This window comes from Daucus carota, chromosome 2 (genome assembly GCF_001625215.2).
Source record: "Daucus carota subsp. sativus chromosome 2, DH1 v3.0, whole genome shotgun sequence".
NCBI classification, from domain to species: Eukaryota; Viridiplantae; Streptophyta; class Magnoliopsida; order Apiales; family Apiaceae; genus Daucus; species Daucus carota.
Window position 1 is genome coordinate 12,342,956 of NC_030382.2, and position 72,089 is coordinate 12,415,044.

Consider the following 72,089-nt stretch of genomic DNA (forward strand, 5'->3'; position numbering starts at 1 on the left):
CACCATGAGTTCTCTGCTGCAAGAACTCCTTAACAAAATGGTGTGGTTGAAAGAAAGAATAGAACTCTTATTGAAGCTGCCAGAACAATGTTTAAAGAATCAAAATTACCAACATATTTTTGGGCTGAAGCTGTTAACACAGCATGTTACACTCAAAACATCTCTCTGATAAATCAAGCACAAGGAATGACACCCTATCAATTGTTTAAAAGAAAGAAGCCAACCTTAAACTTTCTGCATGTCTTTGGATGCAAGTGTTTTGTATTGAGAAATCAAGGTGAAAATCTTGGAAAATTTGAAGCAAAGGCAGATGAAGGGATATTTGTTGGATATGCTGCTGGAAAAGCCTATAGAGTCTACAACCTAAGATTAAACATTGTTATGTAATCTGTCCATGTGATGTTTGATGACAAGAAAATTCAAGGCTTAGATGATGAAGGATTTCATGATGTTCTTCAATTTGAAAATGAGACTGAAAGAGTGGTAGAACTGGAAAGTGATGATGATGATTGTGCTGAAAATATGAATATTGGTGGAATTTCTTCATCAATTGGTAATAATATATCAAATGCTAGAACAGCAGTTGATGTACCCCCGTCTACATCAATGGCTAATGATCTATCAAATACTAGTCTATCAATGGCTAGTAGTTCAAGGTCCATACACTTAGGGGGAGCTTCTCAAAATGAACATGACTTTACAAATGAAGCCAGTTCATCTAGATCAAATCTTCCTCTACAGAGAAAATGGACAAGGGATCACCCTTTTGAACTCATTATTGGAGATGCAGCTGCAGGTGTCAAAACAAGAAGAGCCACTATGGATGAATGTCTGTATAGTAGTTTTCTATCACAGGAAGAACCCAAAAAAGTTGAAGAAGCTCTTCTTGATCCTGACTGGATTTTAGCTATGCAAGAGGAGCTAAACCAGTTTGAAAGAAACAAAGTATGGAAGCTGGTACCCAAGCCAAAAGACAGAGCTATTATTGGTACTAAATTGGTATTCAGAAACAAGATGGATGAAAATGGTGTTGTAACAAGGAACAAAGCAAGATTGGTTGCCAAGGGCTACTCTCAAGAAGAAGGAATAGATTATGATGAGATATTTTCTCCTGTAGCTAGACTTGAAGCAATTAGAATCTTTCTTGCTTATGCTGCACATGCCAATTTTAAAGTCTATCAAATGGATGTCAAGAGTGCCTTTCTAAATGGTGAGCTAGAGGAAGAAGTCTATGTTTGTCAGCCACCTGGTTTTATAGATCCAAATTTTCCAGAATTTGTATATCTTCTTTTGAAAGTTCTCTATGGACTGAAGCAAGCACTTAGAGCCTGGTATGACACTTTATCACAGTTTCTTCTTGAGAATCATTTCACAAGAGGTACTGTTGATAAAACTTTATTCTATAGAAATGTTAATGGCTCTAGTATACTTGTTCAAATTTATGTGGATGACATTATATTTGGTTCTACGGATGAGAAACTTTGTAAAAAGTTTGCCAAGCTTATGCAAAGTAAATATGAAATGAGCATGATGGGAGAGTTAACATACTTTCTTGGTTTTCAAGTCAAACAAGTTAGTGATTGTATTTTTATTAGTCAAACTAAATATGTCTATGACTTATTGAAAAAGTTTGATCTAGTAAATTGCTCAACTGCCAAAACTCCCATGGCCAATGCCACTAAACTTGAGTTGAATACTAAGGAAAAGAAAGTGGACATCTCAAGCTATAGAGACATGGTTGGCTCATTTTTGTATTTAACTGCCAGTAGACCTGATATAATGTTTGCTACCTGTCTTTGTGCTAGGTTCCAAGCTGATCCTAGGGAATCTCATTTAATAGCAATTAAAAGAATTTTCAGATATCTCAAGGGTACTCCAAATCTTGGCATTTGGTATCCTAGGGATTCTGGTTTTGATTTAATTGGTTTTTCGGATGGTGACTATGCAGGGTGTAGAATTGATAGAAAATGCAAAGAATTTGGTTATTGAAGAAAACACTAATATCTCAAATTAATCGTGCTCTGCAATTTTTGTCTAAACTTATCTATTTTACCTTGACTATGTATTTTATTTTGCCAAGAAAATGTTGGTATGTAATTTACTAAGATAATGTTGAAATTTATTTTGCTAAGATAATATAGTTTGTTCGGCTTATTTTGTTTAACAATATTCTTTGATCATTTGGCTAAAAATTCAATATTTACTGTCTTTGCTGCAATGGTTGTACAAAGTTCATGTAATATGCACTTTACTTTAGGCATTAAGGTGTGCAAAGATTTCGGCTTAAAATTGTATATCTTTAGTCTGCAAGTGTTGCCAGTTTTCACCAGTCAAGACAATTTTGGGTATTGTAGAAAAATCTAACCTTCCTTTAACTAATCTGAAGAAGGTGACATGGAAAATTTTACGTTTTAACCTTGAACTCTCCAAAACACACATACATTAATATTTGTGTATAATTCTCTTGCAACCAGATATTAGTTAAAAGGAGTGTGATGTCATTATTTTAGCATCCGATAAAATGCCGATCATGTACATTATTACATATATATTTTATCAGCCCTTTTCTTTTATTATATTTAGGCGAAATGTGTATCGCTAGATGCATTAAAACCAAATATCCCAACTTATGACAATTTAATTGAATTTTTTATCATTGTATTAACATTAAATGTAGGACCTTATTATCAAGGAAATGACTTGAAACTCGAAATATAGATTGTTTTCTGGAGCTTTTTTTTTAAAGTGATGTATATGCTTTGAGGTCCGTGCTTAGCCTTACGGGAGTAAAAGAAAGATTGATGGGTCATGTAGTTGTAGAGATGAGTGACATTGATAGTACTTTCTTAAGCCAATGTTGTATATATTGGTGTGTATCCATGATTATAAAAAGAATAATCAGTGTCTAGTACTCACTAATCTACCACATCAGCAATCTGTTAACACATCAGCATTCCCGTTAGTTTTGTTTTTAAAAGTTAACGGAATGATATATAATAGCCTCTCAGTGGTTTAAATGAGTCGCCGTGGAGATTGGGTAGCTAATTGATATGTTTTACTGAGTTCGGTGGGTAATTTAATATAAAACCCTATTTTTACAGTTTAAATGTTGCAATCTCCGCCTTGAGTCTGCAACTATTAATATTCCTATGTGCAAGATGCTACAAGAATTATCAGCCGAGGATTTCATGTGCTAATTAAAACCGTCGGCACGTGGAGTGGCGAAAGTCACGTCATTATGCATGGAATCTAATATTTCCGAAGCTGTTAGTTGCAACTTGAAAGTAATGTAAAATGTTATACACTAAAATTAACAGATACTAAGACACGACGAGAAGAAAGTTAATATGACGTTAAGGACTTTTATCGACACGATAGAAACTAAACGGACATGATTGGAAGACAATTGATACAATGATTACAGATGAGCTGTAACGGTTGGATAAGCATAGAAAATGAGTAATAACAACCCTGTCTATTTAGGAGCATAATTTAAATGGGAGTGCGAAGAAGCAAGCATAAATATAGGGAAGTTACGAGCACGTCAGGGGGAGTAGAGTAAAAATAGGAGTTGATATCAAATATGACTCTAGTAGTAATTTTATATAACACCACATATCAAGATGAAGATGAGAATATTACATGTTTCATAATTATCTTCATTAAATCAACTTGTAATACAATATTCTAGTGGAATTTTCTTTAGGCTGGATAACCAATCTCACCCGCGTTTTTTTATCCTGCATTGGGGTTTTCTGTGTAACCAATCTTGCGTGCACATTTATTTTTCTAGCATTATATCTTTAATTGATTCTCTCAGCATTCACGCTACAAATTTTTGGTAAAAGAAATTGGCGCCTTCTGTGGGAAGTTTTCTAAGCACCGAGTTGATCCTATGATGACGTCCAACAATCTGCAATCGAGACGTCACAGCCGCTGGTCGGAACTGATGTAAATAGGGAATTGGCGGAGACACTGAAGAAAATGCAAGCTGAGATGAGGCTGATCACCCATCCTACTACGATTAATTATTATCATTAAATTAAGACAACAATATCATTCATACAATGTCATTCATTATATAAATAAATAATGTTACAACGATAAATAGTAACACTACGAATAATTAACAGTAAATTAGCATATTACAAACTTAAATATCACGTAATCACGAGTTGAGTTTCAAGCGGGAAAGACTATTTAACCAGCCTACGAATGCATGTATCAACGATTAAAAATTAAATTTGTCGAATACAATTACGAATAAAAATTTTAAAAAAAATTATATACTACAAGCATCGACAATTGAAAATGAAGTTTGTCGACCACATATATCACGATATAATAAAAAATGCTTTATAAAAAAAAGTAATTGGTAAATTAAATCCGTTGACCACAATTACACGTAGCACTATATCTGAATACATCCACATTTGATGTATCACGGGTTGTAAAAGTTTCAATATTTCGATGATTAAAATAAAAATACATGCAATACATGAACTACATACCACACAAACTGTCATATATATATTTCGACGGATAATAATTTATAATTATATTGACAGATAAGGTAAGTCAATGTGACAATGCATAAGGCTGGCATGTATTGATGAATAATAACAAGTTACACTATTGAAAATTCCTATTATGGTTTGAACCTGAACACAACCACGAGTATATGACTGTTTAGACGAAGAGTGTCTCGATACCACTATTAAGATACTAATCACGTAAATTTAGACATAGAACTTTGATCGCCAAGGTCATTATAAAAGTACAATCATCAAGGTCACAACAGTAAAAGTCTTTTATGACCAAGACGCTTTACAAAAGCCCCAAACTTCACCATAAACTTAAACAAAATGACCAAAGAGGCGATTACGCACTCACGAGGATGAGTCAAGAAGGATTTTCTAGATAAATACATACATAAAAGAGTAGCAGCAGGCCTCAAGCACAAAAGTGATATCAAGAGCAAACACAGATTACTTATATAGTAATTGACGTCAAAAGTCGCACAACGACCCCCGCTTGAAGCGAAACAAGATCGAAAAGATGTTCACGACCCTCAATCGACGAGTGAAACATGGCCTTACATAAGTTCAACAAAAGTAACCAAGTCTAAATAACAAACTACGAAAGTAATATTGACAACAAATTAGTAAAATCAGAAGTCCAGAAACTAAGCCTGGTCATCACCTGGGTTCGTCTCCTGAGGAGATGTTGGGTTTCGGGGCAACAAACGCAGCGGATAATCGACGTAAAAAAAAAAAAATCCGAAACCCTAACCCGAGGATCCATCTATAAAGAACGGCTGATCATGGAGATACGAAATAATACCTTGTTGAAGCTTTACGTTAGCGAAAGATGGAGGTCCGGAACAAGCAATCACCACGCAGCCCTCGTCTAAGGATCACGTCTCTAAGCAGTCCACACGAACGTCTGATCGCCAAAGATCACCGGAGCCGGTACTAGCCGAATGCAGCCTCTCTCTCTCTCTCTAGCCTCTCTTGATGTAGAGCTGCTAGGGTTTTATAATAAAACGAATTTTATGTTACTTAACCCTAAAACAATACATCATTATGTATTTATAGGGAAGAGAGATAGATGGGCCAAACCCTAATCGGATTTGGGCTTCTCCAAACCTAATCCGATTTTGGTTTTAATATTAAATTCGAAATTCTAATTACTTAATTAAGACTGGCTCAATTAAATAATTTATTTCGAACTTAATCATTTAATTTAAATTCAGAATTTAAATTAAAACTCCTTTAAACGTTCAAAGTGTGTGACCCTTTAGGTTATTATTATGCTGGCAATAATTTTAATATCCAATAATAAAATTATAAACAATGAGCGGCATCTAGTAATACATCATTGCTACCCAAGTAATAATAATAATTGGTGATTCAATTAAACCTTTTGTGAATAATGTACAATGTAATATAATCCCTTTAACCTTATATTATAGATCAGACTCAAGGCATGTATTGTGTCATCCTCTTCATCGTCTAATCCGAATTTCCTTGATCAATGAGTAGACTATTAAACAAATCAATATTTGAGCACGGCCATGCATTTTATAGTCTCACTCAATCAAGAGGCCAATAATATCACTCCTAAAATAGGAGGGTTAAATCCTTTCTAGATCATTCATATTTCTCATACGATTCATAATATACCCAATGTACATTTCATCATTACCCGGTCAAAGGTAACTTTTAGTGCAACCAAAGTATATTAATTCTCATATAGAAATATAATGATATCAAGTCAGAGGATCATTACATCATTATCACAGTGAGAATTTCTAATGACACTTATTAACATGTAAACTCTCACGGTGGGTCATTCCAGTGCCATGTGTCGATACATGCACTTATGTTCTTGACTTTAGCATCACTATACCTATGATCAATGAGATGTGATCATCAGTCAACAAACATACTAGTCTTAATGCATCATTATTGTCCCTTAACAATGATACTCGACTAGGGACATTTAGGAATATTGATATTATTCTCATAATCTCATTTCTAAGTCACGTACTTAGAGATATAGAATTACATATAATATTCCAAGGACTTTTATTATGCTTTCAATTTATTACGCAGTAAATAAAGACACATTAAATATTTATTCCATAATCAATATAACATAATCCATAAATGTCTACGATAGAACACAATAGTATTGTCTCTAGGACACCAATACTAACAGGAGACCTCTCAGCATTCTCATCACCTTCCAAGCCTTCCGGGGCAAAGACATCATCTTGATAAGCTTCATTGTAGATGCGCACCGAATCTGTAATATCAGTCAACGTCTATTCACCACGATGATACTCAAGCATCGTCTCAACACAAGCTTTCATAATCTGTTGAGTGATAGTCTTCTGAGCACCATCATGAATCTATTGCTCCAAGGATTGGACTTGTACGACGAACTCGTCAAATTCCTTCTAGACGTTCTCAAGGGATGTTTGATGAGATTCAATCATATTGTTGGCAGCTTGGAGTTTTAATGCGCACCCGTTGTGCTCTCGCTCGAGATCTTTAAAGGTGTTCAAGTAGCGTTTATAAACAGCTCGCGCTGCTAGAGAAGTTTGCAAAGCCTGCGAAATCAACACGCATCAAGAAAACGCATAATAAAGATGATAAGACAGGCGTTACAAGTGGATAAATTTTAACAAACATTTACGCGAAAAGCATAGACATCTGATTCGTCAATTATACGTTCAAGATTTTTTGTTGAGTGAGCTTCCATAGTCCGTGCAAGCAACAAGTCCCCAAGTAAGTATGCAAAGGTTGATGGTTTAGCATCAACGACGTAACCATAAGTAATCGGGGGAGCCGTAGATTTAGACGAAAAAGTGTCCACTCAAGGGTTCATTTTAACCTTTTTAGCCTGAGGACTTGAACTGGGGCTAAACAAAGTAGGAGCTTTTGATGACTCCATCTCAGTAGACTTATCATCGCGGATAGATTCAGAAAAACAGTTTCTTGCTTGACATGATCAATGGTTTGATAACTGGTGATTTAAACTATCCATTATAATGTAGTTGACGGTTCTTACAACAATAATTCTAGTTTTTGAAGGAAGATCTAGAAACTGAAAGTATCACCGAAGGTTAAATGATTTGCGTGGAGGGATATGACAGATTGTTAATTTACAAAAGAACAACTTAAGTTATAAGGGTGGATGTTATCATTACATGCCTAATCTGCAACAACGAGCAGTAGATGATATATCCTTCATATCTTTATAGTACGACTCTTTTGCATCGACTATATACACCTATGCAACATCACACAACGGAGGAGCTAATTAAGGAAGATAATTATATATAACATCCCAATGCCAAAACTAAATGCATACCAGACCCAACAACCCACCACATGTCGGCCCAAAAATGCTAGCAAATTGATATACATTAGTTATTTACTTGTGCTTATAAAGGATCCAAATACTCTTTAACTAACAGATGTGGGATGTTACAAATACCCTTCTTATATGCTCGACGAGGACACAATTAAACTTACGAAACCCGGGCAGTGACTTGTTACTTTCAACCGGGTAAAGCTATGATACCATTAATAACATCCCAAACCCACAAGTAGATGTATATACCGGACCCAACAATCCACCACAGATCAGCTCAAATGTGCTAGCAAATTGGTATATGTTAGGTATTTGCTTGTGCTTATAAAGACCCCAAATACTTTTTAACTGATAATGACTCCGCTCGTTGATGTGTTATTTGTCACTGTTCCGGGCGATTTGAGATAGGTTGGGGACCTGCAAAACAACACCGCACGGGGTGTGTGTCCCGTGAAGCACCTCCGGCGTGATAATCAGTGATCGGAACATAAAAGCATAAGTAGAGAATGAGAGAGATATGTGATTCGTATGCTTTCAAGAGTGAATATTTGTGATAGCTCGAGTCCCCCTCTTGAATGTGTCAAAAGACATGTATTTATAGTATAGTCCTATTAGCACCGTAGAATAAGGTATGATTGCTATAGTTCAAGCCTTACCTCATGTGCACCTCCATACTGCCTGTCAAGCTACAATTGAGTCACTTAACAATTAAGTCAACTATAGTTGATTTGTACATTTTGACATGGGCGTGCCGTGTGATGTTATCTTTACCTCTATTACTCCCCTACTTTATATATAATTGTTTATCATATTCAGTCAAGTCTATGATATTATTATTAAATGATAATTATGCATTGTATATCACTAACTAATGTCTGATGGTCACTTTAGAGAAATAGAAATGTCGTAGTCTGGAACCAAAAGGGAATGAAACCTTTAGATGTTGTAGTATTCACAAATCTACATTTTCACATATGGAAGAGTGCGCAAAATAAGTCATTCCATAATTCTCTTGGGTTTAATTATGACCTAGGCAGAGATGGCAAATTGCAACCGGAATGTCCAACCGAAGGTGAAGTTAAAATAAATACTGATGCTGTAGTATTTAAGAAGTCTAGTCACTATAGTGTTTCAATGATAGCTTATGATCATACTCGATCGTTAGATCACTACGCCATATATGGCCTACGACAACATCCAAAAAATGATGCCATAACCCCAAAATATGTTGCAATAGCCCAAAAAAAGGCTATTGCAACATAAAAATTAAGTTGCTTTTTTCGATGTTGCCCTAGGCCACTGTTGCAACATAATGGTCACCTACTGCAACATGGGATTTTCTGTTACAATAGATATGCTATTGCAACATCCAACTACCCTATTGCAACCGAAATTTTATGTTGCGTTAGACCTTCGGTATTCAAAAAAAAGTTGGACCATGTGCGGGTCCCACGTGTGGACCCCATTTTGTGCGCCACCTGGGTGCCACATGTCAATTCAGTGGCTGCCACGTGTCCCTACCAGATGGAGACACGTGTCAGTCTCACAATTGCAACATTTTATTAATGAAAGACAACATTATTTATTGAAAGGAATTGAAAATATACTATTTAAATATTAAACATCCCAATAAATTGTTTCTTTATACAAACTAAAGTACCTAATAATTCGAACCAAATCAAAATAACTACCAAATCAAACGAAGCTACATAGTTTCTCTAGCCATAAATTTCAAGAACCTTGCTTCCATCATACAGCTCCTTGAAATGTCATCGGCCTTAGCCATTTGAGCATCATCTATAAAATCTATTAAATTAAAGATTGAAGCCTCAGGACCTGCAATATGGATCATTTAAAAAATCTAATAAGTGCTAGGTAAATTTTATGTGTTATAGCAACTATAATAACACCAAGTGCCTATTTATAAATTAAAGAAAGTTTTATTCGGTTTTTTTTAAAAGTTAAACATAGATCATTTGGCATTTTCAGAGCTTCAAAATCTTTATTGAATTGGTGCACTGATTTTATATCAACTTCAACAAAGATATCATTTGCTATTTTGCAGGGAAATAAAAATCCTCGTTTTATTGTAGTGCATGTTACCATTATTTGATATTTTATCAAGCTCAAGACATAGAAGCACAGTTAACCTCATTCGGCATATAGGAGCTGTATATCATATGGTGTGAAGTTCAATAAATATGAATCCACACTACATGTAAGATAATTATCTCTTAATATTCAGGTTTACTACAGATAATTATATGTGCATCCATATCAATCCTTTTTTCTTAAAAGTTGTCCTGTCCAGAAAAACTAAACTGAAATGGTTGCCGAGAAAAACTAAACTAAAATGATAACCCTGTTTATAAGAAAATTGAGCACTATTGACTAGCATTTATCCGCTAACTTCACAATGTAACTAGTCATCAAGTATAACCAAATATAAATGTTGGGATCACATGTTAAATGTTATAAATTATTCTAGCGCCAATATCTTGATTGATGTCTTTTTTTTGTAATGTCCATCTGATTTTGTTTGATCTTGTTGCATAAACAATCGTACCTGGAGTATGGCTGCATTTGGAAGTAGCTTTAAACACAGAGAATAATTCTGGAAGCAGGAAGAGCAAGCCAGTCAAACAGATTAGACAAATAGTTGTGAGACTCTAAGAACACCCTGTCAATGGCTTTCTCTTGATCTCGACACTGGAACTCTTCATTCTCTTTGCATTCAGAGGCTCTTTAAACAAATGAAAGCTAGCCCCCTTCATCCTCAGCTCCTGAACACACCTGACCAAGCTCCTACTATCGGGTCGCTTTCTCTGCAGTTGTTTCAACACTTTCCAGTACCTGAATAACTTCACGAGAACACAAAAAACCAGAAAAAAATGAAGTACATAGTGATATATTTGTGGATTTGAGAGAATGCATCTCACAACATTAATGGATATGGTTCTATATGGTAGTTTGTATTTTAAGTTAGAAACAGAACTTGAAGAAACAATTCTTTAAGAAATATCATAGAAAATTGATTACTGAACACTGTTAACATGTTTAATAACTTGATACATATCTTCACTAAACAAAAATTAAATTTGACTCAACAAGCTCTACACCTTTAACAAATTCACCAAGATATAAAGAAGGGGGAGAGACAGAGGGGACACAGAGGGAGAGGAAGAGAGGGAGAGGGAGAGGGAGAGGGATGGGTAATATAACATATGACCACAAATCACAACAAAGCTACTAAGATAGACATGCATTTACACATAAAATCTAAAACAAAGCAAACATTTAAAGTGAAAAGCAAAGGATGACAGCAGATTGTATCTTAAATCAAAGCAAATCGAAGCTGCAATTAAAGTGAAACGCTGTTGAACCCTACTTCCACTGGAGCCCCAATTCAATCGAAGCCCTAAGAAGAATAAAGACACAAAATTAAGAATATTATAGCGAAAAGTAAAATGAAAAGCAAAATGAAGACAAGGAACTATACACCAAAAGCCCTAATTCCGCGAAATGGAGAAGCTCTCAATCAAAGCCCCAGCCCCGATTGAAGACCTGAAATCAATCCCTAATCAATTGAGAGTTGATTTTGAGGGTGAGAGGTGCCGGAGCTTACCTAATCACTGGTGATTTCAGCAGTAGAGATTGTGTATTTGAACGGAGAGGTAAGTTGAGCAGCCGAGAGGTGTTTCAGCCGAGGTCAGTGAGTGGGGTGGGTGGACTGTGGAGTGAGTTTGTGCGAGTGTGTGGAGTTTGGTGTCTGTGTCTAAATGTCTCAAATGAAATGAAGGGGGGAAGTTTGCCGCTCACTTTTTAGAACGCGGCATACCCGATTTTTATTTTGTTTATTTTTTTTAATAATTCATCTTATTTTCAATTTCTTAATTATTTAAAAAATAAATATTTTATATTTTAAAAACTATAATTCAGTTCCAGTATTTATTGTTCAATACATAATTAATTAGTTTCAAATTTATTATTTTAGTTATAATTAATTAATTTAAAGAGATGATACTAAAATTAATATTGTATTCTCAAATTTAGTCTTTTCATAAATTATATTTTATTAATTAATCATTTAAAAGTATTTTAGTTTAATTTTATTATCATATTAAAAATAATTATTTTACTAATACTCTACTCTATGCAACACATAATTTTGGCTATTGCAACATGATGTGGACATGAATGGTTACCGTTGCCATAGGTATGGATTAGTGACTCTAATGCAACATAATATTGCAACACCTGCGATCATACCATTGCGGTAGGTCATATATGGCGTAGTGGATAATCGAAGCAATATCCAAGTGCATGCAAGGGAACATAAATCTGGAGTTGGCATAAGCTATAAATATCCAAGAAGTATTGAGTTGGATGAAAGAAAATGAAAGGCAAGTTGTGATACTTGACACTGATTTTTTGGCTTAAGTTCAGGCTAGTAGATGCTCTTCTGCTACTCCTTCGTATTTGGGTCCAGTGGTTGAGGGTTTCAGAAGTTTGATGATACAACTAAAATATTGTATTAAATTTTGTAAAGCGGTCCGCGAACAAGACGCTCATTTTATATCGAGCTAATCTAAATTTCATAGCTGATCGTGTTTTGTAATCTCGAATGATTTAAAGTATTAATGAATTTTTTATTTTTGGCAAGAACAAGTTAAAAGTGAATGTGTTTGTATAAGTTGATTGATAATTATAATCTGTTATATATGAAATGAATAATATAAAAATCAAATTTTAAATAATTATATTTTATAAAGTCAACTTTTAAAATTAAAATAAGTCTAACAAATATATGAAAAATAATTTATAAATTTATTACACAAATCTATACTCCCTCCGTCCCTCTCATTTCTTTACACTTTCCTTTTTGGGATGTCCCATCCAATTCTTTACATTTCAAAACTTACCCAAAATAGTCAATGGGTCCCGCCACTTCTTCACTTTTATTTCCTTTTCACACTACTTTTACTCCACCATCTTCTTTTTATACATTAAAAATCAATGGGTCCCACCACTTCACCCACTTTTCTTTCTCTTTTCCACTACTTCATACATATTTCTTAACCTCCGTGCCCAACCCAAACGATAAGAAATGGGAGGGACGGAGGGGGTACTATATTATTAAACTCGAAACATTAAAAGTTTGATCAATACTATTGTATAAATATCATAAATTTATACTAAATATTTATACAATATTATACTATTATTATTCTTATTATTATATTAAAACTGAAATATTAATAATTTTATTGGTGGGTCGAGTTTTATAAGCCAGTCGCTATTACTCTACGGGTCTACTTAATACTCCCTCCGTCCCAGTAGGTTGTATACGTTTGGTGTGGACACGGATACCAAGAAAAATGTAAAAAATGAGTAAAGTTAGATGAAAAGTGGGTAAAATGACGGGACCCATTTGTATTTAATTATAGATGTGTGATAGTGGGGGAAAGTAGTGGGTGTAATAGTGTTTATATTATTATAAAATGAAGATAGTGGAAGAAAGTAGTTGGTGTAATAGTGTTTTACATTATTAAAAGTTGCTATTTTAAGAATGTATAGAAATGATGGGACGTCCCAAAGAGGAAACTGTATAGAAATGATCGGGACGGAGGGAGTATATAACATGTTTTAATAAATTTTTTTTATCATCAATTAAGTTTAAATATTTAAAAATTCGATCTATATGATTGTTGTATTTCAATTAAATTTAAAATATAAATGATAAAATATTGTAAGCGAGTATTATATATCAAATATCCTCAAAATGAAAGACGTTAATTTTATTGTTATTTTTTGAGAAAGCACAAATCTGGATATTCCGCGCTCTATAAACAAAACAACAATGAGTCGTTGCAACATCCTTGACCACAACTACTTACAAAATCTAGTTCCACACTATATATACAACTGTCCTTCAATACACATTTCACACCCCCCTCTCTTTCTCTCTCTCTCTCAAGCAAGTGAACAATCTCTCTCTCAAGCAAGTTCAAAATCTCTCTCTCTCCCCCTTCCTTTCTAAACAAGTTCACAGTCTCTCTCCCTCTCTCTCTCTCCTTAAGCGAGTTGACAATGGCTTTACAACTCTTCTACTCCACCCTACCCCCTTAATTATACATACACCTCTCTCTCTCTCTCTCACTCCATTCTCTCTAGGTTTTGAATGTGTCTATATATAAGCCCTTTTACTTATAACAATGCGTGCAAAGCAAATGCATCCATTGTGTTGTATAACCCTAGAGACCTCCACCGGAGACCAATCGCCGGACTTAAAACTCTCCGCCGCGCCGGAGCCCAGCTCCGGTGGATCTGACTCAGGTAGCTGCTTCGCCGGAGTTTTATACAAGTGGACTAATTACAGCAAAGGCTGGAGATCTCGCTGGTTCATCCTGCGCAATGGCGTAATTTCATACTCTAAACTTCATCGTGTCGATAATCGAGCTCAATTACCGGTTCAAAATGAAGTTCGCATCATCGGCGACGCTTCTTCCAGCCGCTTCTCCGGTCTTAGTACCTCCGGCAAGTCCGCCGGCATTGTTCATCTCAAGGTAACATATACACGTACTCCCGTTAAGCGTTAAATATGTTGCAACAATCATCTGTCAGAAACCCGAGGCACGGATAAAAAGGACTTAACCTAATTAAAAATGTATGGCTACCACTTAAATCAGGGACATTTGTGTACATGTATCATGTAAAGGACTAATACAGTAACTATCAGAAATGTTCCCGAGAAAATAAATAAACTATGACTTGAGTGATGAAAAAGGCTACATTATATAATTCTGTAAACATAATTTCTTGATATCTGAGCTTTAGGAGTGTATTAACCACTAGATCTCCACTTCATTTGGGTAATGTATGTAAAAAGTATGTACTAATATAATATTTAGTACTAGTTTTATAATGGGGAAATTGATGTTTATCTACAGTGGGTCACATCATCAGGTGAAAATGCAGCCATGAAAATATAATGCCCTAGCTATGTTCATAGCAGGCCTAGGTTTTTTGGGTTTTTTTTAGTTTTTTTAGTTTTACAATTTGGTGGTCACATCAAGATTTTTTGTTAATCAACTATTGAGAACACTGTTTTTTTCCACAAGTTGTTTAATCTTTTGCCTGTAAGTCTGTAACCTCCATTTCAATCTTGTTTCTAGCTGGTTCTATCTGTCACTGCAATGAACTGAGCACTTCAGCATCTTTTTTGTATATAATATTGTATAGTTTATGTTTTGTTATAATGTGTAAAAGATAATATAAACAATTGTATACAGTGTTTATAATCAAATGGTGGATCTACCCTTCTCATTTTGACTTGTCTAGTTATTTATATCTTGGGACTATGCATCTGGAAAACTGGACAAATAGATTTTTTTTGCCTGATATTTTATGGCATATTCTTGAATTGCTGTGTTCTTTCTGCTAACATGACATTATTAAACTCAAATTCTGTCTGGGAAATCAAAGAGTTTGGGGTTGGCCAATTTTTTTCTTCTAAATTTTTGATATTAATTATCTGGGTGAGGGTTTGGATCCATTTGGGTAATTTGCAGGTGTCATTACTCATTACTACTTTGACATGGACGGTTTAGACTATGTCGTTCATTTTTGTATAATGGGTACTGTTTCAACTGCTTAGTTGATGGTGTAATTTTGTTTTCTTACCCAGTAAGTTGATATTTTATTAGTTGTTTCATTGGTATGGATCTTGATATTTTAATTAATTGGTTAATTACCTTTATTTTTTTGTAAATGAGGGGAGATCTCTAGTTGCTTGTTTTAATTGCTTACTTTACATTAAGTTTGCTTAGTTATCTTATGTAGTAGATCATGTTGAACATTTGAGAGTTATATATGATATCTGGCTTTGCTTTAATTTTGAGATATTTTTCGTTGGATTTTCTTAGCAGATCTCTTCGTTTAGAGAGAGCAAGTCAGATAGTAGACGGTTTTACATATTTACTGCTACCAAGACACTTCACCTGAGGACACATTCCAGGAAAGAGAGAGTAGATTGGATAAAAGCTTTGATTTCAACTAGGAGCCTTTTTTCACTCAGACCTTCAAATGATAATTTTTCCCTTATAGCAAGTGATATATCGATATCTACTGCAAGGCTTAAGAAACGATTGCTTGAAGATGGGATCAGTGAGACACTTGTCAAGGACTGTGAGCAGATTATGCTCTCAGAATTTTCAGAGTTAGAAGGACAAGTCAAAGTTCTATGCGAAGAGCGTTCCAATTTGCTGGACACATTAAGGCAATTTGAGGTAAGTTGCATCTTTTAGTTAATCTTAATATTAATCAAAAACTTGAATTCCCATATTTACCAAGGCTCTAAATAACATCCACTGGTAGCTGGTTATTATAATTGTGGTCAATTGTATTGCTACATCCGTATATACTCCTCGAGTCATACACATACCAGCTGTCTGGTCATATGCAGAAACAGCTTGAACCCCTACACATCTATATACTAAAATAAATAACTTAAAATTTGATTTAAGTATGACTATTTAAGTATGACCATTCAAGGAGTTTTTTTTGTTCACTGAGAATTATATGAAGAGCCAATACATATGAATGCAAAACTGGAAGTAGAAAGCATTAATTACCAAACTAAATTTAATAATGTTACACCAAGTTTTCCTATAATTTTCTGTTGTAGAAATGACCAAATCTTAGTTGCTGTTCGGCATGTTTTACAAGTTAAAGTATTAATTTTTTGGGCAATGTCAATGAATTTTTGTGGCCTCTTTTACATGTAATAATCAATATGAAAACAGCATGATGACAAAATTGTGTCGGCCAAGTTCTTTGATGTAGAGGCCTTTTATGAAAAGGTCGAGTACTTGTACATTATATTTTCTGAAACACCTTATATAAATTGATAAAAGCATGATTTCAGCTATATAATGAGGAAGTACTACCCAATAGATCTATAATTGAATAAACGACATCTGGCAAGTTACACAGTTTAGGTATCGAATGAGTGGGTGTTATGCAGCAGGGTAATCTAGTTGTTTACTAGATATAACCCAATAGAGCTATAATTGAGTACACATCATAAGGCAAGTTACACAGTTAAGGTATTGAATGAGTGGGTGTTATACAGCAGAGTAATCTAGTTGTTCTCATCCTCAATATTATTTTTTACTTCATGATCGCATGCACACCGTTTAAGAAGATGTAAATAGCATCCGACTTCTTTACATATGTCCGTGTAGTGAAGTAGCAAAAATAGGTAAACTGGGTGGGCCTACCTTTGTCTTGATCTGTTTGAAAAGCATTAGTGCCTCAAAAGTTGCAACTGAAACTGTAAATTTAACAAAGTTAAACCCACAAATTTTACTAGTAAATATTTAAGGTTACAGCTCGACCTTGAAGTTTGACATGAAGTCGTGGATATACTTCCCACGGTGATATGTTGCTTTCAACTTACTTTAAGTAATAGGTTACTTACAATGTTAAACAAATAGGCTATATGATGTGAAAAGGGGAACTTTAGGACTAATCTTCAGCAATTGATTGAGATTTAATGCAGGTCATTTCCCGGTGATCAAAAATTCTAATCTCAACAAGTTTATCTAGCTTGATCTCTTCAATTTCTTTCAAGCTTCTTCCGTCTTCATCATCACTTCTGTACATCGGATGCAGTTTCTGCATTTTCTTCGCAGTTGACAATCACTTATTTTGCCTTCTTTTGAGTATGTCAGTTGCATTTGCAGCTACAGTCTTCCAGGCTCATGTCCATAAATCTGCAGTGATCTCATTTTCAATTTTTCTCTCAGGATCATGCACTTTCAGTTCCTCATTGCCTACATTATCTCCTACTTACCCTTCACATTTCATTATTCTTTTATTCTGACATATTAATAGTCATGTTGCGTGGTCCATTTTTATCAAAATTTTTCGTTCTTCTAATTATGTTTGCAACAGATCTTTAATATAATCTCTCTCCATATCTATAGATAACTATCTTCACTACATCTGTTTCATTCTGTAATCTCTATAACCTGCAACTAATACCTGGCTTGGAATAAAGCCCTGTTATTATTAGATTATCTGAATCTTCTTTAATCTAATCCAATAAGTCATTATAGCTTTACCTCTTAATTTCTGCATACTTCAACTTTACCTCCAATATATATGGAATGAAGGATAATGCACATATGGACTGTATTAATTAAGCCTCATAAGCATGACATATATTAATTAACAATATTTTGAAAAGATAATAAACATTAGGCACCAAAAAAAGGTAGACTAATACCATTTAATATCTTTCTAACAAATAGAAAGCCCAATCAGTTGATAAAATAAAAGATTTACATAAGGATATATAAGATGTTGTTCAGATGACTGTTTTCCCCGCCGATGTATATTATCACATACTTTGGAATTTTGTCTTGCTTGACGCTTTAAGCCACCTACATCTTTTTCAGGTCAGTTTAGTATGATGGAGTGGAAGTGTATAGTTTAATAAAGTATATTTACAAGTGTGTTAAACTTGATTTTTATTTGCTGATTAATATTATAGTGATTTAGGTTCCAAGTAGCAATACCTGGGAAAACAAAATTTTACATATATTTTGTGGGCCTATGTTCTAATTTTTATCTGTATTCGCTCAAAAGCGATTGAAACTAATTTAACAAATAAATGTGATTGAAACTAGAATACGTAGATAGCTTCTGATAAGATCTAGGTTAACTACAAGAAGTGACTCTGGATTCTATTTGGCATGTAAAAAAATATAGCTTAGTGATAAAAAATAAAGCTTACAGATAAACATTATAAAAAATGGCTATTTAATACTTCTCTGGAAAATCTAGTGGCTATGTTTACTTTATTTAGTGCCAGATTTCAGCTAAATTCACCTGGTCCTGTTCTTCAGTGCATATGTATTTTTAGTACATATATTTACTTTTCTTTGCGCGCGCTCACGTGCACACACACACACTGCTGATTGACTTTCTTGAATCATTTCGAGTGCACCTAGATGCAAGATCCTATTAGTAAACATTGCTAAAGCATCTGTGTTTTTGCATGTACAGGCGGCCAATTTTGAAGCTGAAACTTCTGGTGTTCAGGATGGTGATGAATATCATTTGTCAAAGCATGAATATGCAGTTGGGCACGGAAAGTACAGTGGTCTGTGATATATATATAACTCCCTCTCCCTCTCTTAACACACACAGACACATGAAAAGGCAACCTGTATAATTGTTGAACAAGGGAAACCCAAATACAAACTTGAATAAAATCTTACTTTAGGAAATGGTTACTATTTATAAGTTTGACAGCCAAGTCTATCTAGTTAAGGTGTTATAATTCCAGTCAACTATATTAATGGACACTGATGACTTGTAGTTACGCTACTCCAAATTGAACTTAAATTTGAGACCTATTGAGTATACTATATGATCCAATTAAGGATATCTTCGAACACCTTGTGTTTTCATTAGGAGAGCTGGCTACTTAACCATTCCAATTGCATGTGTCCTAGATACTCTCATTGTTAACATCTGTATATATCACTTACACTGTCCCACTATGATTCCTGGCATTCGATGCGACAACTAGTTTTTTTCCCAGTTCTCAAGTTAAGGACCCGTGAAATACTCTTATTGCTGGTAGGCCACTTGCTGAGTCATCACTGCAAATTGATTATACCCTGTGTTAAATCAGGGGTTTCTTTCCTACTGAATTGAATAAACCAACTAAGATATTGCTATTGAACTGAAGAGTACTGATGATACCAGGAAAGACTATGAATTAGTTTGAAGTTATTTTGGAGTATTGATGCTTAATATTTTCTTCACTTATTGCCATGAGTCTGGGTAGCTACTTGGTATGTCCATCACGGTTCTGTTTTCTCGTTATTTTTCAGCTTGAAGAAGTTCCTGCTAGCATATCGTTCTTCCTTTTGTACCGTCTACACGTTCTTCAAGTCAACATCATTTCTGTTATCTTAACAAGACATATCTTCATTACCCAAAAAGTTTGGTCTTAATTTTCTCCTGCTCCTCTCAACCTACCAGTTTATTTGAAACATGAGAAAGTGCAGTCAGTTCTCTCTCTACTGTATTAATATTCATCTCATGGACCTTGTAATCCGAACTGTCTAGTTACATTAAATTACAATGTCTTACCACAAAGACTTCCAACCTGCATTACTATTCTTAGTTTACTGTTTTGTAATGTATAGTCATTTGCATTGCATCTGTTACATATGTAAATTTGATTATTGTGGACATGAATAATGTTGTATAAATTCTTACATTGGCATGATATATTACTTTGGCATGCAGAATACAGCACCACTGAATCATCTGATGATGTAGAGAAACAAGAACTTGATGATGTTTCAGATGAAGAGGAAACATATTTTTTTGACACCAGAGATAATTTTCTAGAACCAACTACTAGTTTTGGCTCTATTGATCAGACACTTAACAGCGATAAACAAGTCAGTACAATCAACGGTGCAAAAAACATTAATGTCAAAATTGATCCCAGAAACTCTGGATATCCCCACATCGAAAGGCGTAAGAAGCTACCAGATCCGGTTGAAAAGGAGAAAGGGGTTAGTCTTTGGTCTATGATCAAGGATATGGTGGGAAAGGATTTGACTCGTGTCTGTTTGCCAGTGTATTTTAATGAGCCAATATCTTCTCTCCAAAAATGCTTTGAGGAATTGGAGTATTCTTACCTCTTAGATCGCGCATATGAGCTTGGAAAAGAGGTATACTCTTTAATGTTGCTTCTTTCGGTTATTTGTTCTACCAGTTTTTTTTTGTACTTATGTTTAGTCCTCAGGTAAGAGAATTCGTACTTCAAATTTCATACCTGAACTGCTTATAATTTTCTGGAAAGATTATTTCCACTATAAGTACTTCCATAACAGTCATCTTTCAAACACATATACCTGATTCCACATCTGACATGTCAATTGTGAATATTACTGTTTTGAGTAGTATACAGGGTCGTTCTATACCATATGAGCGCCTAGGGCGAAATTAAAATCCCCCCCTTACCCCAGTTTTTTTTCCTTATAAGAAAAGTAAGATACTGCGAATTCAGATTCATTTAGGTGAATATGTAAATACATAAATTATAATGAAATCAAGATAAAAAACCTATAAATCAGCCTTTAAATTTTTGAATCTAGAGAAATTGATTACCCGAAGATGTCAATGGGTCTAATTTTGTGAAATTGAAAAAAATCTGTAGTATGACATAGTAACACACAGACTCACGAGTAGCTGGAAAAAACCTATCTTATATATATCATATAAGAGCATCTCCAACGGTTGAAAACTGTTAGCTAAAAATCTATGTGTCATCCTATGTGTCATCTAGGTGGCCCTTTTAGATAATATGTAAAAAATGTTGTACTCCAACCATCACCCTTTAGCAAAAAAATTATAGATAACTACGTATCATTCAGTAGATTTGTTGAACCAAAAAAGCTATTAGGTATAATTTAGCTTATAATAATTATACATAACACCATTGGAGTGTATTTCTTTACTGTTAGCAAAACAATTGTATTTTCCATTTAGATAAACATTATAGCTAATGAATTTAGATATTACCCTTGGAGATGCTCTAAGATGCTTAAATTTTGGGCCCTATAAGAAGCATGGGCCAGGGCGGTCACCTTGCTGGCCCTGCCTCTGGGACGGGCCTGGTAGTACAGTATCCTGTTTCAAATAGTTCTAAAAGTCACTCTCCCCTTCTTTACACACTTTAACCTGTTTGTATTGTTCTTGTAGGGAAACAGCCTTCTTAGAATATTGAATGTTGCTGCTTTTGCGGTTTCTGGATATGCATCCTCTGATGGGCGGCATTGTAAACCCTTTAATCCTATGCTAGGGGAAACTTATGAAGCTGACTATCCTGAGAAGGGACTGCGATTCTTCTCTGAAAAGGTACCAACACATCATCTCCCCCTCCCTCCATATTATGTAAAGGATATAGATATATAAATGCTAAAGGGTGATCAATATATTACCATTCTCTCTCGTTTACGGCCTAAAATGACATAATGAATTAAATTAATTCTTGCCATAGTGCTATTTATAATTTAAGCTGGGTATTTTAGCTTGAGATATAACTTTCCTATGGAAAAAGGCAGTCAATGCTATTTCTGTGCTTTATCACAGGTCTTTGCTTGCTAGCCTAAACTTAAAATAATAAAAAATGTGGACAAGTTGAAGAAAACCCATATTTGTGACATGCAGATTTCCTTAGTTGCTGCTCTTTGTAAATGTCTTGTAATCTTGTATTTATATGTTTTGATATCTGGAAACAGGTAAGTCATCATCCAACCCTCATTGCCTGTCACTGTGAAGGTAAAGGATGGAAATTTTGGGGTGACAGCAACCTTAGATCAAAATTCTGGGGAAGATCGATTCAGCTTGATCCTGTTGGAACACTTACGCTAGAGTTTGATGATGGCGAGATATTTCAGTGGAGCAAGGTTTGGATCTCATAATTATGTTATGATTATTCTTATGATATGTAGATGGGAATTTGTTTTTTGGGCATGTGTCAGTTCCCTCCTTTTTCCTTTCTGAAGTTGAAATTGATCTTGATCAACTTGGTATGCTTTCCTCAGGTCACAACTTCCATTTATAATCTTATTCTTGGAAAATTATACTGTGATCACCACGGAACAATGCAAATTAGTGGTAATCGCCAGTATTCATGCAACCTTAAGTTTAAAGAGCAATCTATTCTTGATCGAAATCCCCGTCAGGTAACATGATCTGAGATTTTAACTATTTAAGGGCAATTTGTACCTAGTTGCCTGCCTAAATTAAAGATTTAGAACTCATGTCATTACCTATACCATTGTGTATCTCAGTTATACTCCTATCTCAAGATATCATACTTGATGCACAGGTTCATGGTTTTGTTGAGGGCGTCTCTGGGAAAAAAGTTGCTTCACTCTGGGGAAAGTGGGATGACAGCATGTATTATACCAAAGGAGATGGGAGTGCCAAGGCCAAAGATTTTTCTGATGCATCTCTGCTATGGAAAAGGAACGAAATACCTCCTAATCTTACCCGGTACAACTTAACGCCATTCGCTATCACATTAAATGAGTTAACACCAGGACTACAGGTAGAGATGACATATTGAACAATTATTTCATATGCATCTTCTCTTTCCTCTTATATATATCTAATTGTCTTTTATAGCTTTGTCTGATCATGGGTATTTGATCACGGATTAAGGAGATGCTCCCCCCCACGGATTCAAGACTTAGGCCTGATCAACGACATCTAGAGAATGGCGAGTATGACAAGGCAAATGCAGAGAAGCTAAGGTTGGAAACACGGCAGAGGATGGTATGTATATGATTTTCTTTTTATATGATCTCAAATTTTGCGAATCAATGTATTTACTGATGTACTGAAGGTGACGTTTGAACTCCAGTAATTTATTGGTTCACACAAACTTCTGTTTAGTAAAGGACCACATTAAAATCTGCCAATGTGGTTTTTCAAGTGACCGACATTTGAAAAAACCTGCATAACAATATATGCACTAAAATAGACAGAAATTATAAGAATGAAGAAGTTTACATTCTCTAAACCATTTTATATGTTGCATGTGTACATTGTCAGTTCTTCCCCCGATTAAATATTTTCAAGGTTATTGACCGTAATTCCCTTCTGTTACATAGTCGAGAAAACTACAAGAAAATGGGTGGAAGGCCAGATGGTTCAAAAGAGAAAGTGAGGATTCCTCCTTCTGCTATGCTGGTGGTTATTGGGAAGCACGAGGAACAGGAAAATGGAATGACTGCCCCGATATATTTGGCGAGTTCACCGATGCTGTTGTTAATTCATAAAACTAAATGACTGATGCTGTATTGCTGTGGTTAATTCTGATCTCAAAGAGGTATTCAAATTTTTCTAATTCCATAAAAATTAAATAACCAGTACTAGTGGCTTAGTAGCTAGCTTCTCAGACGCTAAATTTTTGGAAATTATAAATTCTCTTGCTAAATACACCACCACCACAAGGCTTTATTGCTAGTCTAAAAGAATATAAGAACTTTTGAAAGTAATGTACATCTGTGTTGTAATTACCTATATGAATTATGAGTTTGTATGTTTTATTCTATATATAGGATTATACTGGAGTAATTTCCTAGTTCACGAGCATGCTTTAAAAATGTTTGCTTACCTACTTTATCTGCACATCATGTCAGCTGATGCAGTAAAATAAGACCTTCAAGTAGAAAATAGTAGAAGAAACTCTCTGCACATGACCTAGTCCTAATTGTCAGGTTGTCGTGGGAATACTATGGCCTGAGTGGGAATACTATGGCTGGAGATGGATCGAGAAGATATCTCTCACACCAGGATCAAGGTTCTCGTGACAGTTAGTGTACTGTGCTATCTCTACCTCTGTCTCTTGATTTGTTATAGTTCCTTAGACTTCTTTAGCCTTCGGCTAATCATTTATTTAGATAATCAGTTGTATCTCCTTGCTAGAAATAATCAAGATAAAGCTTTTCACAAACAGAAGAAAGATAAAAGAAAGAAAAAAAAATTCATGATGGCCACTTGCCCTGCATTGTTGTCATAATTAACTTTAAGATGCATTTAAAAGTTGCCTATAAATAGTTTTCTGAATAATGTTAAACTTCAGATTTAATTCGTAAAAAAAAAAGATTTTTGATTCGTAAAAACACAGTTTCCTTTTGTGAAGGATTTAAATTCGAACATAAATTTTAGGCTCGACTTGTAGACAAGCTGAATTTGATGGTAATAGTTCCCGAATGAACTCCAAAGGAGGTGCAATAATACATGTCCAATATTTTCTGCAACTTTTGTAAGGAAATACTGAGGGCTGATGTTTTAATAAGCTCGAAACAAATTTGTTTCTGGCAATTATCAGAGCAAAAATATCGACATTGTTAAATAACTAAAAAAATATTATTTTGTTCTCTCTTTTCACATTTTTCATCAAATTATTTTTTTAATGGTTGCCCCTCAATTTATCGATATATTCAAACATCATAATATATGTATTTAGTGTGAATGTATGCATTTTTCTAGTTTCAGAAACAGAAATTTTGATTGACATTCGAGGCATTCTAAGAAAGAGTTACAAAAATGTCTAGTCTCATGAATAATATACGTCTTGACAGTCCATTATCATATTTGGCAGTCCAGTGCTTACTCACACGTCTTTCTGTATACATGCAAGCTAGATTCCGTCTTCACTTTGCACCCCGGAAAATATCCGAAAATGAATTTTAATATTATAATTTTTATATTAATAATTCAATTAGCGGGAGTCATATCAATGAATCTGTTATCACTTATTTTAATAAAAACCAAAACTTGAGCAGAAATTTAATTAGGTTTCCAGTTCAGCCAAAAGTTGAGCAGAAATTAGCCTCGTGGCCTAAACTAAAGTTATATATAGATTTTATTTCACTTAAACAGCTCTCTGATTTTCCACCTAAAGTGAACCCTCCTTTCAGTGTTTTATGTATTTCTCGTTTGCTTTGCTGCTTATGTGCAAGGCATGGTAATCAACTAGTAAGGTTTGGTCTGCATGCATGTGTAGATCTACGATTCCAACTTTAAGGACATTAAGCAAATTTTCGGAAAACACCTATATATTTTTTATTTTGTGAGGACACTTGTATAATTTTTCAAAATTTAGAATGGTGAAAAAATATTTTTAGGGAGGGACACGTGTCACTCATGTCTCTTTCTAGAATCCCCTTTGCATGAAGTTATATGCATCCAAGTACGTGGGTTTTTGGAGTTTACTTTGCCAGTAATCTAAAGGCCAACTTTTGCAGTCCATAAATACCCTTTCTGAGCTACAAACTTTCCAACCAAGTCCCAACAAACAACATTTCATAAATTTGAGAATGCCACCCAATGCAATGCTTCAGTAGCTCTTCTTCTGGCCATGAACATTCTCTTCTTTTCTCTGGTAAGTTCCTGTGACATGAGCCCTAGTCCCGAACCCGAACCAGCTCCAGCTCCAGCTCCGCTGGCTCTCAGGACCCGGCCCTTGGTAGGAAAATGTCCCAAGGACGCCTTGAAATTAGGTGTTTGTGCTGATATCCTCAAGCTAATAAACGGCGTTGTGGTTGGAGCTCCACCAACACTCCCATGCTGCAGCCTTCTTAAAGGCCTCGTCAACCTCGAGGCCGCGGTGTGCCTTTGCACTGCCATAAGAGCCAACCTTCTGGGAATCAAGCTCAACATCCCTATTGCACTCAGCTTAGTTCTTAACAACTGCGGCAAGCAAGTCCCCAATGGCTACGAATGTACATAATTAAATTATCGTTTTACAAGCAAATAAAACGTGATCCAAACACACAGTAGTCTGTATTATTTTAAGATGAAATAAATATTCACTATTTCCAACTTGAGTAGATAAATAATTCGGCAGATGATAATGTTCGTTATAATCAGCTCGAAACAAATTTGTCTCAGGGGATTGTCAGAGCATCTTCGATAAGGGCGTTAACCATATATATCAAAATATACTTTTATTAATAAACAAAGTATCGGAATTATCAAATATCAAAATATAAAACTTGGTACATTATATGAAACATCAAAAGTACCAGTATCAAAAAAAATTATCATCATATGAATATTTAAAATAATTTATGAAATTATACTTCATATATAGGAGCTGTGCCCAACTTATAATAAATAGCTGAGGGGATGGAGAGAGGATTAATCTTGATGGTTCAGCCAGACTTTAGTCGGAATGCCTCCTCTATTTCCGCCCAACTTAAAAGCCATATATAGATTTTATTTTATTCTATCAATACTCCCCCTACTTTCAGTGTTTTATGTATTTCCAGTTTGCTTTGCTGCTTATGTGGAAGGCATAGTAATCCTGGTAAGGATTTCTGCTCACAATACCCAATGAACGATTTTATCTACAATTGAAAAAAAAAATGCAAACCAGAGACTATGCGGCCGTTTGTTTAAAAGAAGCAAAAGTTACTTTTAGGTTCTGTTTTTTTTACCCGTTTGTGTAAATAAGCATAAACACCTTTAAAAAGTTGAGAATGCTAGCTTTAGAGGGTGTTTGGTCCGGGCTTTTAAGCCCGGCTTTTAGATTTATAAGGTAGAAGCACTTATTCGTACCTTTTGTGTAAAAAGTCAAGAAGTACTTATAAAAAACTGAGAATACTAGATTTTGTTTCATGGCTTCTACTTCTTTCCCAAACACTTTAATCACTTATAAGTTAACCTCCTTATAACTTCTATTTTACTTTTAATTACTTTAAGCAAGAAGCACTTGTTTTAAACTCACCCAAACACCCCCAGCTTAGTTTCTCAGCTTCTACTTCTTTTCAAAATATTTTATTAACTTACTTATTTCTCACTTATAATTCACTTCTTTATTTTAAACAAGAACTCAATTTTTTTAAGTTGCTCAAACAATCACTTAAAATTCTTTTAGGTTTGCCCAAACAACATCTGTTTTTCCTCTAATTCAGTTCACGGGACATCAATTATTGATATGTGTGACAAGAACATGTCAAGTTGTTTATGTATTATTCACTCATATAGCCTCCAAAAATTTCTCTATATTTAATGTGCATGACAGCTCAATTTCACAAACTTATCACAGAAAACTCCTATAAATTCAGCACTAATCACAATCCTTTCCATCACAACATAAACACACTCTTCTAGGCATTAACAATACCCCTCATTAGCCTTTCTGCAGTTTGAGAGATGGGTTCCAAGAACAGTGCTTCAATAGCTCTCTTTTTCACCCTCAACATTCTCTTCTTTGCCTTGGTCAGTTCCACTGAAAAATGCCCTGATCCTTATAAGCCTAAGCCCAAGCCCACTCCCAAGCCAACTCCCACTCCTTATCCATCTGCAGGAAAATGCCCTAAGGATGCCCTAAAATTAGGTGTTTGTGCTGATGTCCTCAACTTGGTGCACAATGTTGTGATTGGATCTCCACCAACACTCCCATGCTGCAGCCTTCTTGAAGGCCTCGTCAACCTCGAGGCCGCGGTATGCCTTTGCACAGCCATTAAAGCCAACGTTCTGGGGATCCATCTCAATCTTCCTATTGCCCTCAGCTTAGTTCTAAACAACTGCGGCAAGCAAGTCCCAAATGGCTTCGAATGTACCTAAATTTCTAGTGTGACAGAAGGATCCTGATGTGCTTTCTGGGGATTTTGTTCTTTGTGTTTTTGATTTATTGTAAAGTGTGCTGTTTTTTGATTGCAGTATTGTTGGCTTAACAATATATTCATTTATTTTTCTTTTATGAAGTGATTTAATGGAAAAAATTGTTTTGAGTTCGGTCACCTTAGATTAGTTTGTGGCTTATGGCTTGGTCATGAATACTTTAATACTCCTCCGTCCCACAATACAAGTCTCTTTTGAAAAAATTACGCATGTTGCATTGGAAACTAGAAGTGAACAAGTATTATGAGAAAAAATTTCTTCTAAAAGAGACTAGTATTGTGGGACGGAGGGAGTACATGAGTGTCAGAGAGAGTAAACTTTTAAGCGTGGTTAAAATTTTTCAAACTCCGAAAAATTACGCATGTTGCATTGGAAACTAGAAGTGAACAAGTATTATGAGAAAAAATTTCTTCTAAAAGAGACTAGTATTGTGGGACGGAGGGAGTACATGAGTGTCAGAGAGAGTAAACTTTTAAGCGTGGTTAAAATTTTTCAAACTCCGTGAAAAAAGTCTGAAAGACTAGGTATCTAAATGGTGGTGAGTAGTGTGCTAAATTTACAAAATTGGGAAAGAAATTTTTATATAAAATGACATGATATAATTGAGGTGATATGTTTTAATTCGTGTTATTTATGTGAATATCGGATTCTATTTCAATCAAAAGTTAACAGGTTTCATCTTTTAAAAGATTTTGTACCCATTTTTGTATACGTAATATTTTTCTACTTTTTAATATTAAACCTAATGGCTCATCTTGCTAATTGTCCGAAGACATTTTCTTTTCTTCAACTAATATAATTAAGAAATTCGGGAAAATAATTTTAGTTCTTATGATACAAATCTAAAAATATTAAAAAGAGATCATGCACTTGCGATATCTTAAAATTATATTTTTCGCACATGGACTAAAATTCTAAAGTTAAAACTTAACGTACCAAAGTAGTGACTAACTCAAATTTTATTATTTGAATTTAATGATATAAAATAAGAAAAACTATTATTTTTTGGGCCCCTCTTGGAAATATTTAAATTCCCCTAAAATGAGTTTTTCTCGGGGAGGGTTTGTCGCCAGCAATCCTGACTACCTTACAGACGACTAATCAAATATATCTGTACGCACCTAGTTCTCTATTCGGTGTTAATGATGCCCGTGACAATGCTAGAGTCAAGAATGAATACAGAAATACCCTCATAAACGGACCAGATGAATGTGGATAAATTACAAATAAAAGAATCCTGAAATATTTGTCAGGGGCAGTCTAAAATATATGTCGGAAAATATAATCATAATAACTAGCACATCTAAAATTTGAAGGTGTTAGAGGAAGGCTCAACAAGATCTTATGCTCTTTTCCTAGTGCAGCATCGATCAGTAGGACTAGGGGTCGTTTTTACTAATTTAAACACCTAAAAATGAAAGAAATCTGAAAAAATTTAACTTCTGACGGTAAGATGATGCATGAAACAACAGAACGAAACAGATGTAAACTATATAATATGGTTGATTTCGGTTTGCTTGATCCATATCATACAATTTTTTGAAAAAAAGCGAGAACTCACTACTAGATATATTGCATTAGACCTCGATTATTAATCAAACGGATGTCTTCGCATGTGCAGAGAAAAGTAAGGGTATATGACATCGGTTTTTAGCCGATGTTAAAGGGGAAGGAACATAGACAAGGGTTTGCTTATGAAAACTGATGTATTTAACTCATATTTCTAATTATATTGTAAAACTAAATATGAAATCTTTCTACATTAGTAGGTTAAGGAGCATTATAAACATATATAATACGGAAGAATATTAGACTCATGCATAGATCAGAATTGTTGTCATTATGAACATGTCAAAACATACTACAAACAAAGCTATGTTAAATCATGAGATAAAGAGCAAGCCATGTTAAAAAACCAGGCTTTTACATCAATCGAGAACCTAACACTCTTAGAACTATTTTCTCAATGCCAAATCCAATCAATAATACCCCCCTTATTATTTCATTAAGTACTTATTCACTTCAATAAGTTGTTTATAAATCAGACTATGCTTCCTCTATATCAGTTCACGGGACATCAATTATTGATCATATGTGACAAGAACATGCCAAGTTGTTCATGTATTATTCACTCATATAGCCTCCAAAAATATCTCTTCATTTAATGTGCTTGACAGCTCAATTTCACGAACTTATCACACAGAAACCCCCTATAAATTCATCACTAATCACAATCCTTTCCATTACAACATAAACACTCTTCTAAGCCTCTGATCAACAATAGTTCTCATTAGTCTTTGAGTTTGAGAGATGGGGTCCAAGAACAGTGCTTCAGTAGCTCTCTTTCTCACCCTTAACATTCTCTTCTTTGCATTGGTGAGTTCCACTGAAAAATGCCCTGATCCTTATAAGCCTAAGCCCAAGCCCACTCCCAAACCAACTCCCACTCCTTATCCATCTGCAGGAAAATGCCCTAGAGATGCCCTAAAGTTAGGTGTCTGTGCTGATGTCCTCAACTTGGTGCACAATGTTGTGATTGGATCTCCACCAACACTCCCATGCTGCAGCCTTCTTGAAGGCCTCGTCAACCTCGAGGCCGCGGTATGCCTTTGCACTGCCATTAAAGCTAACATATTGGGAAAGAACCTCAATCTTCCTATTGCCCTTAGCTTAGTTCTTAACAACTGCGGCAAGCAAGTTCCAAATGGCTTCGAATGTACCTAAAATTTCTAGTGTGAGAGAAGGATCATGATGTGCTTTCTGGATTTTGTTCTTTGTGTTTTTGATTATTGTAAAGTGTGCTGTTTCTGATTGCAGTATTGTTGGCTTAACAATATATTAATTTTTTTTTTTTGTCATTTATGAAGCAATTCAATGGAAAATTTTGTTTTGAGTTCTGTCATCTTAGAGTAGTTATTAGTTTGTGTTCATGAGTACTAATTTGCAGACTACTCAAGCCCATGTGCAAAATTGAAAGTATTGTGTTGTGAATATTAAAATTTCGAAACTGGTAAAATTTCATATATATAGTACCCATTATTCTTTAGAAAATCGGTGATTAAACAACATTAATAACCGATTAATTACCGTTTCGTAATTCGTCGAGCTAATTAAATTTCGAATTATTTAACAATCATTTAATTGAATTTTTTTTGATCCAAATAACCCATGTTCCATACTGTAAATATAATATTGGCATCAATATAAATCTTAAATAAATGGATCCATAAAAATAAAAATGTTGGAATTCATGCACTTGCATATTCATTTTCATATTCAGAGTATCTATTTATTATATGTTCATGCAACTTGTAATCAAGTTCATTTAGAGTTCTTTGTATCAACTCTTTAAATATTCTCTAGAATCTATACAAAGTATATTCTACATCATTTGTAATTCACTTCAATCAGTGAAATCAAATTTAGAAATATAAAAGTTCTTTCATCTTTATTTCTTTTTTTTTTCCATCTATATTTCTTTCTTAGAGCTCGTAGCAACTCATTTAGTTTCATTCAAAAATTATATGCCTAAAAGATGTATATAAATGAAATTGTTCAAACGTATTTTAGTTGTAATATATACGCCTATTAGAATATGTTAAAATAAAATATCTGTAAACCGACCTCTAATTTGACATTTGCTTCATTAAAACAAATATTATATATATTTGAAGCTATGAAAATAATTAAAAAATAATTTGATCAAAGAAAATGAAAATATTTAAATTAATTTTACTACAAGTCTGAGTAAAACAAAAAACCATAAACTAGTAGTTAATTTAAATACCAACCACCCGACTACTAAGATTTTTAGGATTTTTTATAAATACCTACATCTTAAAAACAATTGCAAAAATATTATCACTTTTTAAAACAAATTGCAAAAATACTATGTTTTTTTAAAAAAATATTGACAAAAATAAGGAGGTTGCATATGCAACCATATTTGCAACTGTTAGCAACTATATATGCAACCACAAATACAATTTTGACTGAAAATTTGCAGGTACTTGCAAATGACGAAAATGAGTACCTCTGCGTTGCCAATACTAATATCACAAAAGTAACCATGAAATGAACTAAAACATAACGAGAAAATCAATTAAAAGCAACTCAACAACCTTCAAAGAAACTGAATTCAGGTAACAATTGTTATGTTTTGATTTTGTATAAATGTATATATGATTTTGTGCATGCATATACGTGTTTGCGGTCAGTGGCGGAGGCAGAACACAATACTCAAGGAGGCACTTTTTAATTTTTAATATTCTAGGGGCAATTTTTAACATTCCAGGGTCACAAGGAGTAATATTTTGTAGATTAATATTGTCAAATATATGGATCTCATATAAAAACATATACACTTTTCTGAAACCTACGGGGGCATGGGCACCCAGAGGCCCCCATGTCCCTCCGCCTCTGTTTGCGGTGCTGGTGGGCTTGGTGGTGTCCGAATGCGGGGCTCGAAAGGGTGGTGTGGGGATTAGTTTTTTAACCGGAGGAGGGGATGTACATTGGAGGCTGTTGATGTTGATTGTTGGTCTATAATGGCCGACTGTAGGAATGGATGTTCGTGCGGGAGGAATAAGGAGAGGGAGAAGAGAGTGCATATTGAGATAGAGAAGAGATTGAGAGCAAAGATGAGGTAGAGGCATTTGTTGGAGTAAGGAGAAATAGGAACACAAAAGCACCCTAGAAATCAGGAAGCCTGAACAACTAAAAATACTTGCCCACATAATACTCCACTACTTAACTCCCTTGCTTCAAACATGCAGATCACACCAAGAAGTTTTCGGAAATAATAATGCTTAGCTTGAGAAAGCGACTTCGTCAAAATATCAGCTTTTTGTTCATTTGTTGGACAAAATTTGAGCTGCAATTCTCCATCTGCTGTGTGACTGCGGATAATATGATAATGAATGTCGATGTGTTTGGTTCTACTATGGAAGGCTAGATTTCTTGTCATTGCTATTGTTGCTTTATTATAACAATACATTTCTGTTGCACCATCTTGTTTTTGATGTATATCAACCACCACACGTTGCAACCATAAAGCTTTAAACATATTCAGCCTCCGACGAAGATAAAGCAACCACATCCTACTTCTTTGAACTCCATAAAATTTCTCCTGAACCCAAAGCTAAAAACATGACCTGAAGTGCTCTTTCTATCATCAAGACAACCTACCCAATCACTGTCGCTATACCCAAAAAGCTTGAAATCCGCATCTTTTGAATACCAAATCCCAAACTCAGTCGTCCCTGCTATATGACCAAGTACTCTCTTTGCGGCACCTAAATGTTGCTTTGTTCGATTATGCATATACCTGGATAGCACACTCACAGAGTGCATGATATCTAGTCGTGTATGCGTCAGATAATTTAGCCCGCCAATCAGACTTCTGCAATAGCTTGTATATGCAATTGGTGTACCATCTTAAGCCTACAATTTTTCACCGGTATTCATAGGTGTAGCTGCTGCCTTACAATTTTTCATATGAAACCTACAGAGCAGGTCTTTAGCATATTTCTTTTGCGCAACAAATATTCCATCATCTGCTTGTTTCACCTCAAGACCAAGAAAATACTGCAATGTCCCTAAATCTGACATCTCACACTCACTTTTCATACATGACCTGAACTCATTAACAAGAGTTTCAGACGATCCAAAATAGATCATGTCATCAACGTAAGTGCGTATTACTAAGAATTCGCCATTATCATGCTTTTCACATATAGAGTGGGTTCATTTTCGCTCCTGACGAAACCATGTTGTAGAAAGTAAGAATCAATTCTCTTGTACCATGCTCTCGGTGATTATTTTAACCCATAAAGAGCTTTAATTAGCTTGTACACCTTATTCTCCTTCTCATTAACAACAAATCCATCAGGCTGTGAGACATAAACATCCTCTTCTAGCTCCCCATTTGGGAAAGCAGATTTTAGATCAAATTGATGCACATGTAAGTTCATTTTAGTAGCTAAACAAAGGAGAGTTCTTACCGTTTCAAAACGAGCCACCGGTAAGAGAGTTTCGTCAAAGTCAACACCTTCCTGTTGACCGTACCCTTTCGCCACGAGCTTGCTTTATATATACTTTTGGATGATCCCATCTGCATGATGCTTTATCTTATATACCCATTTGAGACCAATGAGAGTTTTTCCTTCTGGTAAATCAACCAATTCCCATGTTTTGTTACGAACAATAGCTTGCAATTCTTCAACCATTACATTCTACTAATTTTCAGTGTTAATTGCTTTTTCAAAAGATTTAGGTTTCGACACATTTAATGCAAAGGGAAGAGATTCATATATCTCCTCAATAGACTTCATTTTTTTGGAGGTGTTTCACTTGAAGGAGTACAGGATGAAGAGTTCACTGGAGACCCGCTTCCATCAAATTTTTTATCAACACTAACCAGTGAATTTGGAAGACAAGAAGGAACATTGGAATAACCAATTGGTTCATCTTGGATGGCAACTTGATACTAATATCGACAAGATCAGAAGCAACATTCCAGCTTGATTCCTCATTAAATACAACGTCCCTGCTGATGATGATAACTTTTTCCTTCACCGTATCGTACAACTTGTATGCTTTCGAAGGAATGCTATAATTGATAGATTTGCATTTTGTAGCTTTCTCATCAAGATTTTTACGATATAGAGCATCCACTAAAACATAAGCAACGAACCAAATACACTTAGATGACTTACATCAGGCTTACTACCTTCCCATGCTTCGTATGGAGTTTGATTATACACTGCCTTGGTTGGACAAATATTCAGAATGTACACAGCTGTAGCAACAGCTTCACCCCAAAATATTTTAGGAATGCCTCTTTCTTTCATAATACTTCTTGTCATCTCTACAATTGTGCGATTTTTTCATTACGCGATGCCATTTTGTTGGGGCTTGCGAGGTGCTGTGAGTTCTCGAAATATATCATTATTTTCACAATAAGTATTAAATTCTTGTGACAAGAATTCACCTCTCCTATTTGTTCAAAGTGTCTTGATCATTCTCTCACCTCGCTTTTCCACGAGAGACTTAAATTTCTTAAAACAACCAAATGCCTCAGATTTGTACTTCAAAAAGTAGACCCAACACATACAGCTTTAATCATCAACAAGAAGTAGGAAATAGAGACTTCCACCCAAAGTTTCTACAGACATTGGACCACACAAATCTTCATGAATTAGTTCTCAACATATTGAAGCTCTCCAAGCCTTGCCTACTGTGAATGTTTGTCTACTCTGTTTTCCATAAACACAGCCCTCACAAAAACTGAGATTACTGATTTTGGGCAGCCCAATTATCATATCCTTGTTTCCTAATAACAGTAAACCTCTAACATTTAAATGACCATATCTTAAATGCCATAGATTTTATTTGGAATCATTTGCTAAAAGGGCATGACTCTGGCTCACATTAAGAGGAAACATTCTATTCGAGCCATAAATAGATTGTTTTCTTCATCTAGATATTCATCGGCTTGGTGATATTTATTCTATTCGAGCCATAAATCGATTGTTTAAAAATATAGTAAATTTGTAAGGTTTTAGACAAGTTAGTATATGTACAAATAAATATTCAAAGATGAGTATATTTTTCAAATTCCCAAATTTTCATATTTTAATTTTCATATGATAATATAAATTATACATATTATAATATAATTAATAAGTTATGAGATTATTAGATAAAATAAATACGATAAAATATTTACCTGAGGGATTCAATACTTTGACGCTCAATTATCAAAATATATATTCCTAATATGTTAGTTTCTTAATATTTTGACATCTATTTTTAAGAATTTTGACCACACACATAAAAAATGTATTTACAAAAGTAAAATTTTAGAAATATTTCCTCCATCCTATTTTAACTCATGTTAAATTTTTTGACACAGATTTTAAGGTGCTAAATATCACATCTAAATATAATATTTTTATTATAAAATCTATATCAAATAAAAATCTAGAAACTAAACTTTAAAAATTTAATATGAAAGTTAAATATTTTTGTTAAGTGTTATTTTTTAAACTATAATATATATATATATGTCAAATGCCAAAAATAGTAATGGAGGAAGTAATATTTTTTTAAAACTCTTCAAAATACATATAAAAAGTCCAACTGAATAAAATTATTTTTTATGATTAAACTTAAGGGTTTTTATACATAACCAAGTTTGGAAGAATTTTTGCGAAAATACTATCAGTTTTTTAAAATTACGGTGGTTGCATAGGCAACCCGCATCTGAAACTGCCAGCCAGCAACAACCACATGCAACGAGAAATGCAACTTTGAAATAAAAAAATTTGGAAATTATATTTGTTTCTATAATAGGTTACAACCGGTTGCAAGACAGAAAAATAACCCCTACCGGCCAAACATTACGACCTAAAAACAACTAATACAACAACTTTTGCAATTTTGAAACAGACTACTCAAATTAACTATCCCAGCCACTCATTCTTCAAACAAACTCTTCGACTACAACTCAATCAAAAAGAAGAACAAGACTCGGACCTGCGACTTGGACTCAGAGAAAACACACAAGAAATCAGCCACTCTCGGTGTCACAGCAAAACACAACAAACAAATCTCAAGAAATCGAAGCAAAATCCAGCAGAATCAAACATCAACTCAGCTACTCGGCGTGACTCGGAGGTGACTCGGTGCAAATCACAAACAAAAGAACGAAAAGACGCAACCAGATGAGGAGCCTAGGCGGGACTTGGCGGCGCGTGAGAATAGGGAGAGGTGGGAGAGTTCGTCGGCGAGGGGGATGGGCAGGAAGATGATAGTGCGGGTTGAAGAGGAGGGAGGGTTTGAAGAGTGATTAATTGATTGTTGGAGAGAGAGAGAGAGTGGGGGTGAGGTGAGAGAGGAGGAAAAATAAGTAGTAAAGAAATAAAAAGGTGAATTAGAGAAGGTAGTATTTTTGAAAATAAGATTGAAAAAATGTAATATATTTGAAAGATTTTTGAGAGGGTGTATATTTGTAAATAAGATCCATAAAAATAGTATACATGGCAAATAATGGTTCATCAGTGTGATTATAATTCTAGGAGTTAAAAATTAACATACTGATTACCGACTAACAAAAATTTTAGTATTTGAATTTAAGGATATGAAACTAAATACTCCCTCCATCCCACAATACATGCCTCTTTTAAAAAAATTATGCATATTAAGAAAACATTAATTAGATAAAAATTTCTCACTTATACCCTAATGAATACATGAATGTAGACTATTATTCAACCTATATTAATTGAAATTTTGGAATAATGTCAATATATTTGCATTTGGAAACTAAAAGTAAACAGGTATTATGAGACAAAAAATTCTTCCAAAAGAGACATGTATTGTTGGACGGAAGGAGTAAAATATATAATTAATCTGGGTCCCTCTTGGAAATATCAAAATTCCGGTAAAATGAAGAGTTCTTTCTCGGGGAGGTTTTGTCCACCTTACAGAGATAAAAAATCAAATATATTTAATCTGGTTGATTTCGGTTTGCTGATACCATACAATTTTTTTTTTTTTTTTAAAGCAAGAACTCACTACTAGAATTAGACATTGGCTCTTAACCGAATTGATGTCTTCGCCTGTGTAGAAAAAGGTCGGGGTATATGACATCGGTTTCAGCCGATGTAAAAGGGGAAGGAACATGGACAATGATTTGCTTATGAAAACTGATGTATTTAACTCATATTTCTTATTATATTGAAAAACTAAATATGATATTTTGCTACATTAGGAGGTTAAGGAGAATCATAAACATATAATACGGAAGAATATTAGACTCATGATATAGATCAGAATTGATGTCTTTATGAACATGTCAAAATATACTAAAAATTAACAAAGCTATGTCAAATGATATAAAGAGCAAGCAATGTTAAAACCAGGCTTTTACATCAGGAACCTAACACTCTTAGAACTATTTTTTCCATGCCAAATTCAATCAATAATACCCCAAACTGAAATCTTTTGGCTTAATGTCCTTTTAACCCTAGATGTTTGGGGGTGTGCCGATGCGGCCTTACTGTTTTAACTCGGCCACTCCAAGTATCCGATATGTTTTGATTAGCCCTCATACCATGAGGAAGCAAAAAAACAGTATATAACAAAGGTTAAACTTGACAATTCTATTAAAGATAAAGTTTTCTCATTGCTCTTAACCCCTAAAGGATACATTAGATGTTTCTTTCAACCCCTAAAGAATACATTATAATACATTAGATGTTCCTTTTAACCCTTAAGTTTAATGCCCACAAATGTGAAATGTCATGGTTGTCCATCCGTTATATACCATATTTTGGTATGAGGGCTAATCGGAACATATCAGACATTTGGAGGGTTGAATCCGCCAAGTTAAAATATTGAGACTGTATCGAGACACATGGCGAACATTGAGGGTTAAAAGGTCATTTAACCAATTCTTTTCATATAAATGACCCCTATTGTTTCATTAAGTACTTATTCACTTCAAGAAGCAGTTTATAAATCAGACTATACTTCCTCTAAATCAGTTCACGAGACATCAATTATTGATATGTGACAAGAACATGTCAAGCTGTTTATGTATTATTCAGCCATATAGCCTCCAAAAATATCTCTTCATTTAATGTGCTTGACAGCTCAATTTCACGAACTTATCAGAGAAACTCCCCTATAAATTCATCACTAATCACAATCCTTTCCATCACAACATAAACATTCTTCTAAGCCTGATCAACAATAGTTCTCATTAGCCTTTCTGTAGTTTGAGAGATGGGTTCCAAGAACAGTGCTTCAGTAGCTCTCTTTTTCACTCTCAACATTCTCTTCTTTGCCTTGGTCAGTTCCACTGAAAAATGCCCTGATCCTTATAAGCCTAAGCCCAAGCCCACTCCCAAACCAACTCCCACTCCTTATCCATCTGCAGGAAAATGCCCTAGAGATGCCCTAAAGTTAGGTGTCTGTGCTGATGTGCTCAACTTGGTGCACAATGTTGTGATTGGAGCTCCACCAACACTCCCATGCTGCAGCCTCCTTGAAGGCCTTGTCAACCTCGAGGCCGCGGTGTGCCTTTGCACTGCCATTAAAGCCAACATACTGGGAAAGAATCTCAATCTTCCTATTGCCCTCAGCTTAGTTCTAAACAACTGCGGCAAGCAAGTCCCCAATGGCTTCGAATGTACCTAAAATTTCTTGTGAGAGATGGACTGTGATCTGCTTTCTGGATTTCGTTCTTTGTGTATTTCATTATTGTAAAGTGTGCTATTTCTGATTGCAGCAATTCATTTGGTTTTTATTGAAATTATTTAAAGAACACTGAAGTCCCCGGTGCAGGTATTGTGTCACGGGTGAATACTAAAATTTGGAAATTGTTAAGAATTTCATATATTATTACATAGGATCTTATCTCCTCCACCAATAAACTCAATTATGATAAATTTAAAGTATGATTTTTAATTCGAAACATCCATATATATATATGTGTGTGTATGGACATCATTATAAAATATTATTTGTCCTTTTCACAAATAATACTGGCGATCTATTGATCTTGTAAATTTTCATTGAAAAAACTCTTGTAATTCAACATTATACCCATCCAAGTCTTTTTGATTGAATTCAAAATTATGACATATGACTTAATGCGATAAATTAGTTAGGTGTTTAAAATTTCTGTTCGGATAATTTTGACTTATTAATCATTTAAATATTATTAAAAATATAATAATAATAATAATAATAATAATAATAATAATAATAATAATAATAATAATAATATTTGGATAACTTTTATCGAAAAGAGAGGTTTTAATAAATTAGGTTACTCAAAAAGATAACTCAAACTAACTTATGACATTTAGTTTATCGACTCTGACTTTAAGCCAGTTTCTGACTTATTGTGCATGTTTGGCTAATGCTACTTCTAACTTTTGCCGACTTCGATCTAATATAACAGACATTTTTCGGCTTAAATGAGAAACAGTTTTTAGCCTTAATTTACAGCCTTTTTGTTTAGGCTTTAAGCCTAAAATTGCTAGCCTCATCAGCTGGGGATATTTATTCTCTGTGGATTGATTCTTTGTGTTTTTCACTTTTGTTTCTCGTTGTGGTATTGTTGGGTGAACAATATATTCATTTGTTTGTATCAGGCGATTTAATGAAAAAAATTGTTTAGTATTCTGTCAACTTACACTAGTGGCTTATGGATACTAATAGCGGAATAAATTTTGTAAATTATAAAATTTATACGCTATTTTCACTACATATATATGAACCATTGATTCAATATACAAATAGATAAAATCATCATAAATGAGAATTATAATTTCTTTTGTGATTCATGTATTCATTACTATAAAGATATTACTATTTACTAATTAATATACAGAAATGATTGACCATATAAGTGAAATCAACTGTATTTTGAATAGGAAAAGGGAGCATAGATAAGAATTTAATTATATGTATTGTAAAAGATGTATTTCTATATAAAGCCTTACCAGAAAATTTTAATATATCAAGTTTTAAGCCCTAAATGTTGTTTTAAAACTTTTTCCTAACCACATAATAATGACAACCAAATAATATTGTATAATGCAGGTAAATATAAGTACATGTCCAATAAAGTATTGCTAAAAAAATTTTTGTATATAATATAAAGCATTCATTGTAATGAGAAAAGGATAATTGATAAAGAATTATTACGAAAAGACGGAATTAGATTGCTTTCAGTATAAATTTCACCAAAATATTATATAAAATTACATTATTGTTAATGATCTTGGATAATATTATGATCGCAACCTTATATCCGTCACACACACACATATATATATATATATATATCACTATCACTTTACTCCCAACCTATTATTAATATAACTACGAGAAATCTCTCCGTTAGACAATATTCAGTGATAGTCAGTTTTAGCCTGGTCGGTTTAGACATATTGGTCGTATTTAATATATAAAATCCATCATCGCGGTAGTTGGTTTTAACTGGTGCAAAAAACGTACACAAATGGGACCTACATTGCCGGCCGGTGCCACTTAGACGCAAGTGCCATGTGTGCACATATAATCGAGCGGATTGGTGGTCGGTTATGGTGTTTGACCAAAAAGGTCAAATGTGGTCGGTTATGGTGTTTAACCCAATGATCGGGTCTATTCGAGAAGAAGCTATGGCCTATTAGAACCGACCACATAACCGGCCGGTGAAGGTGGTCGATTTAACCAAAAGAGGTGGTTGTCGGTCGGTTAGCTCACCTTGGTCGGGTTTATCACATAAGCGGCGGGAGCTTTTTAAATCTGACCAACCATAATTGACCAGTTTTTTGAGATTCGGTCGGTTTTTGTACTCTAACAAATAAAATGTTAGAGTGCAAAATTTATTTCATTCTCCCTCCATTCCATTCCATCCAAGTGAACACATATCTAAGACTGTGTTCACTTATATGGAATGGAATGAGGAGTAGAATGTAATGAGAAATTATATAGAAATTTTATGGGAAAATATGAGATAATAATGACTAAATATGAATGAGTTTAAATATCTTGTGATAAAGATGGTAAAAAAACATGATGTAGAAATGGATTGAGCATTCATCCAAAACACGTGGATGTGGGTTAGAATTTTAGTAATATAGTAGCATTAATGGAATGATGGAAGGAATGGAAATTTTGAAAACTTTCTCTTACCAACATCATATTAGAGTATAAAATTCATTCTATCTTCCCTCCATTCCACTCGGTGAACACAACCTCAGTTTTCTGAAGAAAGCATGTCACGCATTTCCGTTTATTATTGTTCGAAATCGCTTATATAAAACACTACAAGATGAACCATATATATATAATACTTTTGTAACTTTTTCTATTACGTCCCATTTAAATTTTCTTCTTTAACCTTTTATGTCTCCAGGATTCTTTCTAGGGCAGGGTTGGTCCATACCCTGACCACCTTACAGAATAATCAAATAAACCTGTACGAATATGTTTATCTTCATATTCCCGTGTATTGTTTGGTGTTAATGATTCCCGTGACAGTTAGAGTCAAGGTTCAACTCAAGTTCCAACAATTATACATGGGAAAAGTAACACATTGTCACAAAGGTAAAATTAAAGCCCGAAGTGTTGTCAGCTGTAGATAGTTCTTAAATTGGTGATAGGCTTGTTGACAATTTAGACTTATATGTCTTAGAAATGAGTATCTGTTCTAATACTTCTCAACAATTTAGACTTATATGTGTTAGAAATGAGTATTTGTTCTAATACTTCTCGAATGAGTCAGAGTTAGAGTTGAACCCGGGTGTTCTAAAACAACAGAGGATAAACGTCCCACCACTTGGGCTATCCAGTCCTGCTCAAACAATTATTGTATTATTATTACTTCAGATCGATTATCATTTTACTGCTGGGCACAACACTAATTACTGTTTGAGTGTTTATTATTGATCATTCTACTTTGTTTTCTCGACGCAAGACTTGGAGTTGAACACGATCTACACTTGCATTATAGAAGTTCCTGGTTCGATCTTTAATGATTAGCAGACATCAGATTCAGATGAACATGACAATTTGTATAACCAACCAATTTTGATGTGCTTGCCAGATCAATTTCCGAAGCCATGTCGAAAAACTTCCCTATAAATTCATCCCTTTGACAACAACCTTCTCCATCAGAACAACGACCCTTCTAAAATCTGATCACCAATTGCAACTTATTCGAAAAAAATGGGTTCCACCAACACTGCTTCAGTTGCTCTATTTTTCGCCCTCAACATTCTCTTCTTTACACTAGTCAGTTCATGCGACACTTGTTCTGGTCCGAAGCCTAAGCCTAAGCCAACTCTTCCAACTCCATATCCAGCAAATCCATCTGCCGGAAAATGCCCTAGGGATGCCCTAAAACTAGGCGTCTGTGCTGATGTCCTCAATTTGGTGCACAATGTTGTGATTGGATCTCCACCAACACTCCCATGCTGCAGCCTTCTTGAAGGTCTCGTCAACCTCGAGGCCGCAGTATGCCTTTGCACTGCCATAAAAGCCAACATATTGGGAAAAAATCTCAATCTTCCTATTGCCCTCAGCTTGGTTCTTAACAACTGCGGCAAGCAAGTCCCCAATGGCTTTAAATGTACCTGAAATATCTAGCCTCGATTCGGATCCTAAATTGTTTGCTGGCTTTTATTCTTTGTGTTTTTTCTTCAACTGTAAAAGTGTGTTACGTTATTTCTTATTTCAGTGTTGGCTTAATTAATTGTTAGAATTCAAACCCTTATTTGAATAATTAAATATATATGAACAGCTAGCTAGGTTGAATATGTAAGTTCACACTTGTGGTCATATATATCCAGCAGAAAAGGAATTTAAAGAATTGCAGATTACAAGTACATGTGATCACCATGCAGCTGCGTTGATACAAAGGCCAGGAAGAAAGGTGGCTGGTGCAAAATACAATACATGGCTCAAATGTAAACTTAATAACAGGAGGTGGCACATGCAGAAGAAAACAAGGACACGTGGCAACAGCTTTCACATAGTCAATAAAAACAGGTTGCAAGTCTTTGTTCAAACCCTAATATATGGAAGATTGGAGTTTGAATACTACATATAAAAGCGTGGCCATGAAACGAGGAAGTAAATGCCTGGTGATGTAAGGCATGACATGAATGCATGGTTTTGAGTCTATATATAGGAACGACTCTCCAGTATACAATAACAAGTGAAGAGAAAATCTGAAGAGAGAATTGTAAAGAGCTTAAGCTCGTTGAGTGAAAAAGGCTGAAGCCTAGTGTGTGTAGAAAAATTATAAGTATTGTAGCTGCGTGTTACATTAATATACAAGTTGTGTGGTTGCATATTATTATAATCGAAGTTTTTTGTTTTAAGGCCCATACACGTTTCCAACAAGTGGTATCAGAGCCGAGGTTTTGTTCGAGAAAAAAGAATGGTAAGTTTCCTGGAAGCCCAAGTTCCAATGTTGACGGGCACAAATTATGGAGACTGGAGTATCCAAATGAAGGAATTACTCCATTTTTATGATGTTTGGGATATAGTCGAAAGAGGGTATGATGAGTTCACATCAGCGGCTGAAGTAGCTCTGTCAGAAGCCGAGAAGACGACATTAAATGGGTGCAGGAGCAAAAATAACAAGGCATGTTTCATGATTTATCAAGGTGTCGACGAATTAACCTTTGATAATATTGCACATGAAAAAAAAGCAAAAGACGCCTGGGAGATTCTGCAGAAATCATTCCGAGGAGTTGATAAAGAAGAAGAGGTGGAGCCTCAAGTATTGCATGGCGAGTTCAAGAATATGAAAATGAAAAATTCTGAAAATATTGAAGAAAATGTTACGCGTTTGAAAACGGTGACAAATGAGATGAAAAGAAATGGGGAAAGTCTGGATGATGTTCGGGTCATGGAAAAGTTGCTCCGTTCATTGACAAGAAAATTTGATTATGTTGTAACTACGTTAGAGGAGTCGAAAGATTGGTCCAGAATTTCTATTGAAGAGCTTGTATGTTTGTTCCAAGACCACGAGCTGCAGATGAATCGTTATGATGAAGAAATTAGCAGTTTGGAGAATATGGTGCAATGGAAAGTGTTTGATAATAGGAGTCCTAGTAGTGGCATTATTAATATTTCAGGGGAAGCGCCAAGGAATATGCTGAGTCCAGATAATATCTACAAACCAACAAGTCCGATACAAACAATCATTGATGATTCAGTGTTTTGTTTCAAGGCAAGCGACGAAAGCAACAAAAGTTGGGAACAGGTGCATCACAAAATTGCAGAACGAGTTCACTACATGACCAACGAAATTTTAGATGATATATTCATGAAGTTATTAAAGTGGGGCGTCTTTCACAAAGCGAAAGAAAAACTCGAAATGCAAATTCGGGTTTGAGGGGGAGTGTTAGAATTCAAACCCTTATTTGAATAATTAAATATATATGAACAGCTAGCTAGGTTGAATATGTAAGTTCACACTTGTGGTCATATATATCCAGCAGAAAAGGAATTTAAAGAATTGCAGATTACAAGTACATGTGATCACCATGCAGCTGCGTTGATACAAAGGCCAGGAAGAAAGGTGGCTGGTGCAAAATACAATACATGGCTCAAATGTAAACTTAATAACAGGAGGTGGCACATGCAGAAGAAAACAAGGACACGTGGCAACAGCTTTCACATAGTCAATAAAAACAGGTTGCAAGTCTTTGTTCAAACCCTAATATATGGAAGATTGGAGTTTGAATACTACATATAAAAGCGTGGCCATGAAACGAGGAAGTAAATGCCTGGTGATGTAAGGCATGACATGAATGCATGGTTTTGAGTCTATATATAGGAACGACTCTCCAGTATACAATAACAAGTGAAGAGAAAATCTGAAGAGAGAATTGTAAAGAGCTTAAGCTCGTTGAGTGAAAAAGGCTGAAGCCTAGTGTGTGTAGAAAAATTATAAGTATTGTAGCTGCGTGTTACATTAATATACAAGTTGTGTGGTTGCATATTATTATAATCGAAGTTTTTTGTTTTAAGGCCCATACACGTTTCCAACATTAATAATATAATCTTATCCAACATTTTTTGTTAAATTATCCCTAGCTACTTAAACAGTTTTATGCCTTAAAACACCAACTCACACAATATATACCAGGGTAGACTGAATGTGAAAATATCACCCATACAACAAATATCATCTTGTCAAATTGATCACGGTCAGATTAGTTTCTTTAAATATCTGAATTAATGGAAAGCAATAGATATTTTATTTAGAACGGTCTTTCTAATGTGTGCCCAAGGGCACACAATAAACACTAATTCTCATTAAAATGCTTCTTTTGATTGGTGGAATTGGTGTAAATGCAGGGGGACCATCAACATTTATCATCCATCCATCAATCAAAAGCTAGTATTATCACGAGAGTTAGTGACTAGTGTGTGCCCATGGATACATCATAGAAAATTCGTATTTAGAATTCCAAAGAGATTGATAATCCAATGTGTTAAATAATAAAGATGTAATCTCATTAACCCAGCGTTAACAGATTTTAGCATATATAAGGGATCAATTTGAATAAATATTTACGAAAAGAATTATACAAGCCCCCAGCTGGATGATAATAATGTGCTATACAAGCCCTAACTAGGGGTGTCAGATGGATCAGATTTGGATCGGATCACCCTTGATCCATATCCTGATCCGTCTAGTTTTATCGAATTATAGACGGATTTTTTAGAACATGATCCATATCCAGATCCGTAGGATCAACGAATTTTCGGATCGGAGCTCCGCTCCATGTATATTTAGAAAAAAATTTCCGTTCTTTATATTTAGAATTTTCAGATCACATGATAATTCAGATATGTATTATAAAATAAAGATTAAAAAACGAAGTTATAATATGACCCATATTTGGGCAAAGGTTAGGGCCCTAACCTTTGCCCAAATATGGCTCGTATTATATTTAATAAGATTCAAAGTCTCCATTGTTAACCTTGTAGTCCCTCTGTAGGTTGTTTATTTTGTAGGAATTTCAACACTTCCACAAAATATAATTTCACAAATTATTTAATTTTTTCATTATTTTGAACAAAAATTTAATGTTCAAATATTTTTATAAAAAAGAAATTTTTTAAAAATGATTAATAAAATTACATATTTTGTATGCATCTTCATAATATGCGTGCCAAATAATACAATATATTGTAATAAAAATTAAAGGAAATATTTACCTTTACTATTCTTTCATGAAAACATTATCAAAGGTTAAAACACAATACGCAACTTCAACAAATTATAAACCAAGAAACATAATATTTAAATACTTCCGCTACAATGAAAACTTAAACTACATATGGCATGGAAAAAAGATGTTGTCAAATCAAGATCATGATATAAACAAGTTGAAGTGCTTGATTGATTTTTTTTGGTACTTGTCCCTCTTGCTTGGAAGTGCCCCTTTGGCAACATTGTTTTTCCAGTAACCTATATGATTCTTTCTAGGGCAGAATTTGTCGATATCCTGAGCAAAATTTACAGAAATAAAAGGAAAAATGTATTTATATGAATATATTATGATTAGGAGAGCTCCCGGCCAGCATATGGTTTGGTGTTAATGATGCCCGTGACATGGTAGTGGAGTAAAAATTCAGCAGAATTTTGGATGGTTTCGAATTGGGGCAGCCTAATCATGTTACCTGTATTTTAGAATGACGTCTATTCCACATTTGAATTACAATTTACATCTAGGACACTGAATACTCCCTCCGTCTCAATTTATAGATCCATTTTGGAATAAACACGCATATTAAGAAAAAAGTTGGTTAGATAGAATCTTATCTCATGTATCATTGATTAGTGCATTGATAAGTGAGAATATAGTTGAGTTTCAAAAAAATCACAATAAATATAGGGATTTAGTGCATTGAGAAATGAGAATAATATTGAGTTTCAAAAAGTCACAATTAATATGTAGATAAATTTGTATTGAAAAAAAAGAGGAACAAGTATTTTGGGACAAATTTTTTTCCCAAAAGAGACCTATAAATTGAGACGGAGGGAGTATTTATAATACATAAAGTCCAAGAGGGTAAAATGGTTGGCTGGAATGATATAAAATACTCATTATGTAAAGTTTTCTACAAGATATTGGAGGCTCGGGCACGATCTGATTATTTAAAATTTCTTGCAAGGTATCGTGTGCTCCGATGGTACCTAATATATATATTGGTTTGTTGTATTTTAAACGATATATTGTTATTATTTTAAATTGTTAGAAATAAAATATATTCCTTTATTTTGTTAATATGTTACTCCCTCCGTCTCCTTTTACATGTCCATTTTGCTTTTTGAGAAGTCAAATTGATCAATTTTTGACTAAACATTACAAATTATCTATTCATTATTTTTAAAATCCGAAAGTTGCATATTAAAATAGACAAAATATATTTTCTAATGATATAATTTTCATTATTCTTCTTAATTATATAATACATGTAAATTACAGTCAAAATATAGTCAATTGACTGATCAAAAGTCAAAATAGACATGTAAAAAGGGAAGGAGGAAGTAATAGATTATATGAAATCTTGTACCTATTTTTCACATATTTGACAATAGAAACGGATCATATTGACTAGTGGTTTGTCGTTTCCTACCAATTACATTTCTGAGTTGAAAAATTATGACCAACACAATCGGTAGGAAACTCTTTTCGACCGAATTGAGTCGTACTCCACATCGATCTATGAAACTTAAATCAGTGAAATTAATGTCTGTTCACAGAATTCGGTGGTCGAAAACACATCCGTGACAATAAGCAGATATACATCTGTTTCATATATCTCCCCAGCAGAACTTATAGATCTAGATGATTTAAAATGGAACATAAACATTTGGGTAGAAAATTAAACGGTTTGTCTAGTGTGTGCGCATGGGCACATGCTAAGCACGAAATTTGATATGTTTAGGAGGTTTTGATTGGTGTGATTGTTGTATTTGCAGAGGTCCACCATTATTAAGATAGGAGAGTGAATCAAAATCTCCCAAACTTGTAAAATTCCGCGCTTAGAATGTGCCCATGAGCACACACTAGAAAAACCGAAAATTAAAAATATATCATACCCCCACCACATAAGTTTCACCCCTGATTTCAATGTGCTCGCCAGCTCGATTTCCAAAAGGTTGTCGCAGTCTTCCCCTATAAATTCACTCCCTGACTACAAACTTTTCCATCAGAAAACAAAACCTCTCTGATCTGCATTTGCATTCTCCACCAATCCCTTAAATCTGAGAGATGGCCTCTAAGAGCAGTGCTTCAGTAGCCCTATTTTTCGCCCTCAACATTCTCTTCTTTTCGCTAGTTAGTTCATGTGACTTCTGCCCCGGCCCTAAGCCGAAGCCGAAGCCAACTCCAACTCCATACCCCTATCCAACACCCTCAGCAGGAAAGTGCCCTAAAGATGCCCTAAAATTAGGTGTCTGTGCTGATGTCCTCAACTTAGTTCACAATGTTGTGATCGGATCTCCACCAACACTCCCATGCTGCAGCCTTCTCGAAGGTCTCGTGAACCTCGAGGCCGCCCTTTGCCTTTGCACCGCCATTAAGGCCAACATTTTGGGGATCAATCTCAATCTTCCTATTTCGCTCAGCTTGGTTCTTAATAACTGCGGCAAGCAAGTCCCGAATGGCTTCGAATGTACCTAAATAGACAAGTGGTTATCTGCTTTCTATGTTTTTCGTTCTTTAATTGTTGTGTAATGTTGCAGTAGGTAGCTTCCCATAAGCTATTCTTCTTGTATTTTCTAATTCGTACGATTCGGTGGAATGATATCGAATAAATCTGCGCTACTACTTGTAGTTTGATGTGAAGTGAAATGATATCAGCCGCTGTTTATGTCTTCGGTGATCCTTTTATTCGTGCAATATTCAATATTGGAACTTGAACTTCATGTGTTTACACTGATTATGCAGTTTTCTGCTGCACTGGTCTATGCATAAAAAGAGATTCTTCCTTAATTTAGAACTACAGAAGAAAAGTTAATTACTTCCTTCATGTTTACATGTTATTTAAAACGCATAAAAAGTACATAATTAATTGATTAATTATTGAAATTTTAAGCCCATAAAAACTAAAAATAATCAGTATTTTAATAAATTCAATAATTTTGAAATATTTACATGTGATTTACTAGAGAAGCAAAGTGAATGCATATTCTTTTGAATGTTTACATGTAACTTAAAACGCATAAAAAGTACATAAATAAATAATTCCTAAACCATTTCGTTAAACATAGCACCGAATGATCAACAACAACAGTACTTGCATCATACCATCCAATGATCAACAGCAACAATACTTGCATACTTGGGCTGGTCAATAAAAAACCAAGTCCAAACAAACGTATATCCCTAAATTAGAGTAGAGTTTAGAAAGGATAAAATACATGCACATCATGTCTTCACTTAGAGAGATTTTGTGAAGACTCCCATCTTTTTTATTATAAATAAAATATTATCTGACATTTATTTAAATAATATTTTGACCCCATCATTTTCTTTACATGAAAGTCACCTAATTCTCGCTCATTTATTAATGTGAGCTCTTCTCCAGACAAACTCTAATCTGAAGGCCATGAAACAAACTCTAATCCAAAGGTCATAAATTCCATTCATTTGATTCTAATATATTTGCATAAAAAAGGAAAGTGATGCAATATCAATGGACAACCGTTACTGATTATTTGAACTACATATATGATGACTTTGTACAGGCATGAACCGTGCTCCTTTCCTTTTTTTTTATATCTCTTGACTTGCAATCTCGTTGATTTAAAATTACGACAATATAATACTTACGGGGTGTATTCGATTGGGAATTTAATGGATTGTTTGTAGTCTATGGATTTTAATGGATTGTGTGTGATTTTGATTTTGTGCGGATTCTTGATAAAATGTCGCAGAGTTTATAAGATTTAATCACAATGCTTCAAAATCCCATTTATTTTGGTGGGATTTCAAAAAACTTAAAATACACTGAAGAATGCCACAAAATCCACCATTTTATGAAATGTAAAAAAATCCATCAGCATTTGAATACCATCAGATTTTAATGGATTTTAAAGAATCCCAATTGAATCCATCGGATTTTAAAGCATAATTTAAAATCTCAATTGAATACCACCGGATTTTGTAGCATAATTTAAAATCTCAATTGAATACCTCAAGATTTTAATGGATTTGAAACAATCCCAATCGAATACACTCGGATTTCATGAATGCAAAAAAATGTTTTAAAATCCCAATCCAATACACCCCTCTTAGAGTGGTATATTAGATTGCGATTTTAAAGCATTTTTTTTGCATTCATGAAATCCGAGAGTATTCGTTTGGGATTGTTTGAAATCCATTAAAATCTTGAGGTATTCAATTGAGATTTTAAATTATGCTACAAAATCCGGTGGTATTCAATTGAGATTTTAAATTATGCTTTAAAATCCGATGGATTCAATTGGGATTCTTTAAAATCCATTAAAATCTGATGGTATTCAAATGCTGATTGAATTTTTTGCCATAAAATGATGGATTTTGTGGCATTCATTAGTGTATTTTAAGTTTTTTGAAATCCCATCAAAATCAATGGGATTTTGAAGCATTGTGCTTAAATCCTATCAACTCTGCGACATTTTATCAAGAATCCGCACAAAATCAAAATCACATACAATCCATTAAAATTCATAAACTAAAAACAATCCATTAAAATCCCAATCGAATACACCCGCCTTAAAATGTAGAGAATCTAATGATTATATTGTATGTTAGATTATATATGTAATGAAAAATTGTAAATAATAATCATGGTGATGTATAGGTTAATGGAACTGAACAATATATGTTGATATATATATATATATATATATATATATATATATATATATATATATATATATATATATATATATATGTGTGTGTGTGTGTGTGTGTGTGTGTGTGTGTAATTATATGAAAATTGTGTGTTGGATTTGTGAAGCAATGGTGGATTTAATATAATTTGAGATTGGGGAAGTCAACATGAAGTATAAATATTATTAACATTGTAAGTTAGAGCATCTCCAAGGACAATATGTATAATGGTTTGGTTATATTGTTCGTCTAAAATGATTACGTAAATTTATTGATAAGGGACATGGATATGCTCCAATCGGATTATCTATATTTTACTTGTGTAAAATTATACTCAACTAGGTTCGACAAATATAGCTAACCAAACATGGTTGGCTATATTTTTTGCTAAAAGAATAGAGGGTTGGAGTGCTATAATTTTCAAATAATTTCTATAAGTGCCACTTAGAGAATTTTAGCTAAGGGCTTTTGGAGTTAGAGATGCTCTTTGGGAGTTAAAAGAAATCATTACGCACTATGTTAACTTCTGGAACCAGTAACTTAATTAATATTTCATTCATCCCCTGATTTTGTCCATAAATAAAATTTATTTTCTATTTTCTCACATTAACTAAAATTATAATGATCAAAAAATTGAATTATTTTTTCAATATATTAATACAATTAATACTTAATATATCATATTTACTAAATTAAGACCTATGCTGCAAGTATATGGGATTAGGACATGAAATGGCAATTCTAAAATTATAAAATACGGATATATATGACATTTAATAGTTAATAGATATTTTTATAAATATAAAAAGTTTGTTTTTTTACCTCGAAAATACTAAACCTTTTTTTGGTCATAACCTCGAAAATACCAAACATGAACGAACTAAACCAAACCAAACCAAACATACTCAGTATATCCCGCTTAGAGCATGGTCTGATGAGGGTAAGATGTACGCAGCCATGCATGCCCCTACCCTTAAAGTAGAGAGGTTGTTTTCGTGAAGACCCCCGGCTTAGTGCACAATAAATAAAACAGTGTGTGATATAATAAGAATATAATACCTTAGCCCATGGCCTTCTTCACATGGGACTTACCTAAACAGTTTTGATTGGCGCGAATGCATCCAGTAATGACTGAGCTGAACCCTTCCCTTAAAACATAACGCCATAACCCTCATAATCTCTGTAAGCCACGAGACCTAGTCTCAATTACTCTAATACGCTGTCTCTAATCATTCTTATCTAATGTCATATCACCCGTGAGATTTAAGGCTCCCATGTCCAAACTTAATTGATCAGCCCATGTCCGACGAGGCCGACCCCTCTTTATCTTGCCTCGTACCGGTATGTGTTCGACTCTCCTAACCGGTGCTGAATTATATTTACACCGAACATGTCCATACCAACGTAAACGTCCCTCCCTTATCTTCTTAGAGATAGACTCAACACCTAAAAAACGTCGAAAAGTATCATTCGGTATATGATCAATCATGGTGTTACCAAAAATCCAACACAACATACGCATTTCTGTTGTCTCTAGCCTACGTTCCTGACCCTTTCTCAATGGCTAGCACTCAGTACCATATAATAATGATGGTCTGATTGCTACACGATAGAATTTACCCTTCAACTTCAAAGGTACACTCTTATCACACAACACACCTGTAGCAGCCCGCCAACGAAGCCATCCTGTCAAAATACGATGTGTAACATCCGCAAAAATATCTCTATTACTCTGAATGATGGAACCCAAGTATTTAAAAGTATTAGTTTGTGGTACACGGGCCTCCGCAATACATACAGCAACATCCACATCATGAATCTCCTCATGGAAATTGGCCCAGAGATACTCAGTTTTAGAACGGCTCAGATGCAATCCATAACCCTCCAACGATGTACGCCATTGTTCTAATTTCACATTAACCTCACTTCGAGACTCGACGATTAACACAATATCATCGGCAAAAAGCATACACCAAGGCACAAGAGCTTGAATGTCATGGGTAATCACATCCAAAACAATTATAAAAAGCAAAGGGATGAATACCGAACATTGATGAAGACCTACCTCAACTAGAAAATTCTGAGTATCCCCAAGGACCCCAACGGGTGTCCTAACACATGTCCCCACTGCTGAATACATATCCTGTATGGTTTGAATATACACCGTTGGAACTCCTCACGCTGCTAAACATCTCCAATGAACGACCCGTGGTACACTATCATAAGCCTTTTCAAGATCTATAAACAGCATATGAAGATCCTTACAACGCTCTTGATATTTCTCCATAAGACATCGAATGAGATAAATCGCCTCAATGGTTGACCTCCCAGGCATAAAACCAAATTGATTCACTAAAATGGTAACAATTCTTCGAATCCTGCAATCAATAACTCGTTCTCAGAGTTTCATCGTACGACTAAGCAGCTTAATACCACGATAATTACTACAACTTTGAGCATAACATTTATTTTTTATATATGGGTACAACAACGCTAAACCGCCAGTCACTCGGCATCCTGGATGTCCGAAATATAACATTAAAAAGAGTTGCATGTTAACCATCATACACCCTGTTCCCCCAAACACTGCCACACCTCAATCGGAATCTCATCAATCCCAATTGTCTTACCTTTACCCATCATGCCTAAAGTTACGCGTACCTCTGCCATAGTAATATCTTGAAACATACCAACATCATTGTAAAAAACATTGACATTCTCTTCCTCGAAATACAATCTCCCTTCCTCGAGCTGCGTTAAATTACTCAGAAAAATACCTGCCCCATCTCGTTGTAATATCTCCATCATGAAGCAAAACCCGATCACCCTCGTCCTTAATATGTCGAACCGCACCAATATCCTGACTGCGCTTGTTACGTGCTTTTGCAAGTTTAAAAATCTCACTCACACCCTCCTTGGTACCTAGACGCCTACACATGTCTTGATACGCCTTAGTTTTCGCTTCCGCAACTGCCTGTTTAGCCATTCTTTTTGCAATTTTAAATAACTCTCGCTTTATATGCCGATCTGGCCCTTCGGGACATGACATGAGTTCCAAAAAGCATCCTTTCTCAAATTTCACTTTGGCTTGAACATCATCATTCCACCACCAAGACTCTCTCTGATCCTTGACATTCCCTAAAGCCACTCCCAACATCCTACTTGCCACACCTCGAATTGAGTCAGCCATATGTGCCCCCATTTGATCCACATCATCTACCTACCTAAAACAACCCTCAAACATGTCCTTAAATTCTGCTACTTTCGATCCATGTAAATTACGCCAAAGAATTTTAGGTTCAACAACTCTCAATCCCTCCATAGGTGGACCATCCAAAGACAAATCCATGGCTAAAAGACGGTGTTGTGAAGCACAAGCTTCCATTAGAAAAACCTTACAATCTGAACAAAATCTGAAATCCATACTGTGAATAAGAAGATAATCAATTTGAGTGGCATGTTCCCCACTCCTAAAAGTAATTAGATTGTCATCACGCTTGCAGAAACAAGAGTTAACAATCACTAAATCATGTGCTGTCGCAAATTCCAAAAGTGTCGAACCATTGTCATTTCTAACATCATAACCAAACCCGCCATGAACACCTTGATACCCATCTGCTCTTGCACCAATATGACCATTAAAATCACCACCAACAAATAAAAATTGATCTAGAGGAATACTTCAAACCAAATCATCCAAACAACCCCAAAAAGTCATGGATTCAATATCCCCCAACCCAGCCTGAGGCGCGTATACACAAAGCACCACCCCAATAACTGTCCCAACCACTAATCTAACATACATGATTCGATCACCAAACCTTTTGATCTCCACCACTTTATCTTTGAGTTTCGTAGACAACAAGATACCAACACCATTATGGGAGTTAACTAAACCTGAATACCATGATATAAATCCATTAGCCTCCTTGGTTTTTTCCTCTTTCCATCTAGTTTTCTGAATACAAGCCATATCTACTTTCCGCTTCCGCAAAACATCAACCAATTCTAAAAATTTGCTAGTTAAAGTTCCAACATTCAAACTAGCCAAACGAATCACACACCTTGCTAAAGATCCCTCACCCGAAAACCTTGCACCCCAGACTCCCCCACTAACTTGATCTCTACGACTTACTGTGCAGAATATATATATGATAATGGTTCACAATGCATAAGTGAAAAAACGGATGCAAAAATCAAAGATACCAACCTTGAGTGTTTGATTGAACAGTAATTTTCTGCAAGCCTGCAATCACTATTCAGTGGGCAAATACGTTAATGATGTAAAGCAAATGTCTGTAAGAAGATGAATGTGAGTGTTAATTGCTGATTAAGATGGTGGTATGTGATCTCTAATTCTTTTGTACTGTTCTGGGGAAGAAGGCTGAATAACAAGTGTCCTTTAAATTTCTAACTCCTCCATGATAGCCGTTATGTTCAACGAATTGAAAACCAATAACCGCAAATAACTGCCACAACTTCAAATCCACAAACCAACAATCTACTTTAAACCCATACCAGAAATCAATAATTATATCAGGCACAACTTTGAAAATCACGAGAGCGACATCCCACCAAAAAAATTCATTGCAAACAGTCAAAAATTTTCTGCGGAACCGGTGCGAGAAATCAGCGGTGGCGCCGACGTATGTTTTGACAGGAGTGTTGGTGGAAAGTATCAGATACAATTTCAACACAAAACTATGGGCGCACCAAAACCCAGTGTCATTTGACTTGGGTTTGACTTGGTATTTACTACAGAGAATGTGGTTTTCAATGATAATGTGTAGAAAGTGTGAATAACCAAGGATGTTTGATTTAAATGGTATATAGGAAATTACAGAGTGTGATAACATGAACGAACTATCATTCAAAAATATTAACATCACCATTTTCAACTCATTGTTCAACTCACCTAGATAACATTTTCTGACGCACATTTAATTGCTTAAACAAGGTTCAAGTGTGTGAACAACGTACGTCACACGGTGTCCGATAGATGAAAAGATCCTGACTTTGAGTGATCTCCCTGCCCCTTACAATTTATAGCATTATTGAGTTTAGATATAGGATTTGTCAATTTTCACGCTTCTAACTTCTAAATATGTCTTTTTAAAATAAATTATCCCCTTCTTCCTAATTTCTCTCTTTCACTTTCTTTCTAGTATCATTTATTCATCTATTGGAGAAGTAGGTTGATTAGATAGGGGAGAGACTTTAGTATGGGTTGACAGCAGGGACGGGTGAATTGAAGATCGGGGGTTTCGAGAGGATGGTTGAGTTAGTTTTTAGGCGGCAAGGGTTTGAAGGACAACGATAATTTATGACTGTAAGAGTTAGAGAGGCTGAAAAAGGGAAGATCGAGACTGGTTGTGGATTGGCGAGAAGGATTGGTTGAAGTGACAACAATACATGAGAGGGAAAGAATGAATGATTACGGTGACGGGCTAGGACAGAGAGGAGAAGGATGGTCCAAGCGAGAAGGCAACAATGGTAGTTATGTTGAGTAGGTGGCGGTGTCGGGACTATCTCGGACGTTGGTGCAGATTGCGAGAAATGTCCTGCGTACATTATTTTTAAATGAATGTCCCAATTATATTTATATACGACTTCCGTCAAATAATCATTGTATTTATGAAATCTGGTATAATTCAAATTTTATATCACAGTTGAATTACAAGGTATTTATGTGATTTAAAGTGCGTGAGCATAAAATACCCATACCTTATCGTATTTTCATCTTTAAATTGAAAAATGTTATTTGTGTAATAAGATAGAAGTTTTCGTAAAATTAGATATAAGCGGGAAACTAACGTTGATAGGATATACTTTCTAAATCAATTTATTTTATTTTTATGATTTTTTAAATAAAAATTAATTTCAAAACAAAAATGAATAATCTAACAAATTTATTTTTATTATTATATATTTAACAAAACCGAAATCAACTATACTATAAAATTATCCAAACTAATCTACACTTATCATATTAAATCAGTATACCAACTCCAAGGCATGCCTTATATAACGTCCTATATTAAAATTTAGGGACATTTGATGAAATAAATTGATCCAATAATATCATAGTGATTATATCACTAGGATAACATATTCAACTCTTATTTCTAGGACACCCATTTTAAAACGCATATAAAACATAATTTCATAACTTATTTTTAAAAGTTTTCTTTTTTGAATAAAAGTTTAGATAGTAAATATTTATTCAGAAGAATAAAATTTAAAATAATTTATTAAACTATATTTACGAGAGCATTAGAATGCGTGTCGAGCCCCCGTCCCCCAATGTAAACAACTGAGGAGGACAGAGGGAGTAGTTAATAAAATAAAAATTAAAAATAGATTTAATGACGATACAAATTAAATAATTGTCTATATAATTTATATTCAATTAATTGACTCTTAACTTTTTTGTCTAATATTTTGACGTAATAAGTTAAATTATTATTTTAAAGTTTTCATTCATAAATACATAAATTTAATATTTTTATTATCAAACTAATATTATCTAATATTAATTATTTCAATAAAGGTGTCAACATGTTTTTTACTCAGTGATATGTCTTGCTTTACTGGTATATATGTCTGGCTGACATTGCTGGCCAAAAATCCTACTTCTGCAGTTGGTTCGATGATTCCACGTTAAAAGTACACATTGTGCACGAGAATATAAAAGTGAGATAGACATTTGCATTATTGAAATATGAGGTACACATATTAATTTGTCCAAACTTCAGGTATACACTATGTAGATTACTCTTATGTTAAATACAGCAAAGGGGCTCTTAGTATTTTGATTCCGAAATAATCCAGAATTAAACGTTTTGACTCGTTCTAGGAAGGTCGAGTTATATTTAACTGTTATTTGACCCGGATAAAGGAGACCATCTTGACATTATTTCAATATTCAGTAGAAGTTAACAAAACACGAACATAAAAGTTTAAATTGATACAAAACAAATGCATGGCATCAACTTGATACAAAGAAGACCGAGTTCTTGCATCAAGAAATATAACAGAACATAGGTGCAACCTATATATGCCATGAATCAGACAAAATGAAACTTACAAAATCATACATAAATCAAGAGCAGTACATATATGTACTTGAGTTAGGAGAGTGGTGGACACATAAAACCAGGTGGAGGAGTTTTCCCGCAAGTTAACAGTACGGACAGTGCAAGTGGAAGATATATGTTTATGTTGAGCAGCTTCAGCCTTATGGTAGTGCAGAGACAAACGGCTGCTTCTAGCTCAAGCAACCCACCGAGAATTGGACAACAGACGTTCTGAACCGGATCGCCTAACCCTACGTGCACCAGGCCTCCTAGAACATCGACGCAGAGCCCTAGTTTTAGTGCGTTTATAGGGCAGGTTTGAGGAGGGGTTGGTGGTGGTGGGAGAGCCGGGACGCCTCCTCCGGATGGAGGAGGGGTGTAAGGTGGGTAGGTTGGTGTGGAAGGTGGTGAGATTATGACTGGAGGGTTGACTATTGGGGGAGTTACTATGGGGGGTGTGATGATAGGTGGATTGACAATAGGAGGGTTAACAATTGGTGGGAGGACAACCGGTGGCTTATGCGAAGGCGGCTTATGTGTAGGTGGCTTATATGAAGGTGGATTCTGTGTAGGAGGCTTAAATGAAGGCGGCTTATGTGTAGGTGGCTTATATGAAGGTGGATTCTGTGTAGGAGGCTTAAATGAAGGCGGCTTATGTGTAGGTGGCTTATTTGAAGGCGGCTTATGTGTAGGTGGCTTATACGAGGGTGGATTCTGTGTAGGTGGCTTATATGAAGGCGGCTTATGTGTAGGTGGCTTATACGAAGGTGGATTCTGTGTAGGTGGCTTATACGAAGGCGGCTTATGTGTAGGTGGCTTATGTGAAGAGGGTGGTTTATGAGAAGGTGTTGAGCCTCCGGGGCTCCTTCCTTTGCTGTGGTGTGGTGGATGAGGCCGTGGAGTATTCGGAGGATTAGGTTGGCGGTATGGTGGGTAGGGTGGCGGGCAGTATCCGCTAGCATAGATCGGTGGCAATGCAGTTAACATGCAGATCATGCAAATGAAGGACATGGCTAAAACTTTGGAACCCATGACTAATTTTAGGGTTCCAAAGTGTGTTTTCTTTTCTTCACTGATGAGTAATTAAGTGGACAGTAAGAATTATTTATAGCTGAATTTCATGCTTTACTTAAAAGAGGTAATACTCGAGAGATAATGATTCTTTGCATAAGTGCTCAGAAAACTCCAAGAGATTTACGAATGAAATTGCAAAGTTTTGGATGTTTGTTGCTACTTTACGAAGTTCAATGCCTCGTCCGTGATTGTTTCAGTTCATCCGTGAACTTCAGATTCTGATGGCTTTTTAACAACGTGCACTTGCAAGTTGCAATATAGCTCGTCTAAAAACTAGTACTGTACTAGCTAGTACACCAATAAGTGTCTCACCTTTCTTCTGATATCTTTAGTTTTGTACACTCTCCGTGGATATGAAATTTAGTGCCAACGAAGAATACGAGAGTTACTTGCAAAGCCCATGGCAATTAATCGATTAATATCCGTTCACCATGTTTGTAAAATGTCCAAATTTTTTGGGAGGTCTAGTATAACGGATAAGTAAGTGTTAATTAGAAAAGATTTGTGACATTTTTCAAAAATAAATCAAACTCGTTTCATATATATTTATGGAAAATGCTTGGTGCACATAATTGTGTACAAAAACATGTACATAATGATATGTGGCGGATTTTAATTGGATGACCCCTGCATTTACACCAATCACCCCAATTAAAACCCTTCACATCACTTGCCACATCATTATGTACAATCTGTACACAATTATGTGCACCTAGCACTACTCTATATTTATACACAATTATGTGCACCTAGCACTACTCTATATTTATACACACGTTTTTCTCTAATACAAATAACTAAAATTACAATCAAACACAAATCAACTGAATAATAAGAATGAGAAGGGTGATTCCTGAGGTGGACTTAGACGAGAGATGAAGTGAAGGGATGGGATGGGCCTAAGTTTGAACTCTTGTACTGTGACAGCCTGTCCAAGGCATGTTTGGAGTGGGGTCATATAGATCTTTATGGATTTATATTTTAGTGTTTTTATTAACCGATTCTTAAATATAAATTAAAAATTAGATTCAAAATTATTATTTATAACTACATTATTCACTAGTTTATGCCGTATTAAACACTATTTTTATTAAACAGTAAAATTAGTAATTTTTATCCTTCTTAATTAATAAAATCTATTTATGTGAACAATATTTGGTTATTGATTATTGATGATTAATTCTGATTGGAGGAAGTCTATGATGGTCGTAAGTGACAAAAGAAAGTGTTTGATGCTGTCAATAGTCATTGAAGTTATGGTGATAAGTGATATTGCTATTGGCAAGTCATGAAAGATGCTGATATTGGCGGGAGGAGGTCTATGATATCATAATATGGGTGATGACATATAATTAATGTATGAGGAATATGTTATTAATTAAACACTGATTTTAGATATACAAATGTAATTTCTGTAGTTGAAAAATAGTGATTCAAAATTAGCGAAGACCTGATTTTTAGTTCATATGCTAATTTTATTTGTATTAGATTAAGATCCCATATACATATTCTATATTTCAAAATACATGTCTGTTTTTAAAAAAATTGCATATATTGAAAAATTGAATATCTAAAATAAAAAATTATAATTTGTGATTCATTTATTACATTGACCAAATATTATATGTGAATTATAACTGATTTTAGAAATATCAACAAAGAATATGTGATATAAAGTTAATTTTAATACTCTAAATAATGAACTGCAAGTAATTATATAATATATTTATCTTCAAAAATGAAGATATTAGCTGAAACGAAAGTAATACTTTTCCTTTTTCTCTGATTCAACCGAGATTTTAGGGTAAAACGATCTTTGTGCTCAACGGTACTCGCATGCTTTCTGCATAAAATTGAGGCGGCTCTGAAAACCAGCCATGCACGAGGTATCCTATCTTGTTTCAGTCGGGTTTTCATTTCTGTGGGCTTATATTTGCGGAATAGTGGTGTCCTCCATAATTGGTTAAGGCATGATTAAACCTAACAAAATAATTTAGGACCGTGAAAGTAGGGTTACCATTTGTAGGCTGTGCTCTTATATATATGCACATTTCCCTAGGAGATCATGTGAGCTTTGACCGGCGGGCCGGGTCCCGGCTGAACGTGTTATTGCGAAGAGGACAAATGACATGTTGCCACTTTACGGTTTGTACGTTAAAGTATCCTATCAGGGCCGGCTCAATCAAATTTGGGGCCCTAAGCAAAATATGAAAATCAGACCCATACATATTTATATATAATTTTTTTGTTGGTGTAATATAAATTTATTATTATAAAATCCTTACCTCAGTGTTGGATGTTGAATGATGAAGATAAGAAAGGTACCAAAAAGGATTATAACTGTTTAGTACAAACTGAAAGAGTAATTTTTTATTCTTAATATTTTATCATTTATATAAACAAAGAAAAAAAAACTAAGTAATTTTAATATTGATACTTAACATTTACTTTAATAAACTTGATATTACATTTAACTAGCAAAATTATTTATGACACATACTTGTCTTTAGACTTCTTTTACGTCTGTTACTATTATTTTTTGTATTTGATTCTATACATTTTGTACATGAAATATATTGATAAATGGAATAATATTTTCATCACAATTATCCGTGATATATATTTTAATTTTTTTGAACAAATATTTATATAAATATGATAAATTTTATTTATAGAAACATGATAAAATAATTTATATTTCAAAAATATTTCAATTAAATGATAAATAATTTAATTATTCTAATTTTTAAATAATAAGTCATTTTATATTATTAATTAAATGTATTAAAGAAATTAGAATTGTTTGATAAAATTTTGTTTTCAATAAATTTTTTAATAAAACAAATATTAATATTTATGTATACATATATATAAAGGGATTTTAAATTTTTGGGGCCTTTTTTGGTTTGGGGGCCGTAAGCAACTGCTTAGTTTGCTTTAAGGTAGAGCCGGCCCTGTATCCTATCTTGTTATTTTGACACTATTTTGTTGTCATTGTTGATTTATTGCATTATAATAGCTCGAATTATGTGGCGGATGTAAAGCTAAATAAAAAGAGCTTTGTTCTACGAGTCTCGCGTGGGAATGACAATCGAAAATTTGGTTGACTTCCATGCAGGGCTGTTTACAAACTGAGCTGTTCGCGAACAAGTTTAAACCTGACTCGATAAAAACTCGGTTCCTTATGAACTCGAGCTCGAGATCGAACACATAAATGTGTTCGTCAAGAAAGCGAGCTCGAGCCGAGCTTTTAGTATGTTCGGCTCGAGCTCGGCTCGTTAAAATTTGAAAAAAATGCAATATTAAAACACACCAAAACACACTAAAATTTTTATTTAGATTTCAATATTAAAAGTCAACTAGCAGTTTGACCTTATTTTTTTCTAGCTCGGCTCAGCTCGTATTTGTTCGTGAACAAGCTCGTGTTAGACTCATTAGTTAAAGAGCTCGAACCCAGTTTTTTGTTCAATAAGAAAGCTCGGTTCGACTCGGTTCGATAGGAAAAAATTTAAAACTCGACTCCGTCCGTTCGTAAATAGCACTAATCACGACTTATAACATCCATCCTATATGTTTTTGAAGTAAGTTTAAGTTTTGTGTACTAATATATAAGTAGCTTATAACACACGTGTCACCCACCACATATTTATAAATTTTATAATTTTATCGATTATATTTAAAATTTAATTAAAATACAAATTGATAATACTAATCGAATTTATAGATATTTTGAATTAATTGATAGTGTTGTGAGAGGAATTGATACAATACCCCCAGAACTATATTGCACAATTATAGGGATATTTGTTACAACCGTGTAAATTACGGCTAGCTTTTAGGGGCTACCGTTAACATAAACTATAGAAAAACTAATGTTTTTAAGGGCTGAGCTCGCAAAGGACCAAGCAACGAGGCCGGAATTATGGAATTTCGTCCCGCAATTGCCCAGAAATAATATCACGAAGGTTACACGTGCCTCTCTTTAGAGTGTAAAACTTGTGATTACGAATCCGAATCCCCTTTGCAAGGTGCCTACATACCCTATTTATAGGGATCAAGCCCATGTAGTTCTTGATTAGGACTGTGAAAAGATAAGCTCTAATCCCCTCTAGTTTAGGATAAAACAGCCTTCTTCCATGATTATCCAACGGAATCCTACTTCAAGTAGGTCACTTGAATCCTTCATCTTGCATGCATATCCGATTATTTGCACTAGATTTGTATATATGTCATAATTATCTCCAAAATAAGTATAATTACCCTTTAATTCATGGATAAATAGCAGCTGATATACTCCCAATCCACCTCCAACTTGTCCTCCTAGAATCAAGGAAGAAGAGTCCTCTCGCTTCCAGCCTCCCAGTCGCCGACGATGCCCTCCAGACTCCCTCCCTCGCTGCAGCCCAGTAATCTTCCCTCTGTTAACCTTTAGATTATTAATCAAACTTTTATTTTTGATCAAGAATTCTGCTTGGCACTTTGCGTCATGAATTGAGCTTCATGTATGAGGGTGGGGACTCCTCGGAAAGTCTCGCAATTTGTTTAAATATTCCAAGGGACCCCCCCTGTTGGTGTGGAGAGGAACTTTCCCTTGTACTCTTTACCTTATTGCAACTGCTTTAGTTTCCTCATCTGCTTTGTGCGAATTGCTTGTATTCCTTTCAACATTGTATGTATCTTCCATCAAACCTTCCGTGCAGGTAGAAAAAATTAGTATAAGGTGTATCCTTATGGTGAAAGATGTAGTAAACTTGATTACCAGGGGTTGCACCCCCGAATCTTTGTCCTTAGGTAGTGTTTTCTTTCTCGAGAATGTATATGGTCATGATTATGCTTGATCCCAATAGCATACAAGTCTTCGAATTTTCCTAAGTAGTATGTAGCTTAGTGGATTTTGGCCTTGCCCTGACTTAAGTCGTTGGTGGAGATGACCAACTTTAGACTTAGAGGGGTTTACCCCCTAGTAAACTTGGTAACAATTCACTTAAGCCCATGTAAACTTAAGTTGGTATGTGAGTTTGGCACCAGTGCCTCACACGTAAACTTGGTAACAATTCACTTAAGCCCATGTAAACTTAAGTTGGTTTGTGAGTTTGGCACCAGTGCCTCACACGTAAGCCCCTAACATAAGCATTGGGAGAAAGCCTTGAGCGTGAGCCTTGAAGTAATCCCCAAATGTAAGCTTTGAGAGTAATCCCCAAATGTAAGCCTTGAAAGCCTTAATAGGCATTAACCTTGAAAGCCTTGATAGGCATTAACCTTGAAAGCCTTGATAGGCATTAACCTTGAAAGCCTTGATAGGCTTTAACCTTGAAAGCCTTGATAGGCTTTAACCTTGAAAGCCTTGATAGGCTTTAACCTTGAAAGCCTTGATAGGCTTTAACCTTGATAGGCTTTAACCTTGAAGGGCTTTGATAAGCCCTACCTCTAATAAATGCAGCCTTGCAAGCTTGAAAAGCTTGAATCCTTGAAAGCTTTGATAGGCTTTAACCTTGAAAGCCTTGATAAGCTTTAACCTTGAAAGCCTTGATAGGCTTTAACCTTGAAGGGCTTTGATAAGCCCTACCTCCAATAAATGCAGCTTTGCAACTTTAAAAAGCTTGAATCCTTGAAAGCTTTGATAAGATTTAACCTTGAAAGCTTTGATAGGCTTTAACCTTGAAAGCCTTGATAGGCTTTAGCCTTGAAAGCCTTGATAGGCTTTAACCTTGAAAGCCTTGATAGGCTTTAACCTTGAAAGGCTTTGATAAGCCCTACCTCCAATAAATGCAGTCTTGCAAGCTTAAAAAGCTTGAATCCTTGAAAGCTTTGATAAGCTTTAACCTTGAAAGCCTTGATAGGCTTTAACCTTGAAAGCCTTGATAGGCTTTAACCTTGAAGTGCAGCCAAGTTGTTGAGTTATGTCTTCCAAGTTTTAATATTTTTGATTTTCAAGTTTTTTTATTTTTAAGTGAAGTAATATTAATGATATGCCTACTACCCCCCGAGTTCTTTAGCATAATTAAAATTATGATGGCGAACTAGATGCAACTGAAGCCCTAACTTATTTTAAAGCATACATGAAGCATTCAATTAACAATCATAGTAGGCAACAAGCATATACAAGATTTTTATAATGGAAAACTTCATAATTTTATTGAATCACATGTGATCAAAAGTTGACATAACATATTTTTGGGGGGTGTGAAGACATCACCCCCCGAGCATCCCAACAAGTAAAGCAAATAGTAGCCTAATTATTTTTTCTAAAAGCATAGCGATTATAACTAATAAACCACCTTTATTGTTCTGATCCCAAAGCCGAAGCCTACAGAAATACTACCCGGGTGAAACTACTGGTAATACCTCTTTAAGTGTTGGGCATTCCATGCCCGTGGTATGAGTCTTCCATCCATGTCTGTGCGGTGATAGGTGCCCTCCCAAAGCACTGTCTTGATGATATATGGGCCTTCCCATTTGGCACCGAAGGCTCCATGAGCGGGAACCCTCATATTAGGCATCATTTTCCCTAGAACCAAGTCTCCCGTTTTGAGGGGTCGAGCCCTCACTTTCTTGTCAAAATATTTACGGGTCCTCTATTGATATGCGGCAAGTTTCAACTGAGCCGTATCCCTTACTTCTTCAATCAGGTCTAGGTATACCCTGTGGTTGACCTCATTATTCTCAGGATCGTAGTTATCCCTTCGAAAAGATCCTGCTCCGACTTCCACGGGAACCATGGCTTCACACCAATATGTTAAGGTGAACAAGGTTTCGCCCGTGGTAGACCTTGGGGTGGTATTGTATGACCACAACACCATTGGAAGTTCTTCGGGCCAACATCCCTTTTTCTCTTCAAGGTGTGCTTGATAATTTTGTTTACGGCCTCCGTCTGACCGTTACTCTAGGGATGGCATACCGCGGAAAACCCTTTTTTTATCCCAAGACGTTCACGGAAGTCCATCATTTCATTGTTATCAAACTGTTTCCCATTGTCACATATGAGCTTATAGGAAACCCCGTATCGACAGACGATTGCTCAATAAACGAAGTCTACCAGCTTCCTTGTAGTAATGGAAGCCAGGGGTTCAGCTGCAGCCCATTTAGTGAAGTAATCTACAGCCACAATTTCATATTTCACACCCCCTTTTCCTTTGGGTAATTCACCAATCAGATCTATCCCCCAAATGGCAAACGGCCAGGGGCTTGTCAAGGATTTCAAGGGTACCGCCGGATTCTTGTTTGTATTAGAAAACCTTTGGCAACTGTCACAAGCTTTGGCGAAGGCATGAGCGTCCCTGTAAAGGGTAGGCCAGTAATAACCCTGACGGAGAATCTTGTGAGCGAGGGAGGCGCCCCACGAGTGATTCCCACAGATTCCCTCATGCACTTCGCGCATTATATATTCACATCTTATCCCAACAACACATCTAAGGAGGGATCGATTGAACCCTCTTTTGTAAAGAACTCCATCGTAGATAACGTACTGGGCTGCCTTGTACCTCAATTTTCTGGCTTCATCCTTATCTTCAAGCAAGGTTCCGTTGGTTATGTATTCCTGAATTGGGGTTGTCCAAAGATCAGATTCCTCAACCTCAACGTCCAAGACTTCAATTTTAGGGATGCTGGGCTGATATTGGATTTCGAGGGGGATCACCCCAAGCATGTGTGCATCCCTCTGTGAGCCCAACTTGGCCAGGGCATCCGCATCCGCATTCTCAGCCCTTGGTATTTGCTCTAGCTTGATTTCTCTGAACTTCTCAATTAGCTCTTGGGCATACCGCATGTAGAGATCAGTACGGGGGCCCCTAGCCTGGAAGCCTCCCCGGATATGCCAGACTACCAACATTGAATCACTGTAAACATTCATATTTTCCACCTTCATCTACAAGGCTAACTTCAGCCCCGCTATTAGGGTTTCATACTCCGCGTCATTATTGGTGGCTTTAAAGTCGAAGTGAATGGAGCTTTGCAGCTTATGGCCTTCCGGGCTAACTAGGACAATGCCAGCCCCGGCCTCATTTCCATTGACAGCCCCATCAACGTACAGGTTCCACTAAGGGGAACAATTCTCGGGTATGGTTATTGGAGACTGAGGTTCGGGTACACATTCCATCCCTTCAACCTCAAAGGTGGGTGGAAATTCCAGGATGAAATCAGCTAGTGCTTGTCCCTTGATGGCGGTCCTCGGTTTGTACTCTATGTCAAATTGGCCTAGCTCGACTATCCATTTCATGATCCTCCCAGAGGCTTTCGGCTTGTGTAAGACTTGTCGGAGAGGGAAGGATGTTCGCACTTCTATCTTGTGAACCTGAAAATAAGGCCTTAGTTTACGGGAAGCCAATATTAATGCGTAGGCTAACTTCTCCATGCTCTTCCTCCTTGATAAGGACGACGCTATTCGAGAACTCAGAAACCCCTAAGTAAAGGATTAAGGCTTCACCCCCCGTTGGTTTTGCCATATTTCCTTTCTTTGTGATGAAATCCTGGCCTTTGTCATTCTTCACTTTCTTGCACTCAGTTGCAAAATGACCCTTTTCACCACAGTTGAAGCATGTAAACTTGGACTTGTCAACTTTTCCTCCTTGCCTTCACTTTTCTTGAAACCCTTCCTTTAAGAGTTTTTGTCTTTCCTTGTGAACTTCTTTCCCTTATTGAAGTTTTTGTAAGCCATCTTTTTGAAGCTATTAACCATCAAAGCTGCCAGTTGCATCATCTCAGAATCACTATCCTCAGAGTCTAAGGAGATATCAGAGTTTGAGTCGCTTTCAGAGTTTGATGACTCAATATCATATTTTGTAACAAGCGTCTTTCCCTTGTTTTTTACAGCAGCAGTCTCATTTGGAACTGAATCTTGAGGGCAACAGGTTTGGACTTTCCTCCATGACTCTTGCTTCTCAGTTCCATCTCAAGTTCATAGGTTTTCAGCATTCCATAGACTTCATCAAGAGACATCTCTCCTAGATCATGGTGGTCTCTTATGGTTGTTGCTTTCAAATTCCACTTCTCGGGAAGAGCTAGTATGAATTTCAGATTTGAACCCTCAAGTGCATATTCCTTATCAACTAAGGATAAATCATTCAGTAATTTAACAAACCTGTCATACAGATTTGTTAATGATTCATCAGATTTTGAATCAAAGTATTCATACTCTTGAGTGAGTATGGTCTTCCTGTTTTTCTTGATGGCTTTGGTTCTTTGATATCTGACTTCCAAAGCATCCCATATTTCTTTTGAAGTTTTGCATCCAATCACCCTGTTAGACATGACATTGTCAAGAGCACTATGCAGTAAATGCCTCACCTTGGCATGTTTGCTGATAATGGAGATGTCTTCAGGAGTGTTGTCCTTCTTTTCTTTGGGGATCATCTTTTTAGGTTGATCTCCAACTGCAACAGAGAGTTTTGGTTGGCATGTGTGGACCATCTAGTTTCCATCCAAGTATTCTGGATCTGTGGCCTACAGAAACATGACCATCTTCACCTTCCATACTGGATACTCAGATATCCTAAGGATCGGAACCCTAATGGACTCATATCTACTGTTTGAAGTTTGTGATTTCTCAGACATGATTGTGTGATTAAGATCTCACTGTAGGTATGTCAACAAACCTGGCTCTGATACCACTTGTTAGGCCGAATATAAACACTATATAATTATATATAGTGAACACAATCAAAACAATTCTGACGAACAAGAGAATAATTTTATTTAACTCTTATAAACTTCACAAACACTTGATCACAGTAGCATACAAATAATCTCTTGGTAATCTATAAATTGATCACTAAGAGCTGCAAGGTTAGAAGAAATGATGTACTTGATATTCAACTCGTATAGAGTAAACCTCTAATCTGTGTTTATATACACACAGTTACATGATTATCCTATTGAAACTATAATGATAGTCTTCATAAGATATATCAGTCAGATAACCAATTCTGGTTATTCTGAGTTGTCCAAAGCTTAATGTTTATCCTCCTGGTGTCGTCCAGATCAGCTCCTAGAAATCAGTCATGTTCAAACTCTGATCATAGCATAAACTCTGATATCGTTTTCAGGCTGTAAACTCTAAATTCCAGCTAAGGTCTGATAAACTCTGATCTGCTAATCTGCAACTACACAGTTAAGTTAACCAAGACACCATCATATATGTAACACTCTTCAAGATCGACTTAATTTATTTGTCCCATATATATATTTAACATGCATATCGACACATACAAAATGTGTCAAACTCACAAAATGTTTCCAACAATGGTCCGCATGTGGGACCCGATAATTAATTAAATTAATTAATTAATCAGGTAAAGTGGGGCCACAAGTAGTGGAGCACACACGTGGGACCCATTAATTAATTATTTAATTAAATATTTAATCAATTAGTTTAATTAATTATTTAAGTAAAGTGGAGCCCACAAGTAGGATCAACTAAGTATTTAATTAATTGATTAATTAATTATTTATTTAACTAATTATTTAATTAATCAATCAATTAAATCAATTAATTATTCAAGTCAAGGGGGGACCACGCGTGGGCCCACAGGTGGTGGAGCCCACACGTGGGACCTATTAATTAATTAATTAATTAATTATTCAAGTAAAGTAGGGCCCACGCGTGGGATCCACAAGTGGTAGAGCCGACATGTGGGACCCACTAATTAATTAATTAATTGATTGATTAATTATTCAATTGCAAATAAATTATTGTAACAGTTGGATGTGACGTTACATAGTTCAACACTATCGCGTCTATTGTAACTCCACATTTCGGTTATTGTTATACTTTTTGAGTAGTGTTTCATTATGTCAAAATTCCCTAACTATTGTAACACGTGCTTAGATTCCTTGCTGCAAATTTTCATTACAAATAGAGAAGTGAGAGCTTAAGGCAAGTTCTCTAAACTATTACTACTATATATCTTACTTTGACTTTGTATTAGTAATTTCTTCGGGTAATCATATATAAATAATTCATCGAATCAGATCTTATAGCACCTGAACTGTGTTCTTGTTTTTCAATTTTCAAGCTATATTATTTGTCCTTAAAAAAATTAAAAAATCTATTAATAATGTAGTGAATCCCTCTTTACGATATTCCGTACATAGCAGGAAGAATAAAGATTAACAGGGAAAAAAAGAGTCCACTACTATTATAATGTATATTGACAATTCTACAATTCGGATTAATTAATTTCACCGAGTTCTACTCCATACAACCACATACTTTTATACGATACATTTATTCTATTCCACTAAACAGGTTTCACCCCAGTTCGTAATTACCTAATTAAATCATATTTCTTTGTTATATACATTCATCGTAATTTCAAATTCAGTTATCAATAGCTACATATTTTATAATGATATTTTAATCTTAGTCGGTGCTTGGTCCAAATTATCATGTGATACTATTAATTGATATCTTATTGAGATGAAACCTTTTGCTACTTTCACTTGATAAACAAATCCTTCCACATAGCAAAAGTAGCCAACAACTAATTTCATATCATACTCTTAAAAATCAACTTAAATTATTTGTCCATATATATATTTAACATGCATATCGACACAAACAATTGTCAAACTCACAAAATGATTCCAACAATGGTCCATCTTTATGTTTTCTCATGCAAGTTAATGCACATTCCATTTCTCTTTTCTTACAATTTGGAAAATGAATTTCATCAAAACATATCTTATACCCGTCTTCTCCAGCACTTTGAGCAAGATCTGTTAAAATCAAATAACAAAAATTAGTACACTAAATATTAAGTCTCACATAACATGTTAGTAAATGTATCTATATGATAAGCAAAGATACGCGATTTATATATTAAAATTATTTTCATTTAATAAATCACATACTTATACTGAATAAATTGAACAAATTTTGTTCAATTCGTTATGTTATCCCTTATGTATCATAATATTCATATTATATTTGGATAGTTAGATGATTATTTCACATACAAAACTGATATAAGATGTTCTCAAATAATAAACAAACTTATATGCATGATTTTGAAATTAATTCACCAAAGTACGAATTACTTACACTTATCTTGGTCATTGGCAATCACAAGTGTTGATGATTTCAGACCTAACAGCAACATGATGGTCAAGAATGCACCAAATATTTTATGCATCATTTTTTTATATTCCAAAGGCTCCTTGAGAAAATGTTACAATGATGTATTTGTTTTGCTTTAGCTATGTAAAAATGTTAAGGATTCCGATATTTATACCAAGAAAATGCTCAAATATTTAAATTAAATAATTATTCAAGTAAAATGGGGCCCACAAGTGGTGGAGCCCACACGTGGGACCCACAAATTAATTAATTAATTAATTACATTGATTAATTATTCACGTACATTGGGGCACACAATTGGTGGAG

General features: G+C 34.9%; 8 protein-coding genes and 1 long non-coding RNA gene across 16 annotated transcripts; 5 read left to right on the plus strand and 4 right to left on the minus strand.

Annotated features, from left to right (window-relative positions):
• Positions 1-9,479: 9,479 nt before the first annotated feature.
• LOC108206534 (uncharacterized) lies at positions 9,480-11,698 on the minus strand. Its single transcript, XR_001804131.2, has 4 exons — positions 11,510-11,698; positions 11,384-11,448; positions 10,451-11,302; positions 9,480-9,720 (listed from the first exon to the last, which is right to left on the minus strand). It is a non-coding gene; the product is annotated as an uncharacterized LOC108206534 (long non-coding RNA).
• Positions 11,699-13,819: 2,121 nt separating this feature from the next.
• LOC108205868 (oxysterol-binding protein-related protein 2A) lies at positions 13,820-24,488 on the plus strand. Of its 8 annotated transcripts, none has more exons than XM_017375979.2 (11): positions 13,821-14,450; positions 15,810-16,172; positions 18,958-19,054; positions 20,215-20,648; positions 21,682-21,837; positions 22,221-22,388; positions 22,527-22,667; positions 22,814-23,035; positions 23,149-23,262; positions 23,601-23,818; positions 24,132-24,488. In XM_017375979.2, exons 1-10 carry the CDS (start codon positions 14,100-14,102, stop codon positions 23,766-23,768), a joined length of 2,214 nt encoding a protein of 737 aa, XP_017231468.1. In that variant the 5' UTR covers positions 13,821-14,099; the 3' UTR covers positions 23,769-23,818; positions 24,132-24,488. The 8 variants fall into 8 exon arrangements, with proteins under 8 accessions (XP_017231472.1, XP_063942538.1, XP_017231468.1 ...); XM_017375980.2 differs by having other exon boundaries at positions 24,210-24,488; XM_017375982.2 differs by having other exon boundaries at positions 15,813-16,172.
• A 3,081-nt stretch (positions 24,489-27,569) lies between these two features.
• Positions 27,570-31,022, plus strand: LOC108206847 (14 kDa proline-rich protein DC2.15). The gene is made up of 2 exons (XM_017377265.2): positions 27,570-28,064; positions 30,846-31,022. Exons 1-2 carry the CDS (start codon positions 27,655-27,657, stop codon positions 30,847-30,849), a joined length of 414 nt encoding a protein of 137 aa, XP_017232754.1. The 5' UTR covers positions 27,570-27,654; the 3' UTR covers positions 30,850-31,022.
• Positions 31,023-38,814: 7,792 nt separating this feature from the next.
• LOC108206675 (14 kDa proline-rich protein DC2.15) lies at positions 38,815-39,464 on the plus strand. Its single transcript, XM_017377053.2, has one exon. The coding sequence runs from the start codon at positions 38,917-38,919 to the stop codon at positions 39,328-39,330; it is 414 nt and encodes a 137-aa protein (XP_017232542.1). The 5' UTR covers positions 38,815-38,916; the 3' UTR covers positions 39,331-39,464.
• Positions 39,465-42,706: 3,242 nt separating this feature from the next.
• On the plus strand, positions 42,707-43,397 carry LOC108208315 (14 kDa proline-rich protein DC2.15). The gene has a single exon (XM_017378831.2). The coding sequence runs from the start codon at positions 42,877-42,879 to the stop codon at positions 43,285-43,287; it is 411 nt and encodes a 136-aa protein (XP_017234320.1). The 5' UTR covers positions 42,707-42,876; the 3' UTR covers positions 43,288-43,397.
• Positions 43,398-48,873: 5,476 nt separating this feature from the next.
• LOC108206658 (14 kDa proline-rich protein DC2.15) lies at positions 48,874-49,559 on the plus strand. The gene has a single exon (XM_017377030.2). The coding sequence runs from the start codon at positions 48,954-48,956 to the stop codon at positions 49,362-49,364; it is 411 nt and encodes a 136-aa protein (XP_017232519.1). The 5' UTR covers positions 48,874-48,953; the 3' UTR covers positions 49,365-49,559.
• Positions 49,560-53,124: 3,565 nt separating this feature from the next.
• Positions 53,125-54,762, minus strand: LOC108207082 (uncharacterized). Its single transcript, XM_017377547.1, has 3 exons — positions 54,338-54,762; positions 53,776-53,938; positions 53,125-53,703 (listed from the first exon to the last, which is right to left on the minus strand). Exons 1-3 carry the CDS (start codon positions 54,760-54,762, stop codon positions 53,125-53,127), a joined length of 1,167 nt encoding a protein of 388 aa, XP_017233036.1.
• Positions 54,763-54,780: 18 nt separating this feature from the next.
• On the minus strand, positions 54,781-55,533 carry LOC108207083 (uncharacterized). Its single transcript, XM_017377548.1, has 2 exons — positions 55,364-55,533; positions 54,781-55,240 (listed from the first exon to the last, which is right to left on the minus strand). Exons 1-2 carry the CDS (start codon positions 55,531-55,533, stop codon positions 54,781-54,783), a joined length of 630 nt encoding a protein of 209 aa, XP_017233037.1.
• A 2,962-nt stretch (positions 55,534-58,495) lies between these two features.
• Positions 58,496-59,790, minus strand: LOC108206165 (repetitive proline-rich cell wall protein 1). The gene has a single exon (XM_017376377.2). The coding sequence runs from the start codon at positions 59,666-59,668 to the stop codon at positions 58,691-58,693; it is 978 nt and encodes a 325-aa protein (XP_017231866.2). The 5' UTR covers positions 59,669-59,790; the 3' UTR covers positions 58,496-58,690.
• Positions 59,791-72,089: the final 12,299 nt, after the last annotated feature.

Coding starts and splice junctions, on each gene's coding strand:
- LOC108205868 (XM_017375979.2), top strand. CDS start 14,100: ATGCGTGCAAAGCAAATGCATCCATTGTGTTGTATAACCCTAGAGACC. Junction 14,451..15,809: donor CCGGCATTGTTCATCTCAAG/GTAACATATACA, acceptor GGATTTTCTTAG/CAGATCTCTTCGTTTAGAGA. Junction 19,055..20,214: donor TGGGCACGGAAAGTACAGTG/GTCTGTGATATA, acceptor TTTGGCATGCAG/AATACAGCACCACTGAATCA.
- LOC108206847 (XM_017377265.2), top strand. CDS start 27,655: ATGGGTTCCAAGAACAGTGCTTCAATAGCTCTCTTTTTCACCCTCAAC.
- LOC108206675 (XM_017377053.2), top strand. CDS start 38,917: ATGGGTTCCAAGAACAGTGCTTCAGTAGCTCTCTTTTTCACTCTCAAC.
- LOC108208315 (XM_017378831.2), top strand. CDS start 42,877: ATGGGTTCCACCAACACTGCTTCAGTTGCTCTATTTTTCGCCCTCAAC.
- LOC108206658 (XM_017377030.2), top strand. CDS start 48,954: ATGGCCTCTAAGAGCAGTGCTTCAGTAGCCCTATTTTTCGCCCTCAAC.
- LOC108207082 (XM_017377547.1), bottom strand. CDS start 54,762: ATGGGGGCACATATGGCTGACTCAATTCGAGGTGTGGCAAGTAGGATG. Junction 53,939..54,337: donor ATTACAACGAGATGGGGCAG/GTATTTTTCTGA, acceptor TATTGATTGCAG/GATTCGAAGAATTGTTACCA. Junction 53,704..53,775: donor TTGAAAAGGCTTATGATAGT/GTACCACGGGTC, acceptor CAAACCATACAG/GATATGTATTCAGCAGTGGG.
- LOC108207083 (XM_017377548.1), bottom strand. CDS start 55,533: ATGGCTTGTATTCAGAAAACTAGATGGAAAGAGGAAAAAACCAAGGAG. Junction 55,241..55,363: donor AGGTTTGGTGATCGAATCAT/GTATGTTAGATT, acceptor TTTGGTTTGAAG/TATTCCTCTAGATCAATTTT.
- LOC108206165 (XM_017376377.2), bottom strand. CDS start 59,668: ATGGGTTCCAAAGTTTTAGCCATGTCCTTCATTTGCATGATCTGCATG.